The 72,089-nt window shown below is 33.8% G+C and overlaps 1 protein-coding gene across 1 annotated transcript; it reads right to left on the reverse strand.

Annotated features, from left to right (window-relative positions):
- Window positions 1-48,704: 48,704 nt before the first annotated feature.
- LOC139901371 (RING-H2 finger protein ATL66-like) lies at window positions 48,705-50,737 on the reverse strand. The gene is made up of 3 exons (XM_071884092.1): window positions 50,629-50,737; window positions 49,058-49,171; window positions 48,705-48,874 (listed from the first exon to the last, which is right to left on the reverse strand). Exons 1-3 carry the CDS (start codon window positions 50,735-50,737, stop codon window positions 48,705-48,707), a joined length of 393 nt encoding a protein of 130 aa, XP_071740193.1.
- Window positions 50,738-72,089: the final 21,352 nt, after the last annotated feature.

The following is a 72,089-nucleotide window of genomic DNA, read 5'->3' on the forward strand; positions in this document are numbered from 1 at the left end:
TTATGAATTTTTGGTCATGCCGTTTGGATTAACGAATGCGCCAACTGTATTCATGGACCTCATGAATCGAGTTTGTAGTTCGTATTTAGATAAGTTTGTTATCGTTTTCATTGACGATATTCTTATCTATTCCAAGAGTGAGCAAGAGCATGAGCAGCATTTAAGGTTGGTATTAGAATTGTTAAGAAAAGAACAGTTATACGCCAAATTTTCTAAGTGTGTATTTTGGTTGAAAAAAGTGCAATTTCTTGGCCACGTTGTTAGTAGCAAAGGAATTCAGGTTGATCCAGCTAAAATTGAGGCCATTGAAAAATGGGAGACTCCTAAGACACCAATGCAGATACTCCAATTTTTGGGTTTAGCTGGTTATTATAGAAGGTTTATTCAAGATTTTTCCCGAATAGCTAAACCATTAACAGCGTTAACGCAAAAAGGGAAGAAGTACGAATGGACTTCTGAGCAGGAAAGTGCATTTCAATTACTGAAGAAGAAGTTGACTACAGCACCTATTTTATCGTTACCTGAAGGGAACGATGATTTTGAGATATATTGTGATGCTTCGCGACAAGGTTTTGGTTGCGTCCTTATGCAACGGAAGAAAGTTATAGCATACGCATCCCGACAATTGAAGATTCATGAGCGAAATTATACGACACATGATTTAGAATTGGGAACAGTAGTGTTTGCATTGAAGATATGGAGACACTACTTATATGGGGTTAAATGCACTGTGTTTACCGATCATAAAAGCCTTCAACATATCTTTGATCAGAAACAGCTGAACATGAGGCAACGTAGGTGGGTCGAGCTGATAAACGACTATGATTGTGAGATTCGCTATCATCCCGGGAAAGCGAATGTAGTGGCCGACGATCTAAGCAGAAAGGAACGGGAACCAATTCAAGTACGAGCGATGAACATAAAAATTCTCATGAATCTCAACTCACAATTCAAAGAGGCTCAACGAGAAGCTCTTACTAAAGAAAACATAGGAAATGAAATAATGAAGAAGTATGGGAAACAACTCTTTGTACGGGAAGACGGAATTCGATATTTTGCAAACCGTATTTGGGTACCAAAGTTGGGTGGATTAAGGAAGTTGATATTGAACGAGGCACATAAGACAAGATACTCGATACATCCTGGAGTTAGAAAGATGTATCAAGATCTTAAGACGCATTATTGGTGGCCTAATTTAAAGACAGATGTTGCAACATATGTTGGGGAATGTTTAACTTGTTCCAAAGTCAAAGCAGAACACCAGACGCCGTCAGGGTTACTTCAACAACCGGAAATCCCAGAATGGAAATGGGATGGTATTATCATGGATTTCATCACAAAGTTACCTAAGACTGCCTGGGGTTATGACACCATTTGGGTAATAGTTGATCGTCTCACCAAATCTGCACATTTCTTGCCTATAAAGGAAACAGATAGAATGGAGAAACTATTACGATTATACATAAAGGAAATTGTTTCAAGGCATGGAATACCTATTTCCATTATATCCGATCGTGATAGTAGATTTACATCAAAGTTTTTGCAATCACTACAGGAGGCCCTGGGAACTCGTTTAGATATGAGCACCGCATATCATCCACAAACTGACGGGCAGAGTAAAAGAACAATTCAGACTCTTAAAGAAATGCTCAGGGCATGTGTGATCGATTTTGGAAACGGATGGGATAAGTACCTACCATTAGCAGAATTCTCGTATAATAACAGTTATCATGCAAGCATTAAAGCTGCACCATTTGAAGCACTGTATGGAAGGAAGTGTAGATCCCCTATCTGTTGGAATGAAGTAGGAGATCGACAATTAACTGGTCCCGAGATCATACACGAAACGACTGAGAAGATAGTACAAATCAAGGAGAGATTGAAAACAGCCCGTAGTCACCAAAAGAGCTACGCCGATATCCGAAGGAAACCATTAGAGTTTCAGATCGGTGACATGGTTATGTTAAAGGTGTCACCTTGGAAAGGTGTAATACATTTTGGAAAAAGGGGTAAACTGAACCCAAGGTATGTAGACCCGTTCAAGATCATCGAACGCATCGGACCGGTAGCTTATCGACTCGAGTTACCACAATAACTCGCCGGAGTACATAATTCATTTCACGTCTCAAACCTCAAGAAATGTCTTACAAAGGAAGATCTCACCATTCCTCTTGAAGAAATCCAAGTCGATGAGAAACTACAATTTATAGAAGAACCAGTCGAAATCATGGACCGTGAAGTTAAACGGCTCAAGCAGAGCAACATACCAATCGTTAAGGTTCGTTGGAATGCTCGAAGAGGTCCTAAGTTTACTTGGGAACGAGAGGATCAGATGAAACAAAAGTACCCACATTTGTTTCCCGAGAACGCAAAATAGGTACAACTTTAAAATTTCAGGAAGAAATTTATTTAACGGGTAGGTACTGTAACGACCCGGATTTTTCCGATCGTTTTACACTTATAAGATTAATATTTACATAAATTAAACCTTACCAACATGATAAGCAATCTAAATTGTTGAGACTTATGTTTTTGAAAAGAGTTTTACACAACGTTTGACCGTCCAATTTGACCGATGATATCACGAACTATATAACATATGATAATTATACGTTTGTGTATATATATGTATTTTTATATATTTAACATTATCTAAGAATGTTTTAACTTCTCATTGTGTACTAATAACAATGAGTTATAAGTATATTTTGAGACTACTAACTTAAGTTTTCAAAACGATAACTATATGTGACGTTCTTCGACTTAAATACTTAAAACTTATAATGCTTATACATGTATCGTATAGATATGTATTTTATCACTTTTAAAGGATTTATATACATAAAACAATATAAGTATATTTACAAAAGATAGCTATATTTGAATCCTCGTTCCGTTTTCTCAAGATTTTTATACGTATATCTAGGGTATACGTACCCGTATCATACCCAGCTTCTATATGTATTTACTATTGGTATATACACATCACAATCACTTTATTAGCAGCCATGAGTCAGCCAATTTTGGATCTTAGCATGCATGATTAATCAATTTGGCATATTACAAGACTTTTGCACAATATTACAAATTTATACATCTTTTCACCACCATTTATACTCCATTCCATTTTCATTTTTACTACAAATTTTCTCTAACCAAAAACACACTCTTAGGAACCTTAAGTGTTCTTCACAATCTCAGCAAATAACCATGAAGATCTAGCTTCAAAAACAACCCTTAATCATCATAAGAAAATCCATTCAAGAACACTTCAAAAATCCTTCCAAGTAAACAAGTTTACTTCCAACCTTTCAATCCAACTCCACCACTCTTTTGATTCTAGGATTTTTCTCATCTCTTACAGTAACTTTGTCCAAGTAACTTTAGGTAGTAACCTTATTCATAATCTTATTCAATTCATATTCATATAGCTATCTTATTTTGTGGTATAAAATTTTAACAACAAGAACATAGTTTGAATGATTTCAAATTGTTCGCAAACTAAATAGATCCTTCTAACTTGACTTTTAAAATAATTCAAGACCTGTAATATATCATAATGATATGCTAACTTAACAAGATATAACTTGGTTTTACAAAGAACATCTTAAAAACTGAATCTACGTCGTCGGAGTGCAATCGGGGACTATTTTGGGTTGGATAATTAAAAACCATCTTAAGCTTTGAATTGGAAGTTTATGTTCTGAAAAAATGATATTTCTTATGAATATGTTAACACATAAAAATTTCATGGTTTAACTCAAAGTCTAAGTATTTTTAGAAAAATGATCATTAAATGTTGTTTTTATGATGGAAAATGATCACTTTCATAAGTTTCACCAAAGTTTGACCTATAATCTGTGATTTCGAATACAACCTAAGGTATTTTCAATTCATATTCTTAAAATTTGACTCGATCCAAGGAAGTGGCAAGTTGAACCAACAAAAACGGAGTTGTAATGAAGAAACTACGACTAAAACAAGATCGGGTATCCGAAGCTAGTTTAGCTACGAAAATATTTGGGGAAAAATTAAATTAATCATATATTTTCTAATTAATATGATATTTCATATATATTTACTTATGATTTGATTTTATATATTTCAGGACCACCCGTAAACAACACGAGAAGATTAATCATAAGACCTCATGATTGTACGCAACACGTCATTTGACAACACGGTACTTTATGTACGCAACACGTCACTTGACAACATGGTACCATGGGTCGATATTAATTCTGATCAATACGAATACGATGGGGTCTTTATTTATTTTATTTAAGCAACTAATTGTGGACCACTAACATCGAACTGCTAACTACGGACTAAGAAAATATTAAAAGTATTAAAAGTATATATATATATATATATATATATATATATATATATATATAACGATTACTTGAAAAGAAAATATGTTGATATATTATATATATGGTTAGGTTTGTGATATCAATCGGAGACCAAGTCGTGTTTATTACCTTCAAGGCAAAAGTGAGTATATAGTCCCACTTTTAAACTCTAAATATTTCGGGATGAGAATACATGCATTTTATGATTTACGTTATGGACACTAATGATTAAAAATATATATTCTACGTTGAGTTGTACCACTGGCATACTTCCCTGTAACTTGGTAACTATTATTTACATGAGGTATTGTAAACGCGAATCCTGTTGATAGATCTATCGGGCCTGACAACCCCAACCGGACTGGACGACCAGTATTCAACGGTTGCACAGTACTTCGTTTCGGTAACTACACTTGGTACGGTGTAGTAAGATTTCATAATAAAGGGAATATGTGAAAGGACCCGTTCATATACATTATAAACGATTCACAATAGTTGATTACATCGCGAGGTATTTGACCTCTATATGATACATGTTACAAACATTGCATTCGTTTTTAAAAGACAAACTTTCTTTACAACGAAAGTTGACGGCATGCACACCATTTCATAATTCATCCAACTATAATTGGCTTAATAATAATCTTGATGAACTCAATGACTCGAATGCAACGTCTTTCAAAATATGCCATGAATGACTCCAAGTAATATCCTTAAAATGAGCTAATGCACAACGGAAGATTTCTTTAATACCTGAGAATAAACATGCTTTAAAGTGTCAACCAAAAGGTTGGTGAGTTCATAGGTTTATCATAACAATCATTTCAATATATTAATAGACCACAAGATTTCCGTTTATAAATATATGTACACTCGCAAGTGTATAAAAGTATTCTATAAGTTGTAGGCACCCGGTAACAAGCCTTAACGTTCATGTTTTACCCTCTGAAGTACACCAGATCAGGTGTGTTTAAAATAACCTCGAAGTACTAAAGCATCCCATAGTCAGGATAGGGTTTGTCAGGCCCAATAGATCTATCTTTAGGATTCGCGCCTACCGTATATAGACAAGTAGTTTAATGTTACCAAGCTAAGGGTATATTTCTGGTTTAAACCCACGTAGGATTAGTTTTAGTACTTGTGCCTATTTCGTAAAACATTTATAAAAACAGCGCATGTATTCTCAGTCCCAAAAATATATATAAAAGGGAGCAAATGAAACTCACAATACTGTATTTCGTAGTAAAAATACATATAACGTCATTTAATAAGTGCAAGGTTGGCCTCGGATTCACGAACGTATCAATATTTGATTCAATATTGCAGGAAATTACGTAGATGCAACGGAGATGATAAACACTAGATTAACCTCACGAGCATACCCATGAACCATACCCATCACCTCCATAGCTATAACCCATAATTTCCTTAGCTTCGACTCATTGAAAAAAAACTATTTTGAAATCACTCGGACAGCACGCCATCGTAATATTTTATGTATACTAATAATATCTTAAAATAATACAGAGCAAATATATATATATATATATATATATATATATATATATATATATATATATATATATATATATATATATATATATATATATATATTTTCAATTGAGAGAGTTTAGAGAAATATATTTTCAAGTTTCTCTGAAATAATGAAACCTATTGAATTCTATTTATAATAGATTTTTGAATTATAAAAGTGAATTATTAAAGTGAATTATTAAAGTATGAATTATTACAGTGAATTATTAAATTATGAATTATTAAAGTATGAATTATTAAAGTGAATTATTAAAGTATGAATTATTAAAGTGAATTATTAAAGTGAATTATTAAAGTTAAAGTAAAGTAAAAGTAAAGTAAAGGTAAAGTTAAAGTATAGTAAAAGTATAAAAAACTATGTATGTATAATACGCGTATAAATATATATAATATTAATTTAAATCGTTATATATATTTAATGAAATAAAATATAAATATCGTTATATTTATTATACTGGTTAAGTAATGAGTTGTCAAAAATGATTCTAGATATTTATAAAAGTTATATACGTTTTAATAATAAAGTTCTTTTTAAACTGAAAACGTCTTTGTACGTTTGAAAATAGATTAATAGAATAATATGGAAACCAATTCTCCACTAACTTTTGTCTAACTTTCGTAAATGACACTTTTTGTTTTTATTTATAAATAGCTTTACAAATTATTCTGAATATCGTTAAGAGGAATAGATTTTCTCAAATCATAGTGGACCTCTCAACAGAGACTTGTAATCATAATTCAATGTTTCTGATAATTCAATCATTTAATATATTTTTTTTCATCAAAAATCATATTGAAACAAATACGTTCGTGTAAAGTATTATACGTTTAATACTTTATTAATATTCTCAAGTTATAATATATATATATACATATACATATCTATTTATATATAACGGTTCGTGAATTGTCAGAATTTGGTCGAGGTTATAATGAATGTATGAACACAGTTTAAAATTCTTGAGATTTAACTTAACAAACTTTGCTTATCGTGTCGGAATAATATAAAGATTAAAGTTTAAATTTGGTCAGAAATTTTCGGGTTGTCACAGTACCTACCCGTTAAAGAAATTTCGTCCCCGAAATTTGATAGAGGTCGTCATGACTAACAATGAGAATGTTATTATAACGATTATAGAGTTTTATCATGTTCAAGAAGAATGGATAAAATAATTCGATTACTCGAAGCGTGTGAGTGAAGTTATCGTAAATGAATGAAATAAGATAATAGTGATTCGTCGTATCTTTTGACGTCATCACGATTGATCTCCGAAAAGAAAATCTTTGTAATCTATATTGGATTTGATTATTCGGCGATTAAGGAAATTATGATCCTCTTCGAATTAATGCGATAATCCATTTTGATTTCTCTGTCGGATATTTCACTATAAATCCACCTCATTTGTTTGCTTACAACTCACACCTTCTCAACTCGTATTTTAAAGTATTTGTTAATATGCTTCATCCAGTGCTGATTCTTGATATACTCCTCACTTTCATATCTGTCGCTCTTCTTTTTCATCTGCCTCCGGAAGAATCTATTTACTTCTACTATACTCTTGGTTTTATAGTGTTTTTAGTTCTCCCGTGTATTTATATTGCTATATGCATTGATATATACGATTTGTGATTTCTGGGTTGTTGTTGGGTTTTATATCTTCCCTTATATTTCAAAGTCCTTGCTTCTTCTATAATCATTGTCATCCACAGTTAATGCTCTCTTCTATTTACTATGATTTATACTCCCATTTCTAGTTCGGAGCTTTGTCCTTTCTTTTCTTCTTCTTGCGATTAAGCACCGCTTGTAATGGTCCAGAATTCGCAGATATAAATTTCGGAATGAACATTGTTAATGTTCTAGGAAGGAAATTGTAATGACACGATCTTGACTTGTCAAATTACCAGAATACCTCGGAAAAGGCCGAATCATCAAGAAATATTTTCTTGATATTTAGAGATCAAAGAGAATACAAGAGTCGTGTAACATAGCACATGATGACGTTATGATCTATGAATCATCATGTTCCATTTAGAAACTCAACATGAATTACTATAATATAATCACGTTGATCAAGTGTCATTATATTATACTAACTCATGCTTCAGCTCCCAACACTTCTTCAAGAATATTCCTATTTTAAACTTGAATGTTTCAGAATTTAGAAACTAAAATAGTTTCTTTTATGATATAATACAGATAGCGCGAAGAGGTAAATGATTTCAGATAAAAATAATTATAAAAATATCTTCAGAAGTATGGATGATATTTATAATGAAAGATACGATGATATCTTAGAATGTCTAATATCAGAGGTTGATGAAGGATATTGTCCGCAGGGGTTTAGAGTCATGATCAAGGTATTCGTTAATGACTTCAACAAGTACTGAATCATTTGGATTCTTTAAAGGCAGGTTCAGCCTTTGTGATTTGTCCACAGCCTCCTTCATACTTTGCTCAATCCATTTTCCAGTTCCAAAGCTTCTCTTTTTCTGAGCTTTTCCAATATACTATCCTTTATCATCCAACTTTTTACTGTTAAGGTCGTTTACAGTTTTTGCTGCTTCATCAGCATTTTTCAAAATTTCGAGAACTGGTTCGCAGTTTAGGGTGTTTTTCAGAAATTTCTCATTCAAAGAATGTAAGTCTTGGAGGTAGACGTTGTGTGTATATGTAATTGTTGATGTAGACATGCTGCGAGGTTTCAAAATACTTATTGCTGATTCTCAATAATTGGTATGGCAATTCTTGTTATAAGGTACGAATGAGTATATGATAGGGTTTCGATAATTATAATGATTTTTTTTTTGGAAAGTCAAAGATCAATGAAGTTTTTGGTAAGTTTATTGCTAATGTGGTGAATATAAACGATTTCCCGGTAACGTTGGCGAAAGGGCAACGTATCTATCGAGGTTATAATAAGACTGTTTTGATTGAGAAGTCGAAGATGACTTGCTGGAGCTATGACAAAACTGTCTATTTTGAAACGGAATTGAAAAGTTATTTTAGCTAGTAAATGCCAAAGGGTCTAACACGGATACGTGTCGAACTATGACTTGGGTTTTGAGAGTTTTTCAGGTGTATAACTGTGGGTAACATGTGGTTGGATCATCATCTCGATTGTTCCTTAGTTGAAGTGTCTTCAGGAATTTCGAAGGGTTTGAGCACATATTGTAATCGTTAATACACATGATGTTCTGACACAGTTTTGAAGTCAAAGTATAGCTTTGAAAGATATAAGAATCTAAGAGTGATGATACTGGTTATATTTCGAATTGAATTATGCGATTTCAAAATCAGAATATGTAATTGAATTTGAATGAGTATGATTGTTTTGATTTATATGAAAGAATCGATATTGTTGTGAAAGTAGGGAGTATAGTTGATGATTGCTGAATCAGTTTCGAAAAATGTAATATATTAATTGTGAATTTATATATCTCTCGGGTATTACCTACTCGTTAAAAAAATTTTCACAATTAATATTTTGTACAAAAGAAGTTTATTACAGTCTTTATGAAAATATATGTGTATATTTTCTTTAGATGTAACATAGATTTAATGAGTTAATATTAAATTAAACTCATTTGTTTTATGATTGGAACTAGAATTGAGTAATCCCTAAAACTTTATAAATTGCATAAGTATTTCTTCAATAATATTGAAATTATGAATCATTACTTTGTTATTTGTTGGTTTTCGTGAAATTCTTGTGAACTTCGCAAGGTACGAATGATGTTATTTGAAAAGTTTCGAGTACATCGATGATGAAAGTGTAAAATCAAACATATATTCGAATAATACACTTGATTTATTATGAATTGGATTTTTTATTGAATTGAGACAGAGATTGCAATTAATGATGGTTAAGTTGCGGACGAAGGACGTACATCATTGCATATTTGTAATATGAATTAACTGAGTAGTTAAGATTCACACATAATAGCTTAGTACGGGAAGATTTATTATGGTTTAAAAATTTATACATATAAAATATACATATAAATCTTTCGATTGGAAATGAGTTAATACTTCATAACTCGTTGATACAATATATTTGTTGTTGATTCGTAATGATGTCCACAATGATTCTTGAACTGACAGAGTTTGTGATGTTACAGGTGCTGTTGATTCTGACGATACTGACGGCACTGACTGTGTTGATGATGCTACGGTCCTGTTGATGCTGTTCGTAAAACAATTCTAGCTTGTAAATCGTATACCATTTTCGATCAAAGTTTCTACTCTACCATCTCCGTTCACTCATCCGATTTACGGTCAGAATTAAATAATCTCTAAGATTTTGGAGATTACATAACTGTCGCAGAGATATCTCTTCAATGAAGTTTATGAATTAATACTTCATCGTTTGTTGTTGTTGATATTCCTGGATATTTACAGGGCGTATGATGTTGATGTTTGAGATACATATTGTGATGTTGCGGTGTGGGATGTGGATGTTGTTGTTGGTGGTGGTGATGGTACTGTTGGTGTTGCTGATGGTGGTACTGTTTATGCTGCTGCTGCTGCTGGTGTTTATAACCTTTGCACCATATTCTCCAAAGCCACTACCCGAGCGCGAAGCTCGTTGACTTCTTCTATTACACCGGGGTGATTGTCGGTTCGGACGAGCGGATAAATAAAATCTAGAATTTGGTGTAGTATGTAATAGTGACGAGATACTCTAGAAATAAGAGAGAAAATGGTGTTTCGGATAGGTTCGCCGGTAAGTGCTTCAGGCTCTTCGCCAAGAGGGCAATGTGGTGGATGGAAGGGATCACCTTCTTCTTGTCTTCAATGATTAAGGAGGCTACAAATCCATCCCCAATTCATCCAGAATAGATGATGACTAATTGGTTGATCCATTCTGGTCACACTGCTTTCGGAACTTGAGTGGGATTCCATTTTGGAATTCGAGGGACTTGAACTAATGACGAATTCCATTTCGTACGATTGAATAAAGAACTTTTCAATATAAAATGATTTTCCGGCTATCGGGTGGTATTCTAATTATATAGAGCAAAAGGTTTCGTAGATTACGGAGGAATTTACGGAATATGTCAGGCAAAGTTTACAGTAACAGATACGCTAAGATATGAATTAGCAGATACGCTAAGATATGAATTTTTTCTATACACTATTCATGCAATCAATGCAATAAGATGTGTCTAGACTAAGAATGATAAGCAGGTAATTTTCGACAAGAATGATGAGCAAAACTTTTGAAATGCAGACACGGTCGAAGTCCAGACTCACTAATGCATCCTAACGACTATCAGTTAGACACACTAATGCAGACCTGGTTCGCTAAGACCACCACTCTGATACCAACTAAAAGGACCCGTTCATATACATTATAAACGATTCATAATAGTTGATTACATCGCGAGGTATTTGACCTCTATATGATACATTTTAAAAACATTGCATTCGTTTTTAAAAGACAAACTTTCTTTACAACGAAAGTTGATGGCATGCACACCATTTCATAATACATCCAACTATAATTGGCTTAATAATAATCTTGATGAACTCAATGACTCGAATGCAACGTCTTTCAAAATATGCCATGAATGACTCCAAGTAATATCCTTAAAATGAGCTAATGCACAACGGAAGATTTCTTTAATACCTGAGAATAAACATGCTTTAAAGTGTCAACCAAAAAGTTGGTGAGTTCATAGGTTTATCATAACAATCATTTCAATATATTAATAGACCACAAGATTTCCGTTTATAAATATATGTACACTCGCAAGTGTATAAAAGTATTCTATAAGTTGTAGGCACCCGGTAACAAGCCTTAACGTTCATGTTTTACCCTCTGAAGTACACCAGATCAGGTGTGTTTAAAATAATCTCGAAGTACTAAAGCATCCCATAGTCAGGATGGGGTTTGTCAGGCCCAATAGATCTATCTTTAGGATTCGCGCCTACCGTATATAGACAAGTAGTTTAATGTTACCAAGCTAAGGGAATATTTCTGGTTTAAACCCACGTAGAATTAGTTTTAGTACTTGTGCCTATTTCGTAAAACATTTATAAAAACAGCGCATGTATTCTCAGTCCCAAAAATATATATAAAAGGGAGCAAATGAAACTCACAATACTGTATTTCGTAGTAAAAATACATATAACGTCATTTAATAAGTGCAAGGTTGGCCTCGGATTCACGAACATATCAATATTGAGATTCAATATTGCAGGAAATTACGTAGACGCAACGGAGATGATAAACACTAGATTGACCTCACGAGCATACCCATGAACCATACCCATCACCTCCATAGCTATAACCCATAATTTCCTTAGCTTCGACTCATTGAAAAAAACTATTTTGAAATCACTCGAACAGCACTCCGTCGTAATATTTTATGTATACTAATAATATCTTGAAATAATACAGAGCAAATATATATATATATATATATATATATATATATATATATATATATATATATATATATATATATATATATATATATATATATATATATATATATATATATATATATATATATATATATTTTCAATTGAGAGAGTTTAGAGAAATATATTTTCAAGTTTCTCTGAAATAATGAAACCTATTGAATTCTATTTATAATAGATTTTTGAATTATAAAAGTGAATTATTAAAGTATGAATTATTAAAGTAAATTATTAAAGTATGAATTATTACAGTGAATTATTAAAGTATGAATTATTAAAGTATGAATTATTAAAGTATGAATTATTAAAGTGAATTATTAAAGTATGAATTATTAAAGTGAATTATTAAAGTTAAAGTAAAGTAAAAGTAAAGTAAAGGTAAAGTTAAAGTATAGTAAAAGTATAAAAAACTATGTATGTATAATACGCGTATAAATATATATAATATTAATTTAAATCGTTATATATATTTAATGAAATAAAATATAAATATCGTTATATTTATTATACTGGTTAAGTAATGAGTTGTCAAAAGTGATTCTAGATATTTATAAAAGTTATATACGTTTTAATAATAAAGTTCTTTTTAAACTGAAAACGTCTTTGTACGTTTGAAAATAGATTAATAGAATAATATGGAAACCAATTCTCCACTAACTTTTGTCTAACTTTCGTAAATGACACTTTTTGTTTTTATTTATAAATAGCTTTACAAATTATTCTGAATATCGTTAAGAGGAATAGATTTTCTCAAATCATAGTGGACCTCTCAACAGAGACTTGTAATCATAATTCAATGTTTCTAATAATTCAATCATTTAATATATTTTTTTCGTCAAAAATCATATTGAAACAAATACGTTCGTGTAAAGTATTATACGTTTAATACTTTATTAATATTTTCAAGTTATAATATATATATACATATACATATCTATTTGTTTATAACGGTTCGTGAATCGTCGGAATTTGGTCGAGGTTATAATGAATGTATGAACACAGTTTAAAATTCTTGAGATTTAACTTAACAAACTTTGCTTATCGTGTCGGAATAATATAAAGATTAAAGTTTAAATTTGGTCGGAAATTTTCGGGTCGTCACAATATGCGACGTTGATTAAATGTTAAGTATGGTTATCAAGTGCTCAACAACTTAGAATATTTTTATTAAAACTTTTATATATGAAATCTTGTGGTCTATATTTATAACGCTGCCGTCATTAAACCTATATCTCACCAACTTTATGTTGACATTTTAAGCATGTTTATTCTCAGGTGATAACTAAAAGCTTCCGCTGCAACATGTTGAATTTAAGCAAGATCTTGAGTATGCATATTTGTGTCAAAAATAAAACTCCATATCGGAGGATTTGTAATGTAAAATATGTTGGAAGTTGTATTGTTATTATCACATGTAAAGTTTGTAAGTCTAAGATTATCGCTAAACGATAATCATTATTAAATTGTTTAAACCTTGTATTTGTAATAAAAGCTATGGTTTGTATTGTAAAAACGAATGCAGTTTTTGAAAAATGTCGCATATAGAGGTCAATACCTCGCGATGAAATCATATATTATTAAAATCGTCTTTATGGTTAAGGTCGGGTTATGACAGCGTTACTCAGAGACCAGCAAAGACTTTATCGAGCTCTTAGAACATACCTCCAGCGCGAGGGGATGCCACGCAATACTCTGGGCCCATCTTCATTTAGGCTAGCGCGCCGTGTTCAGCCAACATGACGAGCTATGCCCAGGCACTCCACACCGGCCTCAGTTCACTCAGTTGCCTCAGCTGCTATGCCTGTACATGCTAATCCTATTCCCATCACGCCGCCTGCTCCAGTCACTGAGCCAGTTCCAGTCATAGAGTTACCAGAGGGTTGTCACCTAGTCACTATTCCTATTTCAGTGGAGCCACCAATGGCCCAGGCATTTGAGATCACTGGGAGCATACCTGACGAGGAGCCTTTCCCAGACTTATCCCACCTGGAGATACCGACAGACTTATGTCTAGATTCTTTACTTGGACCTGAGTTAGATATAGGGCAGCCTCTCGAGTATTGCCGAACCTAGAGGATGACGAGATCTTCAGATACTTTGCAGAGTCGACTCAGCACATTGACCAGAATAGTATCCCATAAACTACTTTATCTTTATTTTATCTTTTAGTTTTTATCTTTTTGAAGCATTGTACCGAAAATTATATAGAGTGGAAATGCTGCCTTTCTCTTTTTGTTCCTCATGCAGAAATATTATCAAACGAGACTGGTATGTAGGAGATTGACCGTAGGAAGGCCCAGCACTAGCAAAGTAACACGACCATAGGGAAGTAATCTTTCCTCAAACCTATTTCAATTATAACGCACTAAAATCTCTAAGTGTGGGGTAACCCCGCAACTAACTTAGAATTTTAGAAGTCAATGTCCTTAATTTATATAGTATCAAAATATTCTTTCTAGAGAACATTAGGGACAATGTTCTTCTAAGTGTGGGGTAATGGGTAAGGTTTTTAACGGTCAAAATTTTAAAGTTAGGTAACCATAAAATGACAGGTTTTGAAAAATTCTTTTGTCCAAAAAGTAATTAAGCAATGGATATTGGGTAATTTTGAAAAATTCTTACTTTGTTTTTTGCTCAAAAGATCTAATAAAATTGCTAGAAATCTGTTTTCAGAACATTTATTAGAACGGAACTGTAACATCCTCAAGTGGGCCTAGATGTAAGATTACTGTTTTACCCTTAAGTTAGTATGGGGTTATTATATGCTTTTATTTTTATTTAATGTTGAGGTTAGGACCAGTTTGTGACAAGGGTCACAGAACAGGTTTGTTTATTTAATTTGGACTTCGTTTGGGTTGCCAAATGATGTACAAAAGATATCAGATAACTGGTAAATACCCGTGTGTCACACAGTGTGAGATTTTAACCCACTTTTGATGACTTGTGCAGTGCATTTCTTGTACTTTCCAGATCCTTCCCAAAATAATACCCCGTACCTAATTCTTTCTCCTTTGAAACCTTAATCATCAAAACTTATTCTTGAGCTCAAATTGATCTTGGAATCTTGTTCCTTGTTGTCTACTGATTCTAACAAGGTAAGAAACATGTGTTTTTGTGTTCAATTCATGGTTAAATTCATAGTTTTGTGTAAGTTTTGTAAAAAGCTTGATTTTGTGTCAAAATCCATGGATTTGATGTTGTTTTGGTCAAAACTTTGTGGGTTTATAGTCTATAACATATAGTAATTGAGTTGTGGCAAGTTTTGGTGTCGAAAATGAGCTCTAGATCAAGATTTGGTGAATTTAGCTTGAAGTCCGTAGCCTTTGTTTAGTTTCTGATGAAGAAGAACACAGTCGGCCGACTGTCGATCGACAGTCAACCGACTGAGGGTTGAACCGGCCGATTAACGAAGACAACCGACCGACTGAGATTTACATTCGGCCGATTGATGTAATACCAAGTGAGTCGACCGACTGAGAAGGTCAGTCGACCGATTGTGTAGACAGTCGACCGACTGTCAGTGTCAGTCGACCGACTGAGTGTCCAGGGCAGAATATTTTACCTAAGTGTTGATTTTTAGCTGTTATGCTGCCTGTTTGTATTTTGACGTTTATGATGTAAATTTTGAAAGTGATGTAAATTTTGAAAGTGCACAAGTGTTAAGGAGAAAATTTTTAGCGGACAGTTTTCTGACAAAATTTTCTGTATTGTGTTATTTGGTGTTTATGGACATAAACTAACTCGTGTATATGTATTTCTCAGGAGAAAAGGAGAAAGAGAAGGTTCAGTGATTAGATAACTGAACACCTTCTCGTTTGCTGGTAATCGGTGAGTGGGACTAACTAGAGAATATAGTATATAGAAACATGTTATATTATGATTGTCATGCTTGCTAGGTATACTTATTGTTGTGGTTAGTTAGTTCATTGTGATGACTGCATGTTGGTTGATGCTTGTCTGCTGGAGCCCAGTGCGTCCCTATTGTGTGGTGGCCTCGGTAGGAGATATCAACCTGCGGGTTGGGTTCCTCATGTGGTGGCCTAAACAATCGTGGTGTATATATATGTGAATGACGCGTCCGTCGCGTGTGGATTATGTATATACATACGGTGGTGGAGGAACTTCTGGTAAGCCCCAGTCCGATCAGCTGGTGGTTAATGGTTTGGCCGAGCCGCCAGAGTCTCTGTAGACGGCACTTGGTGATGTTTGTGTGTTAGATTATTGTGACATGATTAGTATAACACTTATGTATGCTATGGCCTGTAGTTAGTCGTACTCACTTAGCTTCGTGCTAATTCCCCTCCATCTCCTCCCTGCAGGTTGATAGCTTTTGTAGATTGTGCTTTTTGGGAGAAGACGGGCATGGTGATGTTATGTTTGACAGGAGTCAACTCTGATGTTGTATTGTTTTATTTAAACAGTGATACTTTGTAAATGTATTGTAAATACGTCTTCTCCGTATAAACAAGTATTTTGTAATGATACGTGACACAGGTTGTATTATCAATAGTTAATGTGGATATCGTAATTAAGTAATATTATGCTTCCGCCATGTATTAAAAAAAAATCAGCTGTGTCACAAGTTGGTATCAGAGCTGAGTTTGGCAGCATGTGCATTGTGATCTACATGTCGTGTTCCCATACTTAGAAGAGTCATGTCAAACATAACATGCTGGGGATGGGTTAAATGAGTATTAGGACAGGATATGTGTTAGTTGTTAGTACTAACAGAATTTATACTAAGCTTTGGTGTGAGTGTTGTGGTAGTGCAGCAATGACAGATAATGAAGCTAACGCTACTGGCCCTGCTGCCCCTGGAACTGGTACATTCAGAGCCCCTGATGAAGATGGACATGTGTCTTCAGAAGAAGAAACTTCTCAGGAAGTAATAGAACTTCAAAGTCGATTATTAGAAGCTCAAGAGAGAATCAAAGAATTAGAATAAGAACGGGCGCAGTGGAACCCTAATACTACTGTGTTGAACACAACCTTTCCTCCTAACTTTTATACTCAAGCTGGTGGCAGTTCTCAGTCACAGTTTCCTCAAACCACCTATCAAAACCTCGCAATGCCATTCCCGTTTAACCAGACTTTTCCTAATCAAATGATGTACCCATTTCAAGTCCCTGAGACAAGAAGGAAGTGTACCTATAAACAGTTTATGGACTGCAAACCTCCTGAGTACAGTGGTCACACAAACCCTACGATGACCCTTAATTGGCTAAGAGAAGTAGAGAGAGTGTTGGAAGCATGTTTTTATGAGCCGGAATCTATGGTACTGTTTGCTAGTAGGCTTCTCAAAGGTGAAGCAATGGAGTGGTGGGATTCTATTACTCCATATTTACCTAAAGAACAGATCAGTCAGATAACTTGGGAACAGTTTGCTGCTAAAGTTCGTGAGCAGTATTGTTCTGAATATGAGATGGAAAGATTGAAAACTGAGTTTCTGAGTATGAAGATGATAGAAAGTATGACGATTGATGAGTTTTTCAGAGATTTCACATCTAAGCTAAGGTTCGTTCAACAGTGGGTACCAACTGAGAAAGATAAGATTCAGCATTTTATGCAAGTGATTAAGCCAGAATATAGAATAGTTGCGAGATTTGCAACCACATTGGCACAGGCTCATGAGATGGCTAAAGTTACCGAAGGTGATATAATGGCAGCGAAAAGAGAAAGTTCAAAAAGTGGATCTTATGGAGGAAAATCAGAAAGTCAATCGGGTGGTCAATCTGTTCAGCAATCAAGTAAGCAATCAGGATTTCGTGGTAAGAAGTCAGGTGGGTTTAAACAGAAAAGTAAGTCTGGTATGAGTGGATCGGGTTCTAGTCAGTCTGGTTGGTGTAATGTTTGTAAGTCGACTCATGCCGGTCCATGTTCTCCAATGACCCGAAGATGCTTGAGATGTGGAGTATTAGGTCATGAAACAACAACTTGTTCCTTTAAGTCCGATGTGTGTTGGACTTGTCATCAGGTAGGTCATAGATCAGCAAATTGTCCATCTTCGTCAAGAGCCGGTTCTGGGGCAGGGTCAGGGGCGAGGTCAGCAACTTCTGGGGGATCTTCTGCTTCTACCGCAGGGCAGAAGAGAAAGAATCCTCCAACAGCAGAGGCAAGGGCATTTCAGATGACGGTAGACGCTGCAACCGCTACCGATGATGTCATTACCGGTATGTTCTTGGTTAATTCCTTGCCAGCTCGTGTGTTATTTGATTCTGGAGCGAATCGGTCTTTTATGTCCTTAGGCTTCTGTGACAAGTTGAAGTTGCCTGTTAGAATGTTAGATGCGCCTTTGGGAATAGAAGTAGCTGATGGTAAAATGGTTCCATGCACATCATCTGTGTCTGGAATTACCATTGAAATTGACGGCCATTCCTTTTCTTTAACCTGTTTGTTGATGCCTATACCTAGCTTTGATGTAGTCATAGGCATGAATTGGTTAAGAGCTAATAGGGCTAATATTAAGTGTGATAAGAAGATGATTTCTTTCCGTTTGGCCGACAGATCCCGAGTGATAGCTAGGGGAGAGCGCAGTGGATTTAACTTTCCTATGGTTTCCCTAATGAAAGCTCAGAAGTCGATAACGAAAGGGTGTGATTCATTCTTAGCCTACGTGATTGATGTTAAGAAAGAAAAGAAGCAGGTGACCGATATTCCCATTGTGTCAGAATTTCCAGAAGTATTTCTAGATGATTTACCAGGGTTACCTCCAGTACATGAAGTAGAGTATAAAATTGATTTGGTTCCAGGTGCTACGCCAGTTGCAAAAGCTCCTTACAGATTAGCTCCATCAGAAATCCGAGAAATGATGTCTCAGATTCAGGAATTGTTAGATAAAGGGGTTTATCCGACCAAGTTCTTCACCGTGGGGTGCTCATGTGTTGTTTGTGAAAAAGAAAGATGGGTCGCTTCGTATGTGTATAGATTATCGTGATTTAAACAAGAGAACAATCAAGAATAAGTATCCGTTACCCAAAATAGATGACTTATTTGATCAGTTACAGGGTGCTTCCTACTTTTCAAAGATTGATTTATGTTCAGGGTATCATCAGGTACGTGTTGCAGAGAATGATATACCGAAAACAGCGTTTAGAACTAGATATGGTCATTATGAATTTTTATTTATGCCATTCGGGTTAACAAACGCGCCAGTAGTGTTTATGGATTTAATGAACAGGGTGTGTCGTCAGTATCTTGACAAGTTTGTGATTGTCTTCATAGATGATATCTTGATATATTCGAAAACCGAGAAAGATCATGCTACGCATCTGAGGTTGATGTTAGAACTTTTGAAACATGAACAATTGTACGCTAAGTTCTCCAAATGTGAATTTTGGTTGCGGGAAGTACAGTTTCTGGGTCATGTGATTTGTGAACAGGGTATTAAAGTAGATCAGTCTAAGATAGAGGCCGTAATGAATTGGAACTCACCAAAAACGCCGACAAAAATTAAGAGTTTTCAGGGTTTAGCAGGTTATTACCGCCGATTTATCAAAGACTTCTCTAAAATAGCAGGTCCATTGAATAAGTTAACTAGAAAAGATGTAGCCTTTCGATGGACTGATGAACAAGAAAAGGCTTTTCAGACTCTCAAACAGTTGTTATGTCAAGCGCCAGTTTTAACTTTACCAGAGGGAACAGAAGATTTTGTGGTCTACGGCGATGCGTCATGTGCAGGTCTGGGTTGTGTTTTGATGCAGAGAAATAAAGTTATAGCGTATGCTTCACGACAGTTGAAGAATCATGAACGAAACTACCCTACTCACGATTTAGAGTTAACTGTAGTTGTGTTTGCTTTGAAGCTTTGGAGACATTATTTGTATGGTACACATTGTGAAATCTATATAGATCATAAGAGTCTTCAATATATCTTTTCACAGAAAGAATTAAATATGCGTCAACGTCGATGTTTAGAATCGATTAAAGACTATGATTGTAAGATTAAGTACCATCCAGGTAAAGTAAATGTGGTCGCAGATGCTCTGAGTCACAAGAAAACCATCGAAAATGTTAGATTTATGAGAATTGAAATAGTTTCAGACTTGATTGATCGATTGAAAACCGTTCAGTTAGTAGCTTTGAATGACAAAAACCTAAAGACTGAACAAATGACTAAAAGAAAATTTGACCTATGCAATGATTCTAGAGGATTAAAAACCTATAAAGATCGAATTTGGGTGCCTATGCTTGGAGATTTGAGGGATTTAATCCTTACTGAAGCGCATAAATCGAGATTATCAGTGCATCCAGGTAGTACAAAGATGTATAGAGACTTGAAAACATTGTATTGGTGGCCGACAATGAAGACAGATGTTGCAAATTTTGTCGAAAAATGTCATATTTGTGCGCAAGTTAAGGCAGAACATCAGAAACCGTATGGATCTCTAAGACAGTTAGAAATTCCTCAGTGGAAATGGGATCATATGGATTTTGTAACCAAGTTACCCCAAACCCAGAAAGGACACGACATGATCTGGGTGATTGTGGATCGTTTAACAAAGAGTGCTCACTTTTTAGCTACTCATGAAACAGCTTCGTTAAGTGATTTGGCATAATTGTACTTGAAAGAGATCGTTAGTCGACATGGTGTACCGTTGTCTATAGTTTCCGATAGAGATACTAGGTTTGTATCGAACTTTTGGAACAGTTTACAACAGAATTTGGGTACACGTATAAATCTGAGTACAGCATATCATCCACAGACAGACGGTCAGAGTGAACGAACGATTCAGACATTAGAAGATATGTTAAGAGCATGTGTCTTAGAATATGGTGGTTCTTGGGATTCGCATCTTCCATTGATAGAGTTTGCTTACAACAATTCATATCATTCGAGTATCGGAATGCCACCGTATGAAATGTTGTATGGTCGTAAGTGTAGAACTCCGACGTGTTGGTTAGAAGCAGGTGAGAAACAATTTGCAGGTCCCGAAATTGTTCAGATAACTGCAGAAAAAGTCGAAATTGCACGTGAGAAGTTAAAAGCAGACAGAGACCGACAAAAGGTGTATGCTGATCCGTGCAGACGTCCGGTGACATTTAATGTAGGTGATCGTGTTTATCTGAAAGTTTCACCGTGGAAGGGAGTGATCAGATTCGGTAAACGTGGTAAACTAGCTCCGAGGTTTATTGGGCCATATCCAATCAAAGAAATTTTGAATGATCAGACTGTTGTTTTAGATCTTCCATTAGAGTTAGCAGGAATTCGTAACACATTCAACGTGTGCTATCTGAGAAAGTGCAAAGTAGACGATGAAAGTCAGATTCTTCCATTGAAAGACTTGAAAGTTGATTTGACTAAGAAATTAGTGGAAGAGCCGATTAAGATAGTAGATAAGAAAGTCACTAAGTTAAGAAGGAAGTTGATTCCAATGGTGTTAGTAGAGTGGTGACATAGTTTAGGTTCCAACCTGACGTGGGAAATCGAGAAGTTAATGAGAACGCGCTATCCCCAGTTGTTTGACCTTGACCAGATTCCGAGGATGGAATCTTCTTAAGGGGGGTAGATTTGTAACATCCTCAAGTGGGCCTAGATGTAAGATTACTATTTTGCCCTTAAGTTAGTATGGTGTTATTATATGCTTTTATTTTTATTTAATGTTGAGGTTAGGACCAGTTTGTGACAAGGGTCACAGAACAGGTTTGTTTATTTAATTTGGACTTCGTTTGGGTTGCCAAATGATGTACGAAAGATATCAGATAACTGGTAAATACCCGTGTGTCACACAGTGTGGGATTTTAACCCACTTTTGATGACTTGTGCAGTGCATTTCTTGCACTTTCCAGATCCTTCCCAAAATAATACCCTGTACCTAATTCTTTCTCCTTTGAAACCTTAATCATCAAAACTTGTTCTTGAGCTCAGATATTGGAATCTTGTTCCTTGTTGTCTACTGATTCTAACAAGGTAAGAAACATGTGTTTTTGTGTTCAATTCATGGTTAAATTCATAGTTTTGTGTAAGTTTTGTAAAAAGCTTGATTTTGTGTCAAAATCCATGGATTTGATGTTGTTTTGGTCAAAACTTTGTGGGTTTATAGTCTATAACACGTAGTAATTGAGTTGTGGCAAGTTTTGGTGTCGAAAACGAGCTCTAGATCAAGATTTGGTGAATTTAGCTTGAAGTCCGTAGCCTTTGTTTAGTTTCTGATGAAGATGAACACAGTCGGCCGACTGTCGGTCGACAGTCGACCGACTGAGGGTTGAACCGGCCGATTAACGAAGACAACCGACCGACTGAGATTTACATTCGGCCGATTGATGTAATACCTAGTGAGTCGACTGATTGAGAAGGTCAGTCGACCGATTGTGTAGACAGTCGACCGACTATCAGTGTCAGTCGACCGACTGAGTGTCCAGGGCAGAATATTTTACCTAAGTGTTGATTTTTAGCTGTTATGCTGCCCGTTTGTATTTTGATGTTTATGATGTGCATTTTGAAAGTGCATAAGTGTTAAGGAGAAAATTTTTAGCGGACAGTTTTCTGACAAAATTTTATGTATTGTGTTATTTGGTGTTTATGGACATAAACTAACTCGTGTATATGTATTTCTCAGGAGAAAAGGAGAAAGTGAAGGTTCAGTGATTAGATAACTGAACACCTTCTCGTTTGCTGGTAATCGGTGAGTGGGACTAACTGGAGAATATAGTATATAGAAACATGTTATATTATGATTGCCATGCTTGCTAGATATACTTATTGTTGTGGTTAGTTAGTTCATTGTGATGACTGCATGTTGGTTGATGCTTGTCTTCTGGAGCCCAGTGCGTCCCTATTGTGTGGTGGCCTCGGTAGGAGAGATCAACCTGCGGGTTGGGTTCCTCATGTGGTGGCCTAGACAATCGTGGTGTATATATATGTGAATGACGCGTCCGTCGCGTGTGGATTATGTATATACATACGATGGTGGAGGAACTTCTGGTAAGCCCCAGTCCGATCAGCTGGTGGTTAATGGCTTGGCCGAGCCGCCAGAGTCTCTGTAGATGGCACTTGGGTGATGTTTGTGTGTCAGATTATTGTGACATGATTAGTATAACACTTATGTATGCTATGGCCTGTAGTTAGTCGTACTCACTTAGCTTCGTGCTAATTCCCCTCCATCTCCTCCCTGCAGGATGATAGCTTTTATAGATTGTGCTTTTTGGGAGAAGACGGGCATGGTGATGTTATGTTTGACAGGAGTCAACTCTGATGTTGTATTGTTTTATTTAAACAGTGATACTTTGTAAATGTATTGTAAATACGTCTTCTCCGTATAAACAAGTATTTTGTAATGATACGTGACACAGGTTGTATTATCAATAGTTAATGTGGATATCGTAATTAAGTAATATTATGCTTCCGCCATGTATTAAAAAATAAATCAGCTGTGTCACAGGAACGATTAAGCTGAAACTAATGTTTTATGTCAAAAGATTTCTTTTAAGAAAATATGTAAAAGGCTACGCATGATCAAGCACGACCCCTACTCTAAAAAGTGAGGAATATTGGACCCAAAGTATCTATATGACCCATCAAATCTGTAGTACTTTATTATTTCAATTGATGAGCGTGCCGGTGTACGGTTCAAGTTAGAACTTGGTTCAGTCATACGTTTCAAGGCCAATGGTTAGTGAGCGCCATACGTGGTGCATGTGCGATACTCCTTCCGAAATCATTCTGAATAGAGAAGACAAAAAGCCCTCCGTTTTCGTTTCCACTCCACACAATTTAAACCAACCAACTCACATAAAGAGTTGATGAATCAGAAATATTCACCCCCAAATTCACTACCATTCACTCCCCTTTTCATTCATCCAAAGATCTAGAGATTGATGAAGAGATAGATCGATCAAATTCGCTTCAAAAGCACTAGTCGAAAGATTCCGAACCCCTGATTGTTTTTGATAGGTCGAAGACCTATTTTCAGTGGATTATAACTTCCTCTCTGGGCACCAGGAATGAAAGACAAAAGTTATGAAGAAATGGTATGCCGAAAAAAAAAATGATTATGAAAGAGCAAAATCTCTAAGAGCAAAGTCTCTAATAAGGCAAAAAGAAACCTGTGGAGAAGCCCTGAAGAAGAATGCTGGAAGAGCAATAGAAAATTCTAGACAAAGTCTTAGCAAAATCCGCCTCTTTCGAAGAAAACCTTTACGAAATTCTCAGCTATTATCTATCCAAAATGGATACTCTTAAGAATCAAAGTCTATCAATTCTCTCGAATCAAGAGATCTGGATCTCTTTCACCAAATTCATAAATTTCCAGCCAAACCCTACAACCTATCTTCCTCTTGAAAGAATGCTTAGGAAGAAGATCAGTGCCGTCCTTACTTAACCGGTAGAGATATCGATGCTTTACCAAGCCTATGATGAGAACTGTTACATGACTGGCTTCTGAGCGACAATACAATTAGCATAGGACACCCTAAACACTTGAGTGATATGAGTGATCCGTCAGTGAGGAGCCTGATCATGTATACTCTACATCTGAGAGTTGGAAAGTACGCCTTTTCCACTATGGACGCGATTGAAATCTAGCGACCAAATCATCGAAGCTCGAAACTTTTTCCAATACTTTCGAAAGATGTGCCAACTTCTGATGAAGGCATAATAAAAAGATCTACGGGTGGGGAAAGGGAGAGTCTATTAGAAAGATCCTTATATTCCCGCTTTCTTTCTTGAGGACAAGCAAAACTAAGTGTGGGGTATTTGATATCGGGCAAAAAGTCACGTTTTTACCCCCTAAATTAAGCCCTAAAACAATAAAGATTAAAACTTTTTGGGTAAAATTATCGCTTTTATGGTTGATTTTGTTGATTAAGTAATTACAAAGGCGATGCAAAAAGAATCAAGCAAAACGGAGCTAAAACGAAGATTCTAGAGCGAAAACGGTGAAAGACAAGAAATTAAGTTACGATCCAGTGAATCAAGGCTGACCAGCACCAGATACTGGCACGGGCTACCAGTATGGAGTACGGCATGCCAAACGGCCCAGCAAACGCCACCAAGAAATGGCCTGCCAGTCAAACGGCCTGCAAAATACGGGCCACCAGACGGGCTGCCATACGGCCAGCCAGCCGTATTTTGGCAAAAACCTGGTCTATTTAAAGGGCCTTCTCCATCCATTCCAAAATACACTCAACTTGTAATTCAATTTATATTTTCAATCTTTTAGTTAGTTTTTAGTCGTAGTTAGCTTAGCTTTTATTTTTCGGAGGATATCCCGGCGAGTCCCTGCGATCTCGGGCAGATTTGTTCGGCCTTTTCAGGTTTTTATCCGAAATGCTTGTCTTTTGTATTAAACATGTATTCTTACCTTTTATGTTTAATAATGCGTTCCGATATTGCCATGATAGCTTAATTTATCTGTATGTTGCCATGATAGAAGTTTGGGTTCGCTTAATTATGTTAATTTAGTACGATTATTGTTATAATACTGAACTAGGAAGTCTGATAGATTTGTATGCTAGCATCTTAAGGATTGACCAACTTAGATTGTGATCAGGACTTGTCCACCTATTTGAAATTAGCTACTTCATAGGATTAAGACCCCTGGTTATACTGTATTTGAAGATTCTATGAACTAGGTATGGCCGGAGTTCCCGAGAGGCATCTAATGCACTTTTAGGACACGGAACCTAGGAATTGAGACATGAATGACCTAGTATGTCTATTGACTCTTCCGAAGAGACCTCTTAGGAGCTTTTAAGATCTAGTTAGTGGCTTTAATGTATGACCCAAGCCTATTGCATGTTCTTGTCTGATTGTTGCCCTAGGTCTTAGTCATATCAACTGTTTAGGTATTCATTAGGTTTCTATCTGCTTTACTATCAGTATATTGACTGTAATGCTGTATAATGTTTGATTTGTTGTGATCTCATTAGTATGATGGAATGGTTGTTAGTTTTCACCTAAGGTTTTGCCAACTTAAACCGACGGACTCCTTTCGTTTGTGATCAGTGTTCAATCAACATGGCACGTTGTTATTCGGTTACCTAAACTAATAACGATGGTTAGGATTAGAGCTTAACTCACTAATAAACCTAGTACTCTACTGAGGATAACCTCCGAGGTATTGTTACACTTCAGTTATACGACCAAGTGACATACTTCTCACTGCTCAAAGAGAACTCTGAGAGTTCAGCGATAGGTAGGTCTGTGTAATTGGCTCATCCAACCTGATCTACATCATTCCAAGCATAGTCTTAACATAAGCATAATTACCTTTCCCTAACCCAATACTGATATTTTGGTCAACATTTCCCTGATCTGCATACTCCGGATATCCTTCCACTTTATTTACTTTTCTGCATTTAGGACCTTAGCTAAAATCAACTACTATATTTTATCCAGGTAATTTAACTAAAATACAATTATGCCCTTGATCTTCAATTCGTTAATCAGCACAAAATTCGACACTAGGTTAACTTACACCTTCTACACCTTAGAAAGTAAAAGTAAATTTAGGCCCCGCATAATATAAATAAACGAAGATGCTGTGTGCTACCGAATCGAACATCGTGAGACCTAACGACACCGCACAAAATAAAACCGCCCGTTAGTAGTATATCAAAGTGCATGCCCTCCGTGCTCGGGTAACTGAGCTCGAGGACCAGATGACCCACCTGATGGACATCATTTACCCACCCTCGCCCTAGGACTATTGTATTTATAGTTTCTTGTTTTTCATTTATGTATTGTACGAACCTCATGATGTTGTATGCAATTTTCTTACTATTAATGAAATTACTGTTGTTGATTTATTGTTCGACGTTTTATTACATGTTGGCTTTTGTGCTATCCGTTGCTTGTTCCCGTGCTTAGTTATCGTGTACTGTGTTGTTTCCATGTTGTTTACCGTATGCCGTGACGTTGTTGGTTAATGGATTTTGACTTAAGTCGAAATTTTTGTTTGGAAGATCGATGGCTAACGGACGAGGTCCAAGGGAAATGCCCACAGCAGCACAGATTGAGGAGATGATAGCCGCTCGAGTAGCCGCAGCTATGGCGAATGCCAACCCCCAAGCTCCACCGGCTAACCAGAACATTCAGAATGGGTGCACTTTCAAGGAATTTCAGAGTTATAAGCCCCACAATTTCAGTGGAACAGAAGGGCCAGTTGGGCTGACGAGATGGTTTGAGAAGTTGGAATCTATGTTCCGTGTAAGTAACTGCTCCGAAGGAAATAAGACTAAGTTCGCATCCTGCACTTTGTCGGATGGCGCTTTGACTTGGTGGAACATGCTCGCCCATTCGCAAGGAATTGATGAAGCTTACACTACACCATGGGAGGAGTTTAAGAGGGCTATGAACGAGGAGTACTGCCCCAAAACCGAAATTCTGAAAATGGAAGCGAAATTTTGGGAACTGAAAGTTGTAGGAACTGACATTGATGGCTACAACCGAAGGTACTTGGAGTTAGCTTTGATGTGCCCCACAATGGTTACTCCGGAGTACAAACGGATGGAGAGGTATATGTGGGGACTCCCCAAGGACATTCAGGGAAATGTCACTTCTTCGAAACCAGCGAATGTACCGGAAGCTATGCGCATGGCACACACCCTGATGAATCAAATTACCCGTCAAGAGCCAAAGAAGGTGAAATCAGAATCGGGAGCTAGTAATGGGAAACGTAAGTGGGACGAAAACAAGGAAAAAGGTATTGATCAAAACCCAGCTAAGAGGTATGAGAATTTTAAGGGAAACAACGACTGGAGGAACCTTAACCCGAACCCTAGATCTAACCCTAACTACAAAGGTACCCTTCCTCAGTGTAAGAGATGCTACAAGCATCATACTGGATACTGCAACGTTGTGTGTGAGAGGTGTAAAAGGACTGGACACATCGGCAGAGATTGTAAGATCAACGCCCCAGCAGTAAGGACAAACCCAAATGGACCAAGGAAGTGTTTTGAGTGCGGTCAGCAGGGCCACTTCAAGAATGAATGTCCTAACAAGAAGAAGGATGGCGGGCCAGCACGTGGAAGAGTCTTCAACATGAACGCAGAGATGCCCGGGAGGATCCTGACTTGGTTACAGGTACATTCACTATCAATAAACTATTAGATTTTGTCCTATTTGATACCGGTGTTGATAGGAGTTATGTATGTAGACACTTTTGCTCTAAGATAGATTGGTCATTAGTTCCCTTGGAGGAGAGTCATCTTGTTGAGGTAGCCAATGGAAAACTTGAGAAATTTGACCAAATTGGCCGAGGAGGTATAATAAACTTAGCTGGTGTGGATTTCGAGATTGATTTGATACCCATTAAGTTGGGGAGCTTTGATGTGATAGTCGGAATGGACTAGTTGTCTAAGGTGAAAATAGAAGTTATTTGTGGTGAGAAGATTCTTCGTATAACTCGCGAAGATGGTGAGCCGTTAATTGTTTACGGGGATAGAAGTAGCCCGAAGTTGAACCTTATTAGTTGCATGAAGGCACAAAAGGTTATGAAAAAGGGGCATTTTCTAATGACCCGTCCCAATCCATCTGGACGAATACATTACATTTGGTTACATCGCGAGGTACTTGACCTCTATATGATACATTTTACAAACATTGCATTCGTTTTTAAAAGACAAACTTTCTTTACATTGAAAGTTGATGGCATGCATACCATTTCATAATATATCCAACTATAATTGACTTAGTAATAATCTTGATGAACTCAACGACTCGAATGCAACGTCTTTTGAAATATGTCATGAATGACTCCAAGTAATATCCTTAAAATGAGCTAATGCATAGCGTAAGATTTCTTTCATACTTGAGAATAAACATGCTTTCAAGTGTCAACCAAAAGGTTGGTGAGTTCATAGATTTATCATAAAACAATAAAATTCATCATTTTGATAGACCACAAGATTTAAATGCTGCATGGTACAAACGGGCCCGAATCTATACCCACTTGTAATGTACATGCGATATCTTTTAAATACAGTACACCTTTCTCGTGTACGAAATCATCTTTCATAAATCTTAGTAACCGTACACATATCTCGTGCACAAAAATAACATACACATAACCTGTGTATAAAATCATTCTCTCGATACATAACATTCACTTTTCATTCATAGCTTGGCTTGGTAACCGACCTTAACATATATTGCCCATAATAATATCCCCAAAACAGAACATCCCGTCTGTATAATAATCATATAAACTTCGAAGTACTAAACACCACGCCCACTAGCCCTTCCGTCTAGTGAACTTTCTGGGTGGGGGTGTTAAACCCGGTAGCTACCTTTAGGATTCGCGTCAATTAGGTGTGCACTAATTCTCAAAATTAGTGATGTTCCCTAATTCTTAGTTTACCAAGCAATAATAATTAGGGGAAAATATTCATATCAATTGGTGGCAATTATCACATCCACATAATTCAATGGTGGCAATTATACGTCCACATAATTCATTCAAGGAATGTTTTACTTGTGTCTATCTCGTCAAACATTTATAAAAGAATTTCATGTATTCACAATTCAAAATATATTTCAAAAGCATTTAATAAAGCAGTTGTAAAAGCAGCGTATGTATTCTCAGTCCCAAAAATGTAAAGAGTAAAAGGGAATCAATGAACTCACAATACTGTATTTTATAGTAAAAATACGCATGACAACACTGAACAATATAGGGTTGGCCTTGGATTCAAGAACCTATATCAATTGTATATTTATTAATACATATTGTGTAAATCACAAAATTTCATTTTGAAAAATATACTTATATTATATTTTATATTATATTATGTGTGTGTATATATATATATATATATATATTAATTTTGTGTATATATAATTATAATGGTTAATATTTATATATTTAGTTATATTAATATACTTACATACCTATACATGTGATTAGTATTGTATTCATGAAATATCATTAGTTTGTTATATGAAATATTAACATAATCCTTGTATATGTAATAAATATATATAATATATAAAAGATTTATTTGATAAAATGATAGTTTCACTAGTAATTATAAACTAAAAAATGATAGTTTTAGTAAAAATAATATTTTTAATGATAGTAGTAAGTTTAATAATAATTTTAGTCTTATTATATATCTTAAACGGTCATATTAATAATAATACAAGCAGTATGATATTAGTAATAATAATAATGATAGTAATGATATTACTAAAAATTATAATTTGATCCTAATAATACTTAATACTAGTAATAACAATAATAACAATAAATATGATACTAATTAGATTAATGATACTAATAAGGATGTTATTCGTAATACTTAATAAAAAATAATACTAATAATAACAATATGAATAATAATCATAGTAGTAATAATTATAATCATAATAATAACATTAATAATTAATAATAATAATCACAATAAATAATAATAATAATAATAATAATAATAATAATAATAATAATAATAATAATAATAATAATAATAATAATAATAATAATAAATGTATAAGAAAATGTGTATACCCTTTTGAAACGCTTTAATAAAAGATTGCCCAAGACCGGGCTTGAACCCGAGACCTCCCGCTCACACATAAACACCCATGACCATCTAAACCCGTCTGCTTTTCTGTTTTATTTACAGACCCAAATTAACTTAACCTGTTTTGTTTCTGTTTTCACTCTCTTCTCCTTCTTCTTCTTCTTTAAATCCATTCGCCAGAGATAACAAAAATCATCAAACGAATTTCTAAACAAGATTTAAAAGATTGAAATTTAATTATAATAACCTATGTTTGGAACATTAATTCAACAGACCGCCAAATAAATAAAAAAAAAAATACTGGAACAACAGCTTCTTCGTCGCTGCTTTAAATAAAAAAATATGATTTCGCATTTGATTTTGATTTAGACAAAACTTAGAACATGAACTAGGTTCCAAATGATTTTTAAAAACTTTCTGGATCGTTTCTTTAACTTGAAACACCAATACAATCTCCAATTTTTATCAAGAACAAAACCTTTGACTTTTAAATTTTAAGCTTTGACTTCCAAATTAAGACTCAATTTGATAAATTGGATTACGAATTTTTACAGAAAGATCATTTAAAATATTCCAAACAAAACTATATTAACACATTTTGAAATTGGTTTCGAATTTGAATTATGAGTAAAAAGTGAAGAAACAGAACAGTCAGCTATTTTCCTTCTTTTATTTGTGAAATTTAATTGAATAAAAGCTTGTAGTAGTTTTAGTTGATGATGATATTGATGGCACGAATATGTTAATTAATATCACTAAACAATTTCATTGTTATATACAGAATTTTAGTCGACAGGATGAGTAAATCAACAGAGAAATAAAATAAAAAAATAGAAAGTAGATTGTGATGTTAAACTGATTTTGTTGAGTTGCAGAGATTGAATGCGATTTGTGAATCAATTAAGAGAAAAATACAAAAATCACAAACAGTTTGATTACAACTTACAACGGAATCGTACGAGTTGTTCTATAAATATAATTAATATTAATACTTTATTAAATATAACTAAATAATAATGATAGTACCTTTAATATCCTTAGTAAAATAATATTAATAAAATAATACTAGTAATATTAATTATAATGATAAAATTAATAAGAATCATGAAAATGATAATTTTAAATAAAAATAATAATTTTAAATAAAAATAATAATTTTTAATAATACTAATACTAATTAATAGTAATTATGTTAATAATAATAATCATAATGTTATTCATGAGGTTATACTAATAATACATTTAAAAAAATAATGATAATAATAATAATAATTTATATTAATAATAATAATTCTTAATGATAATGGTAATAATAAAAAGAGTAATAATAATAATCTTAATCATAATTTTTCTACTCATTATAATAATATAGTAATGATATTAATAATGATAACAATAATGTTAATACTATTAATACTATAACAAGTTACATGTATCAACTTTCATATCTATATAGTATCTATTGAAAATAGTTATATATCTAATACTGATTTTAATAATAAAAATATATTGTTATTATTATTGGTAATAATAATATTATAACAATTTATACTTACCTAATTTCATATATGTATATATACTTGATATAATGATATTAATGATACCTATGTTAATAATAATAATAATAATAATAATAATAATAATAATAATAATAATAATAATAATAATAATAATAATAATAATAATAATGAAAGTAATGATAATAATATTAATATAGCAATTATACTTAAACTTATAACTAAATTTAATATGTTACAATTCATTAATTATATCGTATTCACCAGTTATATAATTTATTGAATCCTTATTATTTATATATTACATTATATATAATGTTACCTATGTATAGAATTCATATGTATATTTACCTTTTTATTTACACACAATTGTTCGTGAATCGTCGGAAATGGTCGAAGGGTAATTGCTTCCATGTAAACAGTTCAAAAATTTTGAGACTCGACATCATAGACTTTTTCTTATCGTGTTGAACTTATATAAAGATTAAGTTTAAATTTGGTCGGAAATTTCCTGGTCGTCACACGTTTTACCGTTTTGGCGCACGTGAAGAAGTTAGATCGATCTAGTGCCAGGATTACCGCCGCCGAGATCACTGGAGTTCCAGATCGATGTAGTGCTAGGAGCTGCACCTGTAGCTCGCGCACCTTATCGACTTGCTCCTTCCGAACTGCAAGAGTTGCAGAGTCAACTGCAGGAACTTCTAGACCGTGGATTTATTCAACCGAGTTCATCGCCTTGGGGTGCACCTATTTTTTTCGTGAAGAAGAAGGACGGATCTTTTCGCATGTGTATCGATTATCGTGAACTGAACAAGTTGACGATCAAGAATCAGTATCCCCTTCCTAGAATTGACGATCTTTTTGATCAGCTGCAAATATCCAGCGTTTACTCCAAGATTGATTTACGATCAGGTTATCACCAGTTGAGGGTGAAGGAGAGCGATGTGCTGAAGACTGCGTTCCGAACTCGTTATGGTCACTATGAGTTTCTGGTGATGGCATTCGGTTTAACCAACGCACCTGCCGTGTTTATGGATCTCCTGAATCGCGTATACAAGCCGTACCTAGACAAATTCGTTATCGTCTTCATAGATGATATCCTAATCTATTCCAAAAGCGAAGAAGAACATGAGCAACATCTTCGACTTATGCTTAAACTCTTGAGACAAGAGCAACTCTATGTCAAATCCTTCAAGTGTGAATTTTGATTGAAGGAAGTCCAATTTCTTGGTCATATTGTGAGCGATCAGGGTATCAAAGTCTATCCCACAAAGATTGAAGCCATCAGCAGGTGGGAAACCCACACTACTCCTACTCATATCCGTCAATTTTTAGGCCTCACCGGTTACTATCGTAGGTTCATTGAAGGTTTCTCTCTGATTGCACATCCTTTGACCGCGTTAACTCACAAAGGGAAAAAGTTCATTTGGGCAACCGAGCAAGAGTCGGTATTCCAAACCCTGAAGCAGAAGTTAACCACCGCTCATATTCTGTCCCTTCCCGAAGGTAGTGATGATTTCGTTGTGTATTGTGATGCCTCCCGACAAGGTTTTGGGTGTATATTGATGCAACAGAAGAAGATTATTGTTTACGCCTCTCGACAACTAAAGATTCACGAGCGAAAATACACTACTCATGATCTCGAGCTTGTAGCCGTTGTCTTTATACACAAACTGTAGAGACACTATCTGTATGGAACCAAGAGTACTATCTTCACCGACCACAAAAGCCTCCAACACATATTCGATCAGAAGCAACTGAATATGAGATAGTGTCGATGGATCGAGACATTGAACGATTATGATTGTGAACTTTGTTACCAACCTGGCAAGGCAAATGTTGTAGCCGATGCCTTGAGCCGAAAGGAAAGAATGGTACCTTTTCGTGTCCGAGCTCTAAACATCACCATCCACACAAATCTCAATAGCCAGATCCGTGTAGCTCAAGATGAAGCTCTCAAGGAGGAGAATATTGCTCAAGAGTACTTGAACATTCTCGTTTCTCGATTCGAGGTCAAGGAGACTGGACTCCGATATTTTGTTGAAAGAATCTAGGTGCCTAGTTATGGGGATTTACGAAGCCTAATCCTAGACGAAGCTCACAAGTCAAGGTATTTGATTCATCCAGGAGCTGGTAAGATGTACCACGACCTCAAGGTTCAATATTGGTGGCCAAACCTCAAAAGGGATGTTGCTATGTATGTTCAAAAGTGTTTAACTTGTTCCAAGATCAAAGCCGAACATTAGAAGCCATTCGGGTTACTTCAGCAACATGAAATCCCACAATAGAAGTGGGAAGGATTAACAATGGACTTCATCATGATGCTACCGAAGACGGTAGGCAGTTATGAAATCATCTGGGTTAACGTTGACCGTCTTACCAAATCTGCACACTTCTTAGCCATGAAGGAAACTGATACGATGGAGAAACTCACGCAACTATATATAAAGGATGTTGTATCTCGACACGGTGTACCCTTATTGATTATTTCAGATCGAGACGCCCGTTTCGCTTCTAGATTTTGGCGTTCTTTGCAAGTAGCTTTGGGAACACGTTTAGATATGAGTACTGCGTATCACCGCAAACCGATGGACAGATTCAAACCCTGGAGGACATGTTGCGTGCTTGTGTAATGGATTTCGAAAAGGCTTGGGAAAAGCATTTGCCGCTGGCCGAATTCTCTTACAACAATAACTATCATTCAAGCATTTAGGCCGCACCTTTCAAAGCCTTGTATGGCCGCAGATGTCGTTCTCCTATCTGTTGGGCCGAAGTAGGTGAAAAGCAACTCACCGGACCTGAACTCGTCCATGAAACAACTGAGAAGATTGTCCAAATTTAAGCAAGGCTCAAGATGGCCCGTGATCGTCAAAAGAGCTATGCTGACATTAAGCGTAAAGATCGCGAATTCCAAATAGGTGACCGAGTGATGTTGAAAGTTGCACCATGGAAAGGTGTAATCCGTTTCGGAAAGCGTGGGAAGCTAAATCCGCGATATATTGGTCCTTTTAAAGTCATGGAGCATGTTGGACCCGTTGCTTACCGTTTGGATCTTCCGACTCAGTTGAGTGCAGTTCATCCCACTTTCCACGTGTCGAATTTGAAGAAATGTCTTGCTGAACCAGAACTTGTCATACCACTTGAGGAGCTTACGATTGATGACAAACTCCACTTCATGGAAGAACCTGTTGAAATTATGGACCGTGAGGTCAAAACCTTGAAACGCAACAAGATTCCAATCGTCCGAGTCCGTTGGAATGCTAAACGAGGACCCGAGCTTACTTGGGAACAAGAGGATCAGATGATGCAGAAGTATTGTAACGACCCGGAAATTTCTGACCAAATTTAAACTATAATCTTTATAGGTTTCCGACACGATAAGCAAAAATCTTAATGTTGAGTCTAGAAAGTTTGCAATTTATATTTAGGTGTTCATTTAACCTCGACCAATTCTCGGCAATTCACGAACAATCTGTGTAAAAACTATCAACATAAGATATCAATTTCATGACTGCTATACTATTGTTTAAACACGTTTTACTTTCAAATTACTTTATTGATTTATATGATTCCATGTTGTTATCTATCTTTGTCCAACATATATATATATACATATTATATATAAATAAGATATATACACTTGCATTGATTGTATCCAACAAAAGTGTCGGTAATTATAATTGGCTTGTGATAATGGTGCACGTTTAATTATTGAGACATTATGTTAAAGTTGAACTATATCTATTACTTTATGTCTATATTTATATATTTATAGAATAGGCATACATGTTATACCACAACAAACACCCTCTTCTTCTTTCTTCAATAACCCATGACCGACACCACCTCCCTACTATACAACCATCGTCATCTTCACTTGATCACCGGTCAACCGGACAACTTCATAACCTCCGGCCACCATAAACCTCACAACCCTCACCAATATTTTGTGCGTATTTTGCTTTGATCATCTTTTCACTAGTATGGACTGAAGTAATTCACCAAAACATCACCACTATTCTGCCTCTCACCCCACCATCTCCACCCATGATCCGTCGCCGCCACCTTCATCTACAACCACCCCAAAACACCGCCACCACAACTCTATCGATCTCCTCTCTCTCCTCCCTCTCTCTTCTTCTTCTTCTTTGTGAAACTACCATACTCGTTCATGTTTTCTTGTTTTCTATTCGACACCCATCAACCACCTACTATCACCATCACCTTGCAAAACCAATATTGATGCAACTATTCGAAGAAACCATCACCACCACTGCTCGATATTTTTTTCCTATTTTAACCATCATACAACCACCTTAAAACACCAAACCACCATGATCACTGCACCTGCAACGCCCAATATATGATTTCATTCTTATTCGAATGTCATTAAAACACTTGGTCTGCTATTCGATTCTTTCTGTTTCAGTCCGACACCAATAACCACTTTATACCGCCATATTATTTTTTTTTCTTTTACTGCCATTAGTACCCGTTTCTCCTGCTTTGTTTCTGTTTGCACACAATCAACAATATCACAACCACCATCGAAGGCTAGTTAATCATCACCTCCGTTTCTGAACTTCTGTGCAAACTCATTCGAACCACCAACTCCTGCAAACCTGCAATCAAGTTATTAATGCTGCTGTCGTTTATATTTTTCCCTTCTTTCTGAAACTTCGATCGAACAAACGTATATGAAATTCTTGATTTAATAAAGATAATACGTTAGATAATTGAAAGGTTTTAAAGAAAGAAAAAAAGATATGTGGGTCACGGATTTTATATATATTCGCAGTAAAGGTTGTCGACAAAGTGAAGGGATTAAAGTTTCTTTAGATAATACATTATACAATTTGCAAGTGGAAGGGTGGAACCCTTATTCTTATCTGATTGTGACGGGGATAGTTTTTTTTGCTCGGGCTGGACAAACAAAAGACGCACCCTTTTTTTTTAATTTGGGCCAAATAGTTGATAGATGGGCTGAATAATATAGTTGGGCTTAGGGGTTGAGTTACTATCTGTCTCCTTCGATTCTTATGGGAATTATGATATACTACCCGATTCTAAATGATAACATAATGATGATTCACGTGTTAATCGGTGATGAATGATTATGATAATGAATAATGATGATGACATCGATTTATGATGATGATGATGAGATGGGAAAGATAAAGAAAACGATTAAGGGTTTAAGGGATTTTGTTTATGAACTAAAATAGATTAGTAGATTAGCTCAAATGGTTTGGGATGTTTGTGTGATACAAGAGGTCATGGGTTCTATTCCGGGCAACATCAGTGTTTTTTTTTAGACAATCTATTTTAAAGGTAGCTCTATTTTTATTAATTATTAATATTATTATTATTATTTTCGAAACATTAAGATTAAGGAAATTGGTGTTAAGTTTATGATTTAAAAAAAAATGTTTAGGATATGAAAAAAAAAATTATAAATTATGATTAACATAATATAAGATTTGGTTATAAATATAATTATAAGTAAGACATGATTAAATGAATTAAAAGTATTTTTTTTTTAAATTATCAATTTTATTATTATTAAAAGTATCAAATATTATTATTGTTAGAGTTATCATTATTGTTAAAAGTATAATTTTTAATATTATTTTCATTATCATTATTAAGATTATTATTACTAGGTTGTTAAATAAATATTATTAATATAACTAGTATCATTAATAGTAATAAAACTATTATTTTTATTATTATAATTATTTTTGTGAATATTACTATTATCATTGTTATTATTAGTATTACAAGTTTCATTATTATAATTATTATTATTATTATCATTTTAATTAATAATATTATCTTTATTAATTAGGTTATTAAAGAAACATATAAAATAACAATTAATTCACTAATAATGTATAATTTCGTTCGATTACAATTATATGTGTTAATATATATATAAATGATATAGGTTCGTGAATTCGAGGCTAACCTTATACGTGTTCAGTGATGTTATATGTATTTTTACTACAAAATACATTAGGTGAGTATATAGTCCCTTTTTAAACTCTAAGTATTTTGGGATGAGAATACATGTATTTTATGTTTTACGTTTTGGACACAAGTAACTGAAAAATATATTCTACGTTGAGTTGTACCACTGGCATACTTCCCTGTAGCTTGGTAACTACTATTTACAGCGGTATTGTAAACGCGAATCCTGTTGATAGATCTATCGGGCCTGACAACCCTAACCGGACTGGACGACCAGTATTCAACGGTTGCACAGTACTTCGTTTCGTGACTACACATGGTACGGTGTGGTAAGATTTCATAATAAAGGGAGTATGCGACGTGATTAAATGTTAAGTATGGTTACCAAGTGCTCAACCACTTAGAATATTTTATTTAAAATGTGTACATATGAAATCTTGTGGTCCATAGTTATAACGCTACTAGCATCAAACCTATATATCTCACCAACTTTATGTTGACATTTTAAAGCATGTTATTCTCAGGTACGAAATAAGTCTTCCGCTGTGCATTTGCTCATTTTAAGGACATTACTTGGAGTCGATCAACGCAATGGGACCAGATGTTGATGATTTTGTCCAGATGGATTGGGTCGGGTCGTCTCATGTGGTATCAGAGCGTTGGACTTAGTGAACCAGGCCTTGCATTAGTGTGTCTGACTAGTAGTTGTTAGAATACAGTAGTGAGTCTGGACTTCGACCGTGTCTGCCTGTCAAAAAGTTTTGCTTATCATTCTAGTCGGAAATCTTCTGCTTATCATCCCTAGGGAATTTCTTGCTTATCATTCATAAGTTTAGACACGTCTTACTGCATTTAGTGCATCGATAGAGTATAGACAAGATTCATATCTTAGCATATCTGTAGACTTGCCTGATATATGCCGTAAATTCCTCTGTAGTCTATGAAATACATATAGATATTCTATATAGTTATAATATCATTCGATATCCGAAAATCATTTCACGTCGAAGATCTCTTCCATCCACCAAATTGCCCTTTTCAACCTGAAGCGCTTACTGGCGAACCTGTTCGAGAAACCATTTTCTCTCCCCTTTTTCCGAGTATCCCATCACGATTACATACTATCCCATAGTTCGAATCTTATTCATTCACTCGCTTCAACCGTCAATCATTCCGTAGTACTAGAAGAAGTTAACGAACTACGCGCTCGTGTGACGACTTTGGAGAACCTGGTGCGAAGGTTACGAACACCAGCAGCAGCACCAGCAGCATAATCAGTACCACCATCATCGACGTCGACAGTACCCTTATCATCTCTAAACCATAACCGCGCCGTAACTCTCAATATCACAATCTGTACCTCGAATATCAACATTACACGCCTCAATATCACCATCTGTACTTCGAGTATGAACTTCGTTCTACACATCGATCTACATCGGCTATCTTCGCTTTACGTATCATTCTACCTCATTTTTCCTCGTTCGACATGGTGAATATGTAATTTCTAAAGTTTTAGAGATTATGTAATCTAGTATTAACGGTAAATCAGATGAGTTTTTGACTCATTAAATCCATGATTACATCCGATGAAAATATATATGCAAGTATATTTTCATAAAGATTGTAATTAAAAATTCTTTTGTACAAACTGTTAATGATGAAAATATTTTAACGGGTGGGTAGTACCCGAGGAATATTTAGAATTCACATTAGTAAGTTACACTGTACATTCTTCGAATCTGATTCAACGATCATTTGCTATCCTACTTACAACTACCGATATACGTATCCGTTCACCACAGAATAGCCATTTCTATTCAAATTTCATATTTGGATTTTGACCTATCAGAATCCAACAAGTGGCATAACGAAGAAAACATTGGACAAAAATAAAAAGTGTTAGAAACAAACGAATTAATTAATTGGAATTGTGATAGGATTTCACGCTAACTGTTCCGGCTAACTGTTCCCAGCTAACTGATTAACATTTAAATTATCGCAATTTACATTCTCGCAATTTTATTTATCGTCATTTAATTTCTGTTATTTATTTTTACGCACTTTAAATAACGGGACACGTATGCAAGGTTTCGACTTATCATATCGACCCATCTATATATATATTTCGGAACAACTGTAGACACTCTATATGTGAAGGTGGGAGTTGGCTATACAGGGTCAGAGTTGATTCCAAAATATATATATATACTTTGAGTTGTGATCGACACCGAGATCGGTACACGGGTCACGATACGTATTATTTAATTCGAATATTATATATTAAATTATATATGAATCATTGAACCATCGGACTATTGGACTGCTAACTTTGGACAATTAAAATGAATTAAATTAAAATATTGATTATAACATATGAAACTAAATAATTCTTCAAGCTTGCCACTTGATTTCATCTTAAACCTCATTTGTATCTCAACAAAAATAATCCGCGTTCAAATCTTTCATGATTCTTGAAAACACCTCGATCGAAAAGTTGAACCAGCCGCACGTCGCTATGGAAGAAAGATTTATGCATACAGTTATGCACCTGAAAAACTTTCGAAACTGAAGTTATAGTTAAAACGTATCCGCGTCGAATCCCTTATCATTCATTAGCAGAAACGATCATACGATTCCTTTTTAAGTAGTCAAATTTTGTCACAGCCCCACTTCGACTTCCCAGTAAGATTACTCCTATTATAATCTCGATATATACCTTTTCCTTTCGTCGTTGTTACCTGAGGACCTTTTATATTCCACGACATTATGTACCAGTAGCTCGTCATCCCTTTGGCAGAATCAACAATCAGTATTTTGAAAATCTCGCAGAACTTCTTCTGTCATACCTACAACGTCTATCCCTAAGAGTTTCATACTCCGAATGTGAAGTTTCTGAAAAACACCCTGAACTGCGAACCAGTCCTTGAAGTGCTAATGAAGCAGCAAAAACTGTAAACAACTTTAACAAGTCAAAAGTTTACTAAAAAGTACAGTGTGTTGGAAAAGCTCAGAAAAAGGGAAGGGTTGGAACTGGAAAACGGATTGAGCAAAATATGAAAGAGGTTGTGGATAAATCACAAAGACTGAACCTGCCTTCAAAGGATCCAAATGATTCCGTACCTGCTTAAATCATTAGCAAACACCTTACTCCTCATTCTAAACCTTCACCGATAAATCTTCTTCATCATCCATCGATGATAGAAAATCTAAGATACCATCATGCCTTTCATTATAAATATCCTCGATATTTCTGAAGATATTCCATAAGCATCTGAGATCATGTATCTCTCCGTAATATCTGCGTTACAACATAAAAGAAACTCTGATAGTTTCTAAATTCTGAAAACTCCAAGGAATGTTTTGAAGTAGTGTTGGGAACTAATGCATGAATTAGTATAATATAATGAAACTTGATCAACTTCATTATATTATAGTAAGTCATGTTGAGTTTCTAATGGAATGTGATGATTCACAGTACCATCATCATGTGACATGCAACACGACTCTTTCATTCTACTTAATCTCTAAGCATATCACGGAAATATTTCCTTGATATTTATGTTCTTCCGTAATTCCAACAATTTGCTAATAAATCGTGCTATTTCATTTTCCTTCTGGTTAGAAGAATTCTGTAAATTCTTTGAATTTCGAAAATCCACCGTGACTACGTCAAAAGTTAAATCTTTATCTCACTCTTTTGTGATAGCTTCACTCATACGCCTCACATGATCGAATTGTTTTATCCATATTAATCGAAAATGATAAAACACTATTCATCAATTCATATTCATCGTGAAAACAATTTTATTGTTAGCCATGACGACCTCACTCAAATTTCGGGGACGAAATTTCTTTAACGGGTGGGTACTGTAACGACCCGGAAATTTCCGACCAAATTTAAACTATAATCTTTATAGGTTTCCGACACGATAAGCAAAAATCTTAATGTTGAGTCTAGAAAGTTTGCAATTTATATTTAGGTGTTCATTTAACCTCGACCAATTCTCGGCAATTCACGAACAATCTGTGTAAAAACTATCAACATAAGATATCAATTTCATGACTGCTATACTATTGTTTAAACACGTTTTACTTTCAAATTACTTTATTGATTTATATGATTCCATGTTGTTATCTATCTTTGTCCAACATATATATATATACATATTATATATAAATAAGATATATACACTTGCATTGATTGTATCCAACAAAAGTGTCGGTAATTATAATTGGCTTGTGATAATGGTGCACGTTTAATTATTGAGACATTATGTTAAAGTTGAACTATATCTATTACTTTATGTCTATATTTATATATTTATAGAATAGGCATACATGTTATACCACAACAAACACCCTCTTCTTCTTTCTTCAATAACCCATGACCGACACCACCTCCCTACTATACAACCATCGTCATCTTCACTTGATCACCGATCAACCGGACAACTTCATAACCTCCGACCACCATAAACCTCACAACCCTCACCAATATTTTGTGCGTATTTTGCTTTGATCATCTTTTCACTAGTATGGACCGAAGTAATTCACCAAAACATCACCACTATTCTGCCTCTCACCCCACCATCTCCACCCATGATCCATCGCCGCCACCTTCATCTACAACCACCCCAAAACACCGCCACCACAACTCTATCGATCTCCTCTCTCTCCTCCCTCTCTCTTCTTCTTCTTCTTTGTGAAACTACCATACTCGTTCATGTTTTCTTGTTTTCTATTTGACACCCATCAACCACCTACTATCACCATCACCTTGCAAAACCAATATTGATGCAACTATTCGAAGAAACCATCACCACCACTGCTCGATATTTTTTTCCTATTTTAACCATCATACAACCACCTTAAAACACCAAACCACCATGATCACTGCACCTGCAATGCCCAATATATGATTTCATTCTTATTCGAATGTCATTAAAACACTTGGTCTGCTATTCGATTCTTTCTGTTTCAGTCCGACACCAATAACCACTTTATACCGCCATATTTTTTTTTTTTCTTTTACTGCCATTAGTACCCGTTTCCCCTGCTTTGTTTCTATTTGCACACAATCAACAATATCACAACCACCATCGAAGGCTAGTTAATCATCACCTCCGTTTCTGAACTTCTGTGCAAACTCATTCGAACCACCAACTCCTGCAAACCTGCAATCAAGTTATTAATGCTGCTGTCGTTTATATTTTTCCCTTCTTTCTGAAACTTCGATCGAACAAACGTATATGAAATTCTTGATTTAATAAAGATAATACGTTAGATAATTGAAAGGTTTTAAAGAAAGAAAAAAAGATATGTGGGTCACGGATTTTATATATATTCGCAGTAAAGGTTGTCGACAAAGTGAAGGGATTAAAGTTTCTTTAGATAATACATTATACAATTTGCAAGTGGAAGGGTGGAACCCTTATTCTTATCTGATTGTGACGGGGATATTTTTTTTTGCTCGGGCTGGACAAACAAAAGACACACCCTTTTTTTTTAATTTGGGCCAAATAGTTGATAGATGGGCTGAATAATATAGTTGGGCTTAGGGGTTGAGTTACTATCTGTCTCCTTCGATTCTTATGGGAATTATGATATACTACCCGATTCTAAATGATAACATAATGATGATTCACGTGTTAATCGGTGATGAATGATTATGATAATGAATAATGATGATGACATCGATTTATGATGATGATGATGATGAGATGGGAAAGATAAAGAAAACGATTAAGGGTTTAAGGGATTTTGTTTATGAACTAAAATAGATTAGTAGATTAGCTCAAATGGTTTGGGATGTTTGTGTGATACAAGAGGTCATGGGTTCTATTCCGGGCAACATCAGTGTTTTTTTTAGACAATCTATTTTAAAGGTAGCTCTATTTTTATTAATTATTAATATTATTATTATTATTTTCGAAACATTAAGATTAAGGAAATTGGTGTTAAGTTTATGATTTAAAAAAAAAATGTTTAGGATATGAAAAAAAAAATTATAAATTATGATTTACATAATATAAGATTTGGTTATAAATATAATTATAAGTAAGACATGATTAAATGAATTAAAAGTATTTTTTTTTAAATTATCAATTTTATTATTATTAAAAGTATCAAATATTATTATTGTTAGAGTTATCATTATTGTTAAAAGTATAATTTTTAATATTATTTTCATTATCATTATTAAGATTATTATTACTAGGTTGTTAAATAAATATTATTAATATAACTAGTATCATTAATAGTAATAAAACTATTATTTTTATTATTATAATTATTTTTGTGAATATTACTATTATCATTGTTATTATTAGTATTACAAGTTTCATTATTATAATTATTATTATTATTATCATTTTAATTAATAATATTATCTTTATTAATTAGGTTATTAAAGAAACATATAAAATAACAATTAATTCACTAATAATGTATAATTTCGTTCGATTACAATTATATGTGTTAATATATATATAAATGATATAGGTTCGTGAATCCGAGGCTAACCTTATACGTGTTCAGTGATGTTATATGTATTTTTACTACAAAATACATTAGGTGAGTATATAGTCCCTTTTTAAACTCTAAGTATTTTGGGATGAGAATACATGTATTTTATGTTTTACGTTATGGACACAAGTAACTGAAAAATATATTCTACGTTGAGTTGTACCACTGGCATACTTCCCTGTAGCTTGGTAACTACTATTTACAGCGGTATTGTAAACACGAATCCTGTTGATAGATCTATCGGGCCTGACAACCCCAACCGGACTGGACGACCAGTATTCAACGGTTGCACAGTACTTCGTTTCGTGACTACACATGGTACGGTGTGGTAAGATTTCATAATAAAGGGAGTATGCGACGTGATTAAATGTTAAGTATGGTTACCAAGTGCTCAACCACTTAGAATATTTTATTTAAAATGTTTACATATGAAATCTTGTGGTCCATAGTTATAACGCTACTAGCATCAAACCTATATATCTCACCAACTTTATGTTGACATTTTAAAGCATGTTATTCTCAGGTACGAAATAAGTCTTCCGCTGTGCATTTGCTCATTTTAAGGACATTACTTGGAGTCGATCAACGCAATGGGACCAGATGTTGATGATTTTGTCCAGATGGATTGGGTCGGGTCGTCTCAAGTATCCTCACCTCTTCACAACTCTACCGTCTACCTCAGCTTAAAATTTCGGGACGAAATTTTCTCATTAACAGGTGGGTAATGTAACGACCCGACTTTTTCGACTTACTTTTGTGCTTGTTACTTTCTGCGAAACTGCGTATTTATCCGTACTATGTTGGTTTATATTCTGGGATCTCATTTCATGATTAATTACTTTCGTTCATACCATACAACATGCCATTAAGTACTTAGTTACTTAACTTGATCTCCGAATGCTTTTATGACCGTTAGTGTCACTTGACGTTTAGAACGAGCTATGTGTTTTGGTACACGTTTAACTTTTATCGTAATTGGAATATTACGACTACGTAATACTAATTGTTATTTCCTAATAACAATTACTTGGGTTTTTGGTTGCTTAATTACGCTTAGTAATTTACTTATGCTCACTAGTTAGTCTTGTTGGACTTTCTACCTAGTTGGACTTTAGCTCACCCTACTCTAGCTAATGGACTATTTAATTAGCCCAATTTTAATAAGTTTATGACCCATATAAATGTAGGACAAAAACCCATTTATAAGAGGGAACATACTAGCATTTTTGTTAACCATAATCACAAATGCGGCATGGGATCCTAACAACTAGCACCACCTTTAGACCACCACTAACCAAAAAACAAAAAGGTGTCCCCCTTGTCCCCCTTGAAACCCACGGCTACCACCACCCCATCCCACTATAAATGCCAAGAAAATCTCATCCATTTTACACTTGATCTCATTCACATTTTACACACACTTACTCTCTAATTCTCTCTAGTCTTTCTCACTCTAAAAAGTGTAAGTTTTAAATTTTCTTCTTCTTCTTTTCTTCTTCATAGCATCGACATCGTCATCATCATACAAGGATCAAGCTTTTTAGCTTCTTGATATTGTATTATCTTGGAGATTCAAACTTTGATTTGAATCCTTCAAAAACATGAAAGATTCAAGCTTTCTAGCTTTGAATCTTCATTACTTTGTTGGATCTAAGTTTTCTAGCTTATGATCCCTTTATTTTGTTAAAAAGATCAAAACTTGTGTTTATGATCTTCATGAAACTTGAAGATCTAGCCTTTTGCTTTAAGGATCTTCAAGAACATTAAAGATTCAAGCTTTCTAGCTTAGGATTTCATTATTTTATTAAAGATCTTAGCTTTTTAGCTTAAGGTCTCATTACTTTTACTAGATCTTAGCTTTCTAGTTTATGGTCTCATTAATCTTGTAAAGATCCAAGCTTTCTAGCTTAGGGTTTCTTAATATTTGAAGATCTAAGTTATTATTGTAGATCTCACTTGCTTTGAACCTTTTTATGATTTTTATGGTGATAAAAATCAAGTCTTCATCATCTCATATGATGAAGATGCATAAACAAGTGTCAAAAGGACAAATGTTGAAGCTTTATTGTGTTTATGCAATAAAGAGACAACCTTGATGTTCAAAGCTTGTAGAATGTTGACTTTTACTCTTAGTTGTGTTTTTATGGTTGAAACTTGGTCAAAGTGATGCTAAAACATCAAAGAGTTGTACACTTGAAGCTTACACGCATCAAGGATGAGAACCGTGATGAGCATCAAGCACCAAGAAACCCACCGGAGCACTTGTTTGCTGTTTTTCTGGGTCTGATCAGACTCCTAAGACTTCTGGAAAATTGATTTTAAGATATTTCGGTTCGAGTATATGACTTTTCATTTGGGACTTGCCTAAATCCGATATACGTTTTAGGATTTATAGCCTTCCGAAAGTCACTACGCCGTTATAACGACGTGCTGGAAATTCTGACCTACTCGCGCTTGAACTGTCGCCACGGTCAAACGACATCGAGTTAGGATCTAAAAATTGGATAGAGGTTAGAGGACGCACATACGGAGCCTTGTCCACTGACCATGCATCTTTTCAGTTTGTATAGAGGTTGTAGAAGCTGTCCGAAGTCAGCTTTTTGTTTCGATCTCTATTCTTGTTGAAAATTTACTATAGCTTTTAAGAATGATGATGATGATGATGATACTTAAGACTTAATTTATTCACTTTTAAAATTTTGGGGACAATATACTGAGTTAGTGACCTTTGACTTAGGTTGACGACTTTTCGGACCGACTTACTACTTGCATACTTTTCATATCGACTTTACTGCACATTCACTGTGAGTTATAGCTTCCCTTTTTACTCTAACTATTTTTGGGACTGAGAATACATGCGCTTTTTATGTTATACATACTAGACACGAGTACTTAAACTTTATATATATGTGGGTGATATAACGGCAAAAAGATTCCCCTTAGTACGGTAACGTTTAATCATTGGTTTTTGAACCGGTGAACGTGAATATTAGATATGGATCCATAGGGTTTGACATCCCCACTCGGGATAGTTGCGCTAGCATTTAACGGGTGTTTAATACTTCGAGAATATACGCACTCGTCAAGTGTACTTTTTGGGGGTATTATTACATTAAGTTAGTTACCGGGTGCCCACGGTTAAGCATATACTTTTCATACTATTTTGAATACGAAATCTCGTGGTCTACATTACATTACTGATTACACACAAACTATAGCTCACCAACATTCGTGTTGACCTTTTAAGCGTGTATTTCTCAGGTTCTTAGACGTTGTTGCTTCCGCTGTTAGACTTGCTGTCTTGGTGTTATAGACTTGCTGTTACAGACTCGCTGTGTTAGACTTTCGCTGCATTACTTAGAGATGTCTCAATCATGGAACTTTTATTTTGCATTCGCAACTTATGTTATTTTGAATAATGGCTTTGTAACTACCTTTGTGTTACGTTATCTTTTATAAAATGTTATCTTTTCATGAATGCAAAACTTGTTTTAAAACAGCATGTAGTATTATACCGTGTAATGGACCTGTTGTTGACGATTCGTACATGATGGTTTTGTACGGGGCGTCACATTTTCTTTCATTTCTCTAATGTTTCCTTTTGTTTTCTTTCATTTCCTTTCATTTTATTGTGTTTCCCTTAGTTTTCCTTTCATTTCCTTTATAACATAATCCAGATAGTTTCTACATGCAATTCAGATGAGGTTATCAACATCAAGTCATTAACAACTCTAAAACAACATCACCATGAAAAATAACTAGCTAAATCTAGACTTCATGAGTTACTTTAGTAATTAATTTATCCATTATCCATTAAAAAAGTTGAATATAAACCTGATTATTTTCAATTACATCCCTAGCATAACAAAATAAATAAAAAATTTATTAGCCGAGTCAAACATGTGAGTCGACCAAGATCACAGCTCTGCAAATAAGACAGCTGGAATGAGTTGAGAGCCACTTATCAACACATTCACAATGATAAGTGTGGCTACATTTTGGCAATACCTTCACTTCATCACCTTCGTCAGACACTCCTAGACATATGAAACACTCCATCTCTTCTGCTGACATGGACATCCATTAGCGTAGTGTGATCGAATGGATATTAATAACTGCCAAATCCAACCCCTTTGGCTTATTGAAAACTTGTAAATGTTGCGACAATGTGGCTGCGAAGGTGGAAGAAGATGATGACAAGGATCGGTACATCCAACGGATTTAGATAAGTATTAGGGTAGTTAATATAACACCAAAGAGTACAAAAATGAAAAATATTGAACGTCCCTTAATTTGGAAGTTACTACCGTCAAGTTCATTGTCAGAGGTAGAGCTAGAATTTGAAATTAAAGGATGCTCGACTTATTTATAAACAATAACAATAAACATTATATTCTACATTGAAATAACATAGTATTTCTTTCTAATTGACTTATTTTTACTTTTAGTCGTAGTGTATCAAATAAAAATATTGTTAATTTTCATTCATTTCTTTTTATTTCCATAATGTTTTCTTTCATTTCTCTAATGTTTTCTTTCATTTCCTTTTATTTTATTGTGTGTCCCCAAGTTTTCCTTTCATTTCCTTTATAACATAAGCCAGATCATTTCTACATGCAATTCAGCCGAGGTTATCAACATCAAGTCATTAACAACCCTAAAACAACATCACCATAAAAAATTACTAGCTAAATTTAGACTTCATGAGTTACTTTAGTTAATTTATCCATTATCCATTAAAAAAGTTGAATATACACCTGATTATTTTTAATTACATCCATAGCATAATGAAATAAATAAAAAAATGATTAGTCGAGTCAAACATGTGAGTCAACCAGGACTACAACTCTGCAAATAATATAGCTAAAATGAGTTGAGAGCCACTTATCAACACATTCACAATGATAAGTATGGTTACATTTTGGCAACACCTTCACTTCATCACCTTCGTCAAACACTCATAGACATATGTAACACTCCATCTCTTCTGCTGGCATGGATGTCCATTGGCGTAGTGTGATCAAATGGATATTAATAACTGCCAAATCCAACCCATTTGGCTTATTGAAAACTTGTAAATGTTGCGACACCGTGGGCGCCAAGGTGGTAGAAGATGATGAAAAGGATCGGCACATCCAACGGATTTAGATAAGTATCAGGGTAGTTAATATAATACCAAAGAGTACAAAAATGAAAATTATTGAACGTCCCTTAATTTGGAAGTTTCTATCTTCAATTTCATTGTCAGGGGCAGAGCAGGAATTTGAAATTAAAGGATGATCGACTTATTTATAAACAATAACAATAAAAATTATATTCTACATTGAAATAACATAGTATTTCTTTCTAATTGACTTATTTTTATTTTTAGATGTAGTGTATCAAATAAAAATATTGTTAATCTTCATTCATTTCTTTTTATTTCCATAATGTTTTCTTTCATTTCTCTAATGTTTCTTTTTGTTTCCTTTCATTTCCTTTCATTTTATTACGTGTCCCTTAGTTTTCCTTTCATTTCTCTTATAACATAATCCAGATTGTTTATACATGCAATTCAGATGAGGCGAACAACATAACGTCATTAACAATTCTAAAACAACATCACCATAAAAAAATAACTAGCTAAATCTAGACTTCATGAGTTACTTTAGTTAATTTATCCATTATCCATTAAAAAGTTGAATATACAACTGATTATATCAATTATATCCCTAGCATAACAAAATTAATAAAAAATTATTAGCCGAGTCAAACATGTGAGTCAACCAGGATCACAGCTCTGCAAATAAGACAGCTGAAATGAGTTGAGAGCCATTACCAACACATTCAAAATTATAAGTATGGCTACATTTTGGCAACACCTTCACTTCATCACCTTCGTCAAACACTCCTAGACATATGCAACACTCCATCTCTTCTACTGACATGGACGTTCATTGGCATAGTGTGATTGAATGGATATTAATAACTGCTAAATCCAACCCATTTGGCTTATTGAAAACTTCTAAATGTTGCGACAACGTGGCCGCCAAAGTGGCAGAAGATGATGACAAGGATCGGCACATCCAACAGATGTAGATAAGTATCAGGGTAGTTAATATAACACCAAAGAGTACAAAAATGAAAAATATTGAACGTCCCTTAATTTGGAAGTTTCTATCGTCAAGTTCATTGTCAGAGGCGGAGCTAGAATTTAAAATTAAAGGATGCTTGACTTATTTATAAACAATAACAATAAATATTATATTCTACATTGAAATAACATAGTATTTATTTCTAATTGACTTATTTTTATTTTTAGATGTAGTGTATCAAATAAAAATATTGTTAATTTTCATTCATTTTTTTTATTTATTTTTGTTAGTACGATTTTCCGTATAGCGGTTGTAAGGTACTAGTACAGAAAAGTAGCTGCTTAGCGTGTGGCGTATAATGTTGATTGTTGTTTGCCCTCGAGAAATTATCTCTGCAGACCCGGAACACAGATGGATGATCCGTGGGGTGGCCTCAATCAATCTGGGGATCAATTTGGAATTGATCCGTATAGCGTATTGCTGCTAAGCGGCTAATGTATGTTTAGAGTGAGAAAGAACTGTGTGAGAGAGAAAGTGTACTTCTCTCTGACTGAAGTTCAGATCAGAATGATCATTAAATGTGGTGACCCAGAGGGTCTATTTATAGGCGCAGAATGTCCGAAATTCACGGGATACACGTGTCAATTACTGAGTGGTTTTGTTACGTGAAGTATCCGGAATGTCGGTGGTGTGTGCTGACTGAAGCGACCTGTCCTAATCCATAAGGACGAATACATTACATTTGGGTACATCGCGAGGTACTTGACCTCTATATGATACATTTTACAAACATTGCATTCATTTTTAAAAGACAAACTTTCATTACATCGAAATTTGACGGCATGCATACCATTTCATAATATATCCAACTATAATTGATTTAATAATAATCTTGATGAACTCAACGACTCAAATGCAACGTCTTTTGAAATATGTCATGAATGACTCCAAGTAATATCTCTAAAATGAGCAAAATGCACAGCGGAAGATTTCTTTTATACCTGAGAATAAACATGCTTTCAAGTGTCAACCAAAAGGTTGGTGAGTTCATTAGTTTATCGTAAACATTCATTTCCTTCATTTTAATAGACCGCAAGATTTCATATTTTCATAAACATCATTCTCATATCAGGCATTTCACAAACTGCATAGAAATAAAAATCATTCATATGGTGAACACCTGGTAACCGACCTTAACAAGATGCATATAGAATATCCCCATCATTCCGGGACTCCCTTCGGACATGATAAATTCGAAGTACTAAAGCATCCGGTACTTTGGATGGGGCTTGTTGGGCCCAATAGATCTATCTTTAGGATTCGCGTCAATTAGGGTGTCTGTTCCCTAATTCTTAGATTACCAGACTAAAAAGGGGCATATTCGTTTTAATAATCCAGCCATAGAATGTAGTTTTAAGTACTGGTGTCTATTTCGTCAAACATTTATAAAGCAGCGCATGTATTCTCAGTCCCAAAAATATATATTGCAAAAGCATTTAAAAAGGGAGCAAATGAAACTCACAATACTGTATTTTGTAGTAAAAATACATATGACGGCACTGAACAAGTGCAGGGTTGGCCTCGGATTCACGAACCAAAATCATTTATATATATATTAATACATATAATGGTAATTGAACAATTTATATATAATATCTTAGATTATATATCATATATATTTAATTTGTATATATTTTTAAAATAATTAATATTTATATAGTTATAAATATATATATGTATCTGATTAATAAAAAAATATAAAAAATTAATAATTTGTTATATGTAAATCTTTATATAAATAATTTTAATATATATAATTATATGAAATATTATGGTAGTTGTAATAAATATACTCTTATATAGAAAATATTTATTTGTAATAATAATATTGTTAACATGAAAATAATAATAATTATGATAATAATAATAATAATAATAATAATAATAATAATAATAATAATAATAATAATAATAATAATAATAATAATAATAATAATAATAATAATAATAATAATAATAATAATAATAATAATAATAATAATAATAATAATATTAATAATAATAATATATATAAAAAATATATAATAATCTTAATGATAACCTTAGTAATAATGATAACTTTAATAAAAATGATAATCTTTAATATTAATGATACTTTTAATAAAAATGATAATGATAATAATAATAGTAATAATAATAACTATAATATCTATAATAACAATAATACTTTTACTAACAATGATAATAAGGATGATAATAATAATAATAATAATAATAATAATAATAATAATAATAATAATGCCTATAATAATAATAGTAATGATAATAATAGTGCTAGTAATAATAATAATAATAATAACTAATATTTAATACTTAATACTAATACTAATACTAATAATAATGATAATAATAATAATAATAATAATAATAATAATAATAATAATAATAATAATAATAATAATAATAATAATAATAATAATAATAATAATAATAATAATAATAATAATAATAATAATAATAATAATAATAATAATAATAATAATAATAATAATAATAATAATAATAATAATAATAATAATAATAATAATAATAATAATAATAGCAATAACAATAAGAGTAATAATAATAATACTAATAATAATAAGTAAAACTACCTCAAGGAGTTTTCCCAAAAAGAATGCCACAGACAGGGCTTGAACCCGTGACCTCTCGCTCAATTGCTAAACCCCAAACCATCCATCCATTTCTTTCTTTCTGAATATACCTTAAACGTTTATTTATTTTACATTACTATCCTCGATATTTAACTTTGATTATTACTTCATCACTTAATCATCATCATTATTATTTCGTCCTAATAACACCAACAGAAATTACGGCCCAAGTCTATTGAACGACCCAACAGGTAGATTCTAAGCCCAAAAATTTAAGATATGCCCAACTTGTTCAAACAATAACAAGAGCCCAGCTTTTATTGAAAGAAAAAAAAACTATTCAGTCGCCTAGTTCCAGTTTCGAAATTGGGATCTCTCGTTTGTAGTGACCCGAACTTTTCCATGTTAATATATATTAAATGAAATTGTTATTTACATGATTAAGTGTTTCCAACATGTTAAGCAATCAAACTTGTTAAGACTTGATTAATTGAAATAGGTTTCATATAGTCAATTGACCACCCAAGTTGACCGGTGATTCACGAACGTTAAAACTTGTAAAAACTATATGATGACATATATATCATTATATATATAGTTAACAAGATATTATGATAATTAAGTATCTCATTAGGTATTTTAACAATGAGTTATATACATAAAATTGAGTTTATTGAATTAAGAAACTCAAAACGATATATATAACGATTATCGTTATAGCAACGTCTTACTAAATACATATGAATCATATTAAGATATTGATACACTATGTTTAATCATGATAAATGATAAGTAAACATGTCATTAAGTGTATTAACAATGAACTACATATGTAAAAACAAGACTACTAACTTAATGATTTCGAAACGAGACATATATGTAATGATTATCGTTGTAACAACATTTAACTGTATATATATCATACTAAGATATATTAATATATCACAATATCATGATAATGTAATAATTTAACATCTCTTTATATATAATAAACAATGGGTTAACAACATTTAACAAGATCGTTAACCTAAAGGTTTCAAAACAACATTTACATGTAACGACTAACGATGACTTAACGACTCAGTTAAAATGTATACACATGTAGTGTTTTAATATGTATTCATACACTTTTGAAAGACTTCAACATACTTATCAAAATACTTCTACTTAACAAAAATGCTTACAATTACATCCTCGTTCAGTTTCATCAACAATTCTACTAATATGCACCCGTATTCGTACTCGTACAATAAACAGCTATTAGATGTATGTACTATTGGTATATACACTCCAATGATCAGCTCTTAGCAGCCTATGTGTGTTAGCTAACACATGTAGGAACCATCATTTGGCAACTAGCATGAAATATCTCATAAAATTACAAAAATATTAGTAATCATTCATGACTTATTTACATGTAAACAAAATTACACATCCTTTATGTCTAATCCATATACCAACGACTAAAAATACCTACAAACACTTCCATTCTTCAATTTTCTTCATCTAATTGATCTCTCTCAAGTTCTATCTTCAAGTTCTAAGTGTTCTTCATAAATTCTATAAGTTCTAGTTTCATAAAATCAAGAATACTTCCAAGTTTGCTAGCTTACTTCCAATCTTGTAAAGTGATTATCCAACCTCAAGAAATCTTTCTTATTTACAGTAAGATATCTTTCTAATACAAGGTAATACTCATATTCAAACTTTGATTCAATTTCTATAACTATAACAATCTTATTTCGAGTGGAAATCTTACTTGAACTTGTTTTCGTGTCATGATTCTGCTTCAAGAACTTTCAAGCCATCCAAGGATCCTTTGAAGCTATATCTATTTTTCTCATTTCCATTAGGTTTATCCACAAAACCTGAGGTAGTAATGATGTTCATAATATCATTCGATTCATATATATAAAACTACCTTATTCGAAGGTTTATACTTGAAATCACTAGAACATAGTTTAGTTATTTATAAACTTGTTCGCAAACAAAAGTTAATCCTTCTAACTTGACTTTTAAAATTATCTAAACACATGTTCTATATCTATATGATATTCTAACTTAATTATTTAAAACCTGGAAACACGAAAAACACCGTAAAACCGGACATACGCCGTCGTAGTAACACCGCGGGCTGTTTTGGGTTTGATAATTAAAAACTATGATAAACTTTGATTTAATAGTTGTTCTTCTGGGAAAATGATTTTTCTTATGAACATGAAACTATATCCAAAAATCATGGTTAAACTCAAAGTGGAAGTATGTTTTCAAAATGGTCATCAAGACGTCGTTCTTTCGACTGAAATGACTACCTCTTACAAAAATAACTTGTAACTTATATTTACGACTATAAACCTAAACTTTTTCTATTTAGATTCATAAAATAGAGTTCAATATGAAACCATAGCAATTTGATTCACTAAAAACGGATTTAAAACGAAGAAGTTATGGGTAAAACAAGATTGGATAATTTTTCTTGTTGTAGCTACGTGAAAATTGGTAACAAATCTATATTAATCATATCCTAACAAACTTATATTGTATTATACATGTATTCTAATATATTATGTAATCTTGGGATACCATAGACACGTATGCAAATGTTTTGACATATCATATCGACCCATATATATATATATATATATATATATATATATATATATATATATATATATATATATATATATATATATATATATATATTATTTGGAACAACATAGACACTCTATATACAGTAATGTTGGAGTTAGCTATACAGGGTTGAGGTTGATTCCAAAAATATATATACTTTGAGTTGTGATCTAGCCTAAGACGTGTATACATTGGGTCATGGTTTGATTCAAGATAATATATATCAATTTATTTCTGTACATCAAACTCTGGACAACTAGTTGTAGGTTACTAACGAGGACAGCTGACTTAATAAACTTAAAACATTAAAATGTATTAAAAATGTTGTAAATATATTTTGAACATACTTTCATATATATGTACATATTTGTTATAGGTTCGTGAATCGACCAGTGGCCAAGTCTTACTTCCCGACGAAGTAAAAATCTGTGAAAGTGAGTTATGGTCCCGCTTTTAAAATCTAATATTTTTGGGATGAGAATACATGCAGCTTTATAAATGTTTTACAAAATAGACACAAGTACATGAAACTACTTTCTATGGTTGAACGATCGAAGCCGAATATGCCCCCTTTACTTGGTAACCTAAGAATTAGTAAACCAACCTACTAATTGACGCGAATCCTAAAGATAGATCTATTGAGCCCAACAAACCCCATCCGTTGTAGCGGATGCTTTAGTACTTCGCTGTTGTTTTATCATGTCCGATGGATGTCCCAGAATGATAGGGGATATTCTTATATGCATCTTGTTAATGTCGGTTACCAGGTGTTCAAACTATATGAATGATTTTTATCTCTATGTATGGGATGTGTATTGAAATATGAAATCTTGTGGTCTATTATTATGATTTGATAATATATAGGTTAAACCTATAACTCACCAATATTTTTGTTGACGTTTTAAGCATGTTTATTCTCAGGTGATTATTAAGAGCTTCCGCTGTTGCATACTAAAATAAAGACAAGATTTGGAGTCCATGCTTGTATGATATTATGTAAAAACTGCATTCAAGAAACTTATTTTTGATGTAATATATTCTTATTGTAAACGATTATGTAATGGTCGTGTGTAACGGTATATTTTAGATTATCATTATTTGATAATATACGTAATGCTTTTTAAACCTTTATAGATAAAATAAAGGTTATGGTTGTTTTAAAAATGAATGCAGTCTTTGAAAAACGTCTCATATAGAGGTCAAAAGCTCGCAACGAAATCAATTAATATGGAACGTTTATAATCAATATGAATGGGACATTTCAGTTGGTATCCGAGCGTTGGTCTTAGAGAACCAGAAATTTGCATTAGTGTGTCTTATCGAGTTTGTTAGGATACATTAGTGAGTCTGGACTTCGATCGTGTTTTCTTTAAAAACGATTGCTTAACACTTTTGTTGGAAACTATATATTATTAACATGTAAATATTATGTGATATATTAACCTCTTAATGTGTTTGATATTGTGTGATAGATGTCTACCACTAGTACAAATCCCATCGGTTCACCTAATAATAATGAAGAGTCGAAAATATTTTGGGAAGATTCACAAATTCCCGAAGAGGAACCAGAAGAAGAGGAACCGGAAGAGGAGGAACCGGAAGAGGAGGAACCGGAAGAAGAAGAGGTTCTGGAGGAAGAAATATTGATACCTATAGTAAATCGATTAAATAAAAGAAAATCCTCAACCAACGGACCAAAGTTAATAATGGTCAATGGTGTTTCCGTCGAGGAAGCAAAATATTGGGAAGATTATCAATTTTTCGATGAATCGGATCCTGATGAGGATTCCGATGATGTTATAGAAATTACCTCGACCCAATTTAATAAAGCGAAAGAAAATAATAAGGGAAAAGATATAAAAATAGAGAAACCCGATTCCAACCCCGATGAACTTTATATGTATCGGCAACATCCGTATTTCCTAAAATGTAACAATGACCCGGGAACCTCTAAACCACCAGGTTTTTCTAAACCATTGTGGAAAATGACGGCTCGTATTAGAGGAACACCATATATTCCTAGAAAATTAGGAAAACGAACCAAGTCTGAAGAAGAAGAAACCAGTGATTCAGATTAGAGGGTTGTAATCATGTTGTGTATTATATGTATTGTAGTGTGCTTGTACTTTTATGTTCTATGTAAAAATTGCTTGTATTGTTTGTTAATTATCTTTTACGAATCTAATCCTTGTCTATTTTACAGTATAAAAACAAAATGGACGTTAAGGGTAGACAACCGAATATTTTAGAAGATCTACCAGAGGATATGATTGAGGAAATCTTGTCTAGAGTCGGTCAGAATTCATCAGCACATTTAGTTATGGCGAAATTAACTTGTCAAACATTTGAAAGACTTTCCAGAAATGCCTTAGTTTATAAAAGGCTTTCCTTTGATAGGTGGAGTATATCACATTGGGGTCAAACATTTGAAAGACTTTCCAGAAATGCCTAGGTTTATAAAAGGCTTTCCTTTGATAGGTGGGGTATATCACATTGGGGAGACCGTAAGTTAAGCCGTGTTTTCTTTAAAGCGTTAAATGCGGGGAACCCAAATGCAATTTTACGTTACGGGTTAAGAACCTATTTTGACTCAACATATCCCAACATAGGATTTCGTGAGTTAGAAAGAGCTTCTAACATGCAACATAAAAAAGTATGTTATACTTACGAGTTAGTGATGTTCACTTTTTACCAAAGTGAGAAAAAGAACATCGGATTACAACTTTTAAATAAAACCTTCCCACAAGTGACGGATTCAGTAGTTGGGGTGAGAAACAAGGTTTTTAGATTATTATGGAGCTGTTGGACATTACGAAACCCTTATCCTTTTGACGACATTACAACATGCTGCCTAGCCAATGGTCATAACGGTTACTTTCCACAAGATCAAGGATGGGAAGTCGTCTTAGTAAAACCTGAATGCATGACTTGTTTCTGGACTTATGAATTATGTGTCTTTATTTTTTTACTGAACAACTTGCATATTAACTAGAATTGCCTTCATAGCTACCGAGTAGCAAAGTTATTACGTGCTATATTTCATCGTATATGTATAATAGCAGTATTGTAAGTTTGTAAAATATTGTATAAAGTTTGAACGCGAAATATTATTGTAAAAAGTTTTTCATATAGAATCGTAGTAGTTGAATTGTATAATAGCTACTAAGTATGAACTTAATGGGTAGGTACTAACCGAATTAAAACTATAAAATGTTAATATGAAGAAAAAGCTTTTATAAATAAGTTCATATTATGCTTTGAAATACTATTGACTGCTCTTAAATTCTATATGATTAACTCAATTCTTTTGGCTATTTTTGAAGGAAATGGCACCGGCGACTCGTCAGAACTTGAAGATGAGTGAGGAAGACTTCCGTGTTTTCCTTGCTGCGAACATAGCCGCAGTGCAGGCGGCGATGCAAAATAACAATAACTCTGGATCTAGCAGTGGAACTATTTTCGCAAAAAATCGTGTAGGATGCTCCTACAAAGAATTCACTGCCTGCAAACCTTTGGAATTTGATGGAACCGAATGACCAATTGGATTGAAACGGTGGAACGAAAAGGTCGAATCGGTGTTTGCCATAAGTAAGTGTACTGAAGAGGACAAAGTTAAGTACGCTACGCATACCTTCACAGGTACGGCGTTAACATGGTGGAATACCTATCTCGAGTAGGTAGGACAAGATGCTGCTTACGCACTACCATGGTCAGCATTCAAGCAATTGATGAACGAGCAGTATCGTCCCAGAAACGAGGTCAATAAGCTCAAGGTAGAGCTTAGAGGATTACGAAAGCATGGTTTCGATATCACCACGTACGAACGACGATTCATAAAATTGTGCCTATTATGTCCCAGAACGTTCGAAGACGAAGAAGAGAAGGTCGACGCATTTGTAAAAGGGTTACCGGAAAGAATTCAAGAAGATGTGAGTTCACACGAGCCCGCTTCCATACAAAAGGCAAGTCGAATGGCTCACAAATTAGTGATCCAGATTGAAGGAAGGATTAAAGAGCAGGCGACCGAAGAGGCTAACATGAAACAAGTCAAGAGAAAGTGGGAAGAAACCAATGATAAGAGTCACCAATACAACAACAACAATCACAACCACAATCGCAATAACTATCCCAATAACCGCAACATCAATCGCAACAACAACTTCAACAAACGTCCCAACAACAACTACAATAACCGTCCCAACAACAATAACAACAACAACAACAGCAGCAACAATAACAATCCCAACAACAATCCCAATAATAACAATGGCAACAAAAACCAAAAACAATCATGCCAAAGATGTGAAGAGCATCACCTGGGGTTCTACACGACATTTTGAAACAGGTGTAAAAGAAATGGTCATAGTGCGAAGAAGTGCGAAATCTACGGACCAATGCATAACAGAACTAAAGGAACAAATAATGCCGGAACAAATAACACCACCATAGTTTGTTTTGGATGTGGAAAACCGGGCCACTTTAGTAGAAATTGCCCGAATCAGGGGAATACTAATGGGCAGGGCCGCGGAAGATTTTTCAATATTAATATGGCGGAAGCGCATGAAGACTCAGAGCTTGTTACGGGTACGTTTCTCATTGACAATAAATATGCTTATGTTTTATTTGATTCGGGTGCGGATAGAAGCTATATGAGTAGAGATTTTTGTGCTAAACTAAGTTGTTCACCGACGCCCTTGGATAATAAATTTTTACTCGAATTAGTAAACGGTAAATTAATTACAGCAGATAATATATGTCGGAATCGAGAAATTAAACTGGTTAGCGAAACATTTAAGATTGACTTGATACCAGTAGAGTTAGGGAGTTTTGATGTGATAATCGATATGGACTGGTTGAAAGAAGTGAAAGCAGAGATCGTTTGTTACAAAAATGCAATTCGCATTATACGAGAAAAAGGAAAACCCTTAATGGTGTACGGAGAAAAGAGCAACGCGAAGTTAAATCTTATTAGTAACCTGAAGGCACAAAAACTAATAAGAAAAGGTTGCTATGCTGTGCTAGCACACGTCGAGAAAATCAATTCTGAAGAAAAGAACATCAATGATGTTCCCATCACAAAAGAATTTTCTGATGTATTTCCGAAAGAATTACCAGGACTACCTCCACACCGGCCCGTTGAATTTCAATTAGACCTTGTACCGGGAGCTGCACCAATAGCTCGTGCTCCATACAGACTTACACCCAGTGAAATGAAGGAACTTCAGAGCTAATTACAAGAACATTTCGAGCGTGGTTTCATTCAACCAAGCACGTCACCGTGGGGAGCTCCTGTTCTGTTTGTCAAGAAGAAAGATGGTACATTCAGGTTGTGTATCGACTACAAAGAGTTGAACAAGCTTACCATCAAGAACCGCTACCCACTACCGAGAATCAATGACTTATTTGATCAAGTACAAGGCTCTTCGGTTTATTCGAAGATTGATTTACGTTCTGGGTATCATCAAATGCGGGTGAAGGAGGATGATATTCCAAAGACTGCTTTTAGGACGCGTTACGGTTATTACGAGTTTATAGTTATGCCGTTTGGGTTGACTAACGCACCAGCTGTGTTCATGGACCTCATGAACCGAGTGTGTGGACCATACCTTGACAAGTTTGTCATTGTTTTCATCGATGACATACTTATTTACTCGAAGAATGATCAAGAGCACGAAGAACATTTGAGAAAAGTGCTAGAGTTGCTGAGAAAAGAAAAATTGTACGCTAAGTTTTCAAAGTGTGCATTTTGGTTGGAAGAAGTTCAATTCATCGGTCATATAGTGAACAAAGAAGGTATTCAGGTGGATCCAGCAAAGATTGAAGCCGTTGAAAAGTGGGAAACCCCAAAAACTCCGAAACACATACACCAATTTTTAATGTTAGCTGGTTATTACAGGAGATTCATCCAAGATTTTTCCAAAATAGCAAAACCCATGACTGCATTAACGCATAAAGAGAGGAAATTTGAATGGAAGGATGAACAAGAAAAAGCGTTTCAATTATTAAAGAAAAAGTTAACTACAGCACCTATATTGTCATTACCTGAAGGGAATGATGATTTTGTGATATATTGTGATGCCTCAAAACAAGGTCTCGGTTGTGTATTAATGCAATGAACGAAAGTAATTGCTTATGCGTCTAGACAATTGAAGATTCATGAGCAGAATTATACGACGCATGATTTAGAATTAGGCGCGGTTGTTTTTGCATTAAAGACTTGGAGGCACTACTTATATAGGGTCAAAAGTATTATATATACCGACCACAAAAGTATTCAACACATATTTAATCAGAAACAACTGAACATGAGGCAGCGCAGGTGGATTGAATTGTTGAATGATTATGACTTTGAGATTCATTACCACCCGGGGAAGGCGAATGTGGTAGCCGATGCATTGAGTAGAAAGGACAGAGAACCCATTCGAGTAAAAGCTATGAATATAATGATTCATAATAACCTTACTACTCAAATAAAGGAGGCGCAACAAGGAGTTTTAAAAGAGGGAAATTTAAAGGATGAAATACCCAAAGGATCGGAGAAGCATCTTAATATTCAGGAAGACGGAACCCGGTATATGGCTGAAAGGATTTGAGTACCAAAATTTGGAGATATGAGAGAAATGGTACTTAGAGAAGCTCATAAAACTAGATACTCAATACATCCTAGAACGGGGAAGATGTACAAGGATCTCAAGAAACATTTTTGGTGAACGGGTATGAAAGCCGATGTTTCTAAATACGCAGGAGAATGTTTGACGTGTTCTAAGCTCAAAGCTGAGCATTAGAAACCATCAGGTCTACTTCAACAACCCGAAATCCCGGAATGGAAATGGGAAAACATTACCATGGATTTCATCACTAAATTGCCAAGGACTGCAAGTGGTTTTGATACTATTTGGGTAATAGTTGATCGTCTCACCAAATCAGCACACTTCCTGCCAATAAGAGAAGATGACAAGATGGAGAAGTTAGCACGATTGTATTTGAAGGAAGTCGTCTCCAGACATGCAATACCAATCTCTATTATCTCTGATAGGGATGGCAGATTTATTTCAAGATTCTGGCAGACATTACAGCAAGCATTAGGAACTCGTCTAGACATGAGTACTGCTTATCATTCACAAACTGATGGGCAGAGCGAAAGGACAATACAAATGCTTGAAGACATGCTACGAGCATGTGTTATTGATTTCGGAAACAGTTAGGATCGACACCTTCCGTTAGCAGAATTTTCCTACAACAACAGCTACCATTCAAGCATTGAGATGGCGCCGTTTGAAGCACTCTATGGTAGAAAGTGCAGGTCTCTGATTTGTTGGAGTGAAGTGGGGGATAGACAGATTACGGGTCCAGAGATAATACAAGAAACTACCGAGAAGATCATCCAAATTCAACAACGGTTGAAAACCGCCCAAAGTCGACAAAAGAGCTACGCTGACATTAAAATAAAAGATATAGAATTTGAAATTGGAGAGAAGGTCATGCTTAAAGTTGCACCTTGGAAAGGTGTTTTTCGATTTGGTAAACGAGGGAAATTAAATCCAAGGTATATTGGACCATTCAAGATTATTGATCGTGCCGGACTTGTAGCTTACCGACTTGAGTTACCTCAACAACTCGCGGCTGTACATAACACTTTCCACGTCTCAAATTTGAAGAAATGTTTTGCTAAAGAAGAACTCACTATTCCATTAGACAAAATCTAAATCAACGAAAAACTTCAATTCATCGAAGAACCCGTCGAAATAATGGATCGTGAGGTTAAAAGACTTAAGCAAAACAAGATACCAATTGTTATGATTCGATGGAATGCTCGTAGAGGACGTGAGTTCACTTGGGAAATAGAAGATCAGATGAAAAAGAAGTACCTGCACCTATTTCTAGAAGATACATCAACACCTCCAACTGCTTAAAATTTCGGGACAAAATTTATTTAACGGGTAGGTATTGTAGTGACCTGAACTTTTCCATGTTAATATATATTAAATGAAATTGTTATTTACATGATTAAGTGTTTCCAACATGTTAAGCAATCAAACTTGTTAAGACTTGATTAATTGAAATAGGTTTCATATAGTCAATTGACCACCCAAGTTGACCGGTGATTCACGAACGTTAAAACTTGTAAAAACTATATGATGAGGTATATATGATTATATATATAGTTAACATGATATTATGATAAGTAAATATCTCATTAGGTATTTTAACAATGAGTTATATACATAAAATTGAGTTTATTGAATTAAGAAACTCGAAACGATATATATAACGATTATCGTTATAACAACGTCTTACTAAATACACATGAATCATATTAAGATATTGATACACTATGTTTAATCACGATAAATGATAAGTAAACATGTCATTAAGTGTATTAACAATGAACTACATATGTAAAAACAAGACTACTAACTTAATGATTTCGAAACGAGACATATATGTAATGATTATCGCTGTAACAACATTTAACTGTATATATATATCATACTAAGATATATTAATATATCATAATATTATGATAATGTAACAATTTAACATCTCTTTAGATATAATAAACAATGGGTTAACAACATTTAACAAGATCGTTAACCTAAAGGTTTCAAAACAACATTTACATGTAACGACTAACGATGACTTAACGACTCAGTTAAAATGTATATACATGTAGTGTTTTAATATGTATTCATACACTTTTGAAAGACTTTAAGACACTTATCAAAATACTTCTACTTAACAAAAATGCTTACAATTACATCCTTGTTCAGTTTCATCAACAATTCTACTCGTATGCACCCGTATTCGTACTCGTACAATACACAGCTTTTAGATGTATGTACTATTGGTATATACACTCCAATAATCAGCTCTTAGTAGCCCATGTGAGTCAGCTAACACATGTGGGAACCATTATTTGGCAACTAGCATTAAATATCTCATAAAATTACAAAAATATTAGTAATCATTCATGACTTATTTACATGTAAACAAAATTACACATCCTTTGTATCTAATCCATATACCAATGACCAAAAACACCTACAAACACTTTCATTCTTCAATTTTCTTCATCTAATTGATCTCTCTCAAGTTCTATCTTCAAGTTCTAAGTGTTCTTCATAAATTCTATAAGTTCTAGTTTCATAAAATCAAGAATACTTCCAAGTTTGCTAGCTTACTTCCAATCTTATAAATTGATCATCCAACCTCAAGAAATCTTTTTTATTTACAGTAAGATATCTTTCTATTACAAGGTAATACTCATATTCAAACTTTGATTCAATTTCTATAACTATAATAATCTTATTTCGAGTAAAAATCTTACTTGAACTTGTTTTCGTGTCATGATTCTGCTTCAAGAATTTTCAAGCCATCCAAGGATCCTTTGAAGCTAGATCTATTTTTCTCATTTCCAGTAGGTTTATCCACAAAACCTAAGGTAGTAATGATGTTCATAACATCATTCGATTCATATATATAAAACTACCTTATTCGAAGGTTTAAACTTGAAATCACTAGAACATAGTTTAGTTAATTCTAAACTTGTTCGCAAACAAAAGTTAATCCTTCTAACTTGACTTTTAAAATAAACTAAACACATGTTTTATATCTATATGATATGCTAACTTAATGATTTAAAACATGGAAACACGAAAAACACCGTAAAACCGGACATACGCCGTCGTAGTAACACCGCGGGCTGTTTTAGATTTTATAGATTTGATAATTAAAAACTATGATAAACTTTGATTTAAAGTTGTTCTTCTGGGAAAATGATTTTTTTTTATGAACATGAAACTATATCCAAAAATCATGGTTAAAGTCAAAGTGGAAGTATGTTTTTCAAAATGGTAATCAAGACGTCGTTCTTTCGACTGAAATGACTACCTCTTACAAAAACGACTTGTAACTTATATTTTTGACTATAAACCTATACATTTTATGTTTAGATTCATAAAATAGAGTTCAATATGAAACCATAGCAATTTGATTCACTAAAAACGGATTTAAAACGAAGAAGTTATGGGTAAAACAAGATTGGATAATTTTTCTTGTTGTAGCTACGTGAAAATTGGTAACAAATCTATATTAATCATATCCTAGCTAACTTATATTGTATTATACATGTATTCTAATATATTATGTAATCTTAGGATACCATAAATACGTATGCAAATGTTTTGACATATCATATCGACCCATCTATATATATTATTTGGAACAACCATAGACACTCTATATGCAGTAATGTTGGAGTTAGCTATACAGGGTTGAGGTTGATTCCAAAAATATATATACTTTGAGTTGTGATCTAGCCTGAGACGTGTATACATTGGGTCGTGGTTTGATTCAAGATAATATATATCAATTTATTTCAGTACATCTAACTCTGGACAACTAGTTGTAGGTTACTAACGAGGACAGCTGACTTAATAAACTTAAAACATTAAAATGTATTAAAAATATTGTAAATATATTTTGAACATACTTTGATATATATGTACATATTTGTTATAGGTTCGTGAATGGACCAGTGGCCAAGTCTTACTTCCCGACGAAGTAAAAATCTGTGAAAGTGAGTTATAGTCCCACTTTTAAAATCTAATATTTTTGGGATGAGAATACATGCAGCTTTATAAATGTTTTACAAAATAGACACAAGTACATGAAACTACTTTCTATGGTTGAACGATCGAAGCCGAATATGCCCCCTTTACTTGGAAACCTAAGAATTAGTAAACCAGCCTACTAATTGACGCGAATCCTAAAGATAGATCTATTGGGCCCAACAAACCCCATCCGGTGTAGCGGATGCTTTAGTACTTCGATGTTGTTTTATCATGTCCGATGGATGTCCAGGAATGATAGGGGATATTCTTATATGCATCTTGTTAATGTCGGTTACAAGGTGTTTAAACTATATGAATGATTTTTATCTCTATGTATGGGATGTGTATTGAAATATGAAATCTTGTGGTCTATTATTATGATTTGATAATATATAGGTTAAACCTATAACTCCCCAACATTTTTGTTGACGTTTTAAGCATGTTTATTCTCAGGTGATTATTAAGAGCTTCCGCTGTTGCATACTAAAATAAGGACAAGATTTGGAGTCCATGCTTGTATGATATTATGTAAAAACTGCATTCAAGAAACTTATTTTTGATATAATATATTCTTATTGTAACCATTATGTAATGGTCGTGTGTAAACGGTATATTTTAGATTATCATTATTTGATAATCTACGTAATACTTTTTAAACCTTTATAGATAAAATAAAGGTTATGGCTGTTTTAAAAATGAATGCAGTCTTTAAAAAACGTCTCATATAGAGGTCAAAACCTCGCAACGAAATCAATTAATATGGAACGTTTATAATCAATATGAACGGGACATTTCATCGTTCAACACCATGCCCCTAACCGTTTGCTCTGACTTGTTTTTCTGAAATATATCATACCTAATATTTATTTAACCATTAACTGTTTTTATCTTCTTCTTCAAAAACACAAGACCCAGAACTATTCACCATTTTCCTTGCCTTATCATCTTCATCAAACAATCACCTTCTTGTTCATAATCATTGACATCATCATCATAAAAGAATATTATCACCTTCGAAAGAAGGAAAAAAAAATAAAAATAATAAAATCCTCATCATTGTAATCGTTTTTCTTCATCGTCTTTGTGATCATCATCGTTTTTGTAGTAATCATCATAGTTATATTCAATATCACAGTTTCATTATCATCATAATAATAATGATAGTACTATAAATAATTATACCTCTAACGAGAGGATGTGTAAACGAGAAAACGAGTAAACGATTGGGTGGGTGTTGGGTTTGGTTCACATCCAAAGCATAAACAGTTGATCCGAGCAATAACAAGATCACAACAGGTGGATTTGATGGTGTCGATGGTGATGGAAAACAGTAAATAATGGTGGTGTGGTGATGACCTTGGTGGTATCAAGTGGTGTTTGCCGAAGGGTGTTGTAGGGTGCTAAGGTGGATTGTGGTGACGGGTTATGGTGCTTGATAATAGAATGGTGGTGGTTAAATACGTACATGGGTATATGTATCTATATATATAGATAACTTGTGATCTAGTGAGTTTGCAGAGAAGAAGGAAAATAAAAATAAAGGTGATGGTTTTTGAAGCTGTGTAAGTGGCGGTGGAGGTGATTCATGGTTGTGGGGTGGCATTTAATGTGATGGAGGTTAAGGATGATGGTGGTTGTGATGGGTATTTAGTGGCGAATAGTGGAAGGTGGGTGATGGCTTCTGGTTTGAGAGGATGAAGTAGGTGTTTGGGTTGTGTTCATGTACGAGAGTGTGATGTATATAGATATACATATTTTGTGAGTTGGATGAATTGAAATAACACAGTAATCCCAAGAATTCAATATTTAAACAGTGCCCAATAGTAAAGCAGCCAGTTTTTTGTATTAATGTGCCGACAGTTTATCACGGATGGCTATATCGTACCCCGTTGGTTAATCAGTGGCAGATAAATATCTTCGAAAAAATCCCAAATATTTAGATTAACTATATTTATTTATTTTGGTCATTATGGTATAAAATTCGATCATTAATTTAATAAATAAAAATTACATCAACTGTCCCTCTCATTTATTGGTAAAATATAAAAAGTGTTAAAATTAAATAACTAGGTCCTAAATATACTTTTAATAAGCCTATAACTTATATAACTCATTTTCGGATCACCTTTTATTTTAAAATCATATAAGTTCGTTTTTAACTTGATTAATAACCATCAAGATGATAAACGAGTGCTACAAGCGTTTATTAAATAAATTCTAAATTATATATATTCAATTATATATATTCAATGTACATTTTATATATAGATAGATTTATAGTAACGTCATGTATTATTTTATTTACACAAATAAACTAACTCATATAAGTTTTTATTTCAAATTAATATATATATATATATATATATATATATACATATATACATATATATATGTATATATATATATGTGTATATATGTATATATATAGATATATATATATATACATATATATTTATTTACATATAGTGGTTCGTGAATCGTCGGAAATGATCGAAGGTCAAATGAATATATGAAACAGTTCAAAAATTTTGAGACTCAACCTAACAGACTTTGCTTATCGTGTCGGAAACATATAAAGATTCAGTTTAAATTTGGTCGGAAATCTCTGGGTCGTCACAATACCTACCCGTTAAAGAAATTTCGTCCCGAAATTTGAGTGGGATAATCATGGCTGACATTAAGGATGTTTTCATGACTCATATGAGCTGATAAAAAGTTTTATTACCATTTTGTAATAATGTTAAAATAATTTGATTATTCGAAAAATACAAGTGAAGTTATCACAAAAGAGTGAAATGAGTAAATGCAGTTTCGTCTTAACCGGTGACGTAGTCACGGTTGATTTCTTGAATTCAAGGGAAAAGATAGAACTATCATGAAGTCATGTTCTTGATATGTTCAGAGATTAGATAGAATGTAAGAGTCATGTAACATGGCACATGATGATGTTATGATCTGTGAATCATCACGTTCCATTAGAAACTCAGCATGACTTACTTAATATAATCACGTTGATCTAGTGTCATTATATTATACTAACTCATGCTTCAGTTCCCAACACTTCTTCAAAACATTCATATTTTAAATTCGAATTTTTCAGAATTTAGAAACTGAAACAGTTTCCTTTCTGATGTAACACTGATATCGCAAAGAGATAAATGATTTCAGATAAGAATAGTTACGAAAATATCTTCAGAAATATCGAGGATATTTATAATGAAAGATACGATGATATCTTAGAATTTCTAATACCGATGGATGATGATGAAGATTCATCCGTAAAGGTTTAGAGTTAGGAGCAAGTATTCGTTAATGACTTCAGCAGATACCGAATCATTTGGATTCTTTGGAGGCAGGTTTAGTCTTTGTGATTTATCCACAGTCTCTTTCATAATTTTGCATAATCCGCTTTTTGGTACTAAATTTTCTATTGAACGTTTCCAACACTCCATTCTTTATCATCAAACTTCCGACTGTTATGGTCGTTTACAGTTTTTGCTGCTTCATTAGAAGTTTTCAAAATATGGAGTATTATTTCGTAGATTGAGTGCTTTTTAGAATTTTAAAATGGAAGATCATAATTCTAAGAGGTAAATGTTATATGTATACATATAACTGTTGATATAGATACGTTGCGAGATTCAAAATATTGCTTGCTAATTTTCGGTAATTAGTATGGTAATTCTCGTTACAAGATGCGGGTGAGTATACGATAGGGTTTTAATGAACAAATATAATGGTTTTTCAGAGAGACTTAAGCCGATAAGTAACGAAGTTGCTGGTAAGTTTACCGCTAATATGGTGGGATATAAACGGTTCCCCGGTAACAATAAAAGAGCACACATATATATCAATATTATAATAAGGCAAATCCGAATGAAAAAATCGAAGTTGATTTGTTGAAGCTGTGACAAAATTGGCTAATTTGAAAAAGAATTGTAATGTTATTTTCGGTAATAACAATGCCAAATGAGCTAACACAGATACGTGTTAAACGTTTACTCTGGTTCCAAGAGTTTTCAGGTGCATAACTATATGCATCAACCTTTTCTTCTGTAGATGAAGTGCGGTTGGTTCATCTTCTCGATTTAGGTGTTTTCAAGAATCATGAAAGGTTTGAACGCAGATTGTAATCGTCAAGATACAAATGAGGTTTAAGATGAAATCAAGTGGCAAACTTGAAGAGATGTTTAGTTTCATATGTTATAATCAATATTTTAACTAATTTTAATTGTCCAATGTTGGTAGTCCACAGTTGATAGTCCACAGTTAGTAATTCAACAATTCATATATAGTTTAATATATAATATTCGAATTAATTAATACGTGTCGTGACCCGTTATATACATGTCTCAGACTCGATCACAACTCAAATTATATATATTATTTGAGAATCAACCTCACCCCTGTATAGCTAACTCGAACATTACTGCATATAGAGTGTCTATGGTTATTCCAAATAATATACATAGATGCGTCGATATGATATTTCAAAACTTTGTATACGTGTCCCGATATTTAAAGTGCGTAAAATAAATAACAGAAATTAAATGACGATAAATAAAATTGCGAGAATTAAAATTGCGATAAATAAATTGCGATAAATAAATATAATAAGGAATTAACAGTTAGCTAGGAACATTAGGATTTTGTTAGCGTGGATTCTTAACATAATTTCTCATAGTTAATTTTGTCTATTTCTAACAAAATTTAATTTGTCCAATGTTTTCTTCATTATGCCACTTGTTAGATTCTGATAGGTAAAAATCCAAATATGAAATTGAATGAAAATGGTTATTCTGATGTGAACGGATTCGTATATCTGTGGATGTAAGTAGGATAGTAAATGACTGTTGAATCAGATTCGAAGAATGTACAGTGTAACTTATTAATGTGAAATCTAAATATTTCTAAGGTATTACCTATCCGTTAAAATATTGTCACCATTAACAGTCTGTACAAAAGAATTTTTAATTACAATCTTTATGAAAACATATATACATATATATTTTCTTCAGATGTAACCATGGATTTAATGAGTCAATATGATATTAAACTCATTTGATTTACCGTTATAACAAGAATATATAATCTCTAAAACATTAGAGATTACATAATCGCTATGTCGAACGAAGATAAATGATGTAGAACGATACGTAGAATGATGATTATACTCGAGGTACAGAATGAGATGTTGAGGCATAGATTGTTGATGGTACTTGTGCTGTTATTGATGGTACTGTTGGTGCCAGTGATGTTGCTGAAGCTGGTAAATTTTGCGCCATATTCTCCAAATTTATTACTCGA

Source organism: Rutidosis leptorrhynchoides, chromosome 3, assembly GCF_046630445.1.
Source record: "Rutidosis leptorrhynchoides isolate AG116_Rl617_1_P2 chromosome 3, CSIRO_AGI_Rlap_v1, whole genome shotgun sequence".
Lineage (NCBI taxonomy): Eukaryota > Viridiplantae > Streptophyta > Magnoliopsida > Asterales > Asteraceae > Rutidosis > Rutidosis leptorrhynchoides.

Bases quoted from the DNA above. Each gene is read 5' to 3' on its own strand.
- LOC139901371 (XM_071884092.1), bottom strand. From the start codon at position 50,737: ATGTCAGTAGAAGAGATGGAGTGTTGCATATGTCTAGGAGTGTTTGAC. The intron at 49,172-50,628 runs GTAATGGCTCTC...TTTATAAATAAG, and splicing joins TTATAATTTTGAATGTGTTG to TCGAGCATCCTTTAATTTCA. The intron at 48,875-49,057 runs TATTAACTACCC...CCATGTCAGCAG, and splicing joins TTTTGTACTCTTTGGTGTTA to AAGAGATGGAGTGTTTCATA.